The sequence below is a fragment of the Cucumis melo genome, chromosome 6, assembly GCF_025177605.1.
Source record: "Cucumis melo cultivar AY chromosome 6, USDA_Cmelo_AY_1.0, whole genome shotgun sequence".
In the NCBI taxonomy this organism is placed as follows: domain Eukaryota; kingdom Viridiplantae; phylum Streptophyta; class Magnoliopsida; order Cucurbitales; family Cucurbitaceae; genus Cucumis; species Cucumis melo.
Window position 1 is genome coordinate 29,290,208 of NC_066862.1, and position 71,312 is coordinate 29,361,519.

General features: G+C 29.9%; 8 protein-coding genes across 12 annotated transcripts; 6 read left to right on the forward strand and 2 right to left on the reverse strand.

The window, feature by feature from the left end:
• Positions 1-11,169: 11,169 nt before the first annotated feature.
• LOC103490863 (ethylene-responsive transcription factor 5) lies at positions 11,170-12,611 on the forward strand. Its single transcript, XM_008450583.2, has one exon. The coding sequence runs from the start codon at positions 11,444-11,446 to the stop codon at positions 12,485-12,487; it is 1,044 nt and encodes a 347-aa protein (XP_008448805.1). The 5' UTR covers positions 11,170-11,443; the 3' UTR covers positions 12,488-12,611.
• Positions 12,612-20,504: 7,893 nt separating this feature from the next.
• LOC103490864 (nudix hydrolase 8-like) lies at positions 20,505-24,114 on the forward strand. Its single transcript, XM_008450585.3, has 9 exons — positions 20,505-20,872; positions 21,069-21,352; positions 21,785-21,850; positions 21,996-22,133; positions 22,475-22,552; positions 22,663-22,713; positions 23,306-23,340; positions 23,510-23,618; positions 23,702-24,114. The coding sequence occupies exons 1-9, from the start codon at positions 20,773-20,775 to the stop codon at positions 23,906-23,908; spliced, it is 1,068 nt and encodes a 355-aa protein (XP_008448807.1). The 5' UTR covers positions 20,505-20,772; the 3' UTR covers positions 23,909-24,114.
• Positions 24,115-26,352: 2,238 nt separating this feature from the next.
• LOC103490868 (uncharacterized) lies at positions 26,353-28,782 on the forward strand. The gene is made up of 2 exons (XM_051086466.1): positions 26,353-27,151; positions 28,419-28,782. The coding sequence occupies exons 1-2, from the start codon at positions 26,545-26,547 to the stop codon at positions 28,601-28,603; spliced, it is 792 nt and encodes a 263-aa protein (XP_050942423.1). The 5' UTR covers positions 26,353-26,544; the 3' UTR covers positions 28,604-28,782.
• Positions 28,783-30,392: 1,610 nt separating this feature from the next.
• Positions 30,393-34,537, forward strand: LOC103490867 (uncharacterized). The gene is made up of 12 exons (XM_008450590.3): positions 30,393-30,685; positions 32,131-32,215; positions 32,436-32,487; positions 32,586-32,606; positions 32,692-32,745; positions 32,955-33,005; positions 33,116-33,178; positions 33,298-33,363; positions 33,492-33,530; positions 33,715-33,837; positions 33,929-34,021; positions 34,164-34,537. Exons 1-12 carry the CDS (start codon positions 30,589-30,591, stop codon positions 34,305-34,307), a joined length of 888 nt encoding a protein of 295 aa, XP_008448812.1. The 5' UTR covers positions 30,393-30,588; the 3' UTR covers positions 34,308-34,537.
• On the reverse strand, positions 31,808-38,387 carry LOC103490865 (phosphatidylglycerophosphate phosphatase PTPMT2). Of its 3 annotated transcripts, XM_051086465.1 has the most exons (8): positions 38,048-38,375; positions 37,547-37,803; positions 37,316-37,438; positions 35,989-36,082; positions 35,731-35,813; positions 35,548-35,637; positions 34,687-35,088; positions 31,808-32,021 (listed from the first exon to the last, which is right to left on the reverse strand). In XM_051086465.1, exons 2-7 carry the CDS (start codon positions 37,769-37,771, stop codon positions 34,699-34,701), a joined length of 1,005 nt encoding a protein of 334 aa, XP_050942422.1. In that variant the 5' UTR covers positions 37,772-37,803; positions 38,048-38,375; the 3' UTR covers positions 31,808-32,021; positions 34,687-34,698. The 3 variants fall into 3 exon arrangements, with proteins under 3 accessions (XP_050942422.1, XP_008448811.2, XP_008448809.2); XM_008450589.3 differs by having other exon boundaries at positions 37,547-38,380; XM_008450587.3 differs by lacking the exon at positions 31,808-32,021 and having other exon boundaries at positions 34,529-35,088; positions 38,048-38,387.
• A 5,562-nt stretch (positions 38,388-43,949) lies between these two features.
• On the forward strand, positions 43,950-46,163 carry LOC103490869 (uncharacterized). The gene is made up of 2 exons (XM_051086467.1): positions 43,950-45,780; positions 45,882-46,163. The coding sequence occupies exon 1, from the start codon at positions 44,044-44,046 to the stop codon at positions 45,742-45,744; it is 1,701 nt and encodes a 566-aa protein (XP_050942424.1). The 5' UTR covers positions 43,950-44,043; the 3' UTR covers positions 45,745-45,780; positions 45,882-46,163.
• Positions 46,164-49,425: 3,262 nt separating this feature from the next.
• Positions 49,426-51,203, reverse strand: LOC103490870 (homeobox-leucine zipper protein HAT4). The gene is made up of 4 exons (XM_008450593.3): positions 50,874-51,203; positions 50,447-50,748; positions 50,238-50,317; positions 49,426-50,072 (listed from the first exon to the last, which is right to left on the reverse strand). Exons 1-4 carry the CDS (start codon positions 50,971-50,973, stop codon positions 49,730-49,732), a joined length of 825 nt encoding a protein of 274 aa, XP_008448815.2. The 5' UTR covers positions 50,974-51,203; the 3' UTR covers positions 49,426-49,729.
• Positions 51,204-65,777: 14,574 nt separating this feature from the next.
• LOC103490871 (2-oxoglutarate-Fe(II) type oxidoreductase hxnY-like) lies at positions 65,778-70,926 on the forward strand. 3 transcript variants are annotated; one of them, XM_008450594.3, is made up of 11 exons: positions 65,778-65,946; positions 66,042-66,237; positions 67,156-67,236; positions 67,327-67,378; positions 67,574-67,695; positions 68,471-68,571; positions 68,667-68,725; positions 68,848-68,904; positions 69,009-69,054; positions 69,236-69,315; positions 70,533-70,926. In XM_008450594.3, the coding sequence occupies exons 1-11, from the start codon at positions 65,869-65,871 to the stop codon at positions 70,603-70,605; spliced, it is 945 nt and encodes a 314-aa protein (XP_008448816.1). In that variant the 5' UTR covers positions 65,778-65,868; the 3' UTR covers positions 70,606-70,926. The 3 variants fall into 3 exon arrangements, 2 of the variants coding, with proteins under 2 accessions (XP_008448816.1, XP_008448817.1); XM_008450595.3 differs by lacking the exon at positions 70,533-70,926 and adding an exon at positions 69,417-70,521; XR_007821853.1 differs by lacking the exon at positions 70,533-70,926 and having other exon boundaries at positions 68,848-68,919.
• The last annotated feature ends 386 nt before the right edge of the window (positions 70,927-71,312 follow it).

Below are 71,312 nucleotides of genomic sequence, written 5' to 3' on the forward strand. Positions count from 1 at the left end.
AATGAGATTTTATACCCTTTTTAAAAAATTTATATTGGACCAAAAAGCTACCATTTCTAAAATTTAGAGACAAAATGCATCATTTTTTTTTCTTTAAAACTCAATAATTGAAAAGACAATTCCCTATTATGAATTAGATTGGAATGTTATAGTTGGAGATATGGATTATGTTTGAGATTTCATTTTAAATCAAGTATTTGGGATAAAAGAGATAATAAAATAAATTAGCAATAATCCATGGAAAGAGAGTTATCCCTCATTAATTAATGATCCAATTAAGCAAGGAGTTTGGTGAGTTACAAAAAAACTCAAAAGTAAAGGAAAGAAAAAAAAAACAAAATTGATAGTGATATAAGAAAAGTATATATATATATATAAAAAAAAAAAAAAAAAAACAAATCCAATCAAGATTAAATATATCGAATAAAATATTATTTTTTCTAAATATAGCAAAATTAATCAAAATATCATAATTCGTCTAAGATATATCAAGATAAACTATAATAGACTATTATCTATAGTTATCATGATACTGATATAGACTAATAATAATTTATCGCGATCTATATACATTTATTTATATATATATACACACACGGTAAATAACAAATCTAAAGTGTTATTTTTTTCCCTCAAAACTAAACTAAGGTAAACAGTGACATCGGTAAAAGTAATAGTAAAAAGTTAATTGGTTTGAAAATATATTTGTAATTAAAATATACATTTAGGGTTTGAAAATATATGTCTCCATTTTACATGTTAAGCATTTAACTCATTAAAATTGTATTGTGCTTTTAAAAAAAATCCTTTGACCTAAATGTTCAAACTATATTAAGACATTATTATACCATATTTTATTATTATTATTTAGATTTTAATATAACATTTGAGGCGAAAAAAAATCAAACTTTAATATTATGATCGAGGGTATACGTCATAGGTACGTTAGTGGTTGATTTCGAGAGATTTCGAAAAGATTAAAAAGTTAATTAAGTAATTAAAAGAATGGTTTTGTATAAGATCTAATTAAGTTAACATCACTCACTCTCAAATGAAGTTGTTTATATAGTTTAATTAAATAAAACAATAATGCAAATGGATGGCATGTGATGATTATTGTACTTCTTTTTTGGTTAGGCTATTTGTTTTTTTTTTTTTTACACAAAATGATAAATTCAATTAATTTTGTAAGATTCTCTAGAGATCTTTATAATTGACAAGTTGATGAAATATTAGAGCTTAGCTAATCAAGTTGTCTTGTCATTCATTATTCAATAAATTAAATTGAGTGTGGATTATTGTGAGATTGATTCTTTTAATAATATAATAATTTTCTTTAAAATAATCATACTTTAATTTTCATAACAACCAATGTAGTAATTAATGACATAAATAATTTGGGTGTCGGTATAAGTTTTGAAACCTCCAAAGCTTAATATAAAATAATAATTAAAAAGTTAAAATTTTAATTAGTTTAATATATGATTCTATATCTATATATATATATATAATATAAAGGATTTAGGTCAGAAATTTTTTTTAGAGAAATAGATTTAAAAATCATAAAGGTTCTAGAAGAGGATATTAAAATAAATAAAGATGAAGTTAGGAATATGTGAAAAGCATTTAAAAGTTGTATTTATTTGGCTTTCTATTTTAGGATCTATATTGCTAATTTGTGTTATTTCATGAGTTAAAATTAGGGTTAATTTAGCTAGATTTAATAAAAGTATACAAATATTTACGGTCTGCGTAATAAAAAAATTAAAGTCCATAAAATTGTTATTGTTTTTCATAAATTCCAGATTTGTTCTTTGTTATTTTTTAATATTACAGGATTATTATTCTATTCACTTCACTTATTTTTCTTATTCTTTGCAATTTATTATTCTCCACTTCATATTATTAATTTCTTTATATTATTACTTATTCTTCTTCTTCATATTCACATTTCTTCTTGTTTGCGATTTCTTCATTTCCTCTTCCAGAATTTCTTTCTTCTTCTTCATCTCTCATCTTTTTTCTTTTCTTCTTGGTACAAGATCTAAACGATCGTGTACCAATATCTAGATGATCTTTTGTCTATCCCATATAGGTAGAGATAGACCACAATCACTAATAGGTCATTTAAATTTGGTTCAAGATCATTTAAAAACAAGATCGTCTAGACTAGATACAAGATCGCTTAGTCTAAGTACAATTTCATTTAGACTAGATATAAGATCGTTTAGACAGAGTATAACGATACAAGATCGTTTAAATAGGTACAATATCGTTTAGACTAGATACAAAATCGTTTTTATTCGTTTTTTTCACGCGTTTATGACTGTGAGATATTTTTGTTATTTCACGTTGTGGGCTTATGGCCTTTTTGCTTTTCTTAAAATTGTTCTATATGGTGTAAATATTTTCACTCTTTGTTATATTTTAAAAAAAAAAAAAAAAAAACCCGAATCTATTAAACTTTTTCATTTTATCATTTGCTTATTTATCTTAAATAAAAACTTGTTTGTCCATATTTCAAACACAATACTTTGATTAGAATTTCTTTAATTATTTTTTAATACATAAAAAGAATCTAGAATATAATAAATTTATATTTTCCAAAGAAAAAAAAAACGTTTTGGAGTTTTATTTTCAAACCCACTGCATAAATTGATTGATTGAAGAGAAAAAAAAAAAAGAGGGAAGGGTAGATGTAGAACTATATATAGTCATTTTGGGCCCCCAATTGATCAAGTTAGCCCATTATGTTCTTATGGAGATCTTACAAAAACCACACCTTGGATTTCTCTCTTTAGTCTCTTTTACAACCTCACCATGTCTCCATCTTCAATCACTTTTCTTTTCTTTTTCTTTTCCCAAAGATTTAGAGCACGTCTTCGAAAGTAATTTTGAAATGATTAACATATTTGGATCAATTGACGTATGATGTTATCTACTTATCCTTTGTTTGTCTTGAACTTCTTCTAAGAGTGAATACTACTATCCCACAAGCTAACGTGATTCTTGTCAATATGTTTTGTTCTCGCTCATATGCATCTTAGGAAGATTTTGAAAGGGTCAACCCAAAATAGAATTGCTCAAAGCTAAACATACTTAACTTTTAAAGTTTCTATGATTGAGTCATTGAAAAAGAAAGGTACATTTATTGATATAAATAATAATTTTTCATTTCCTTTAAACTTTTCTTAACCATACACTCTTATCCTTAGGATTTTCTTTCTTTCGAACGTGATCTCAGTTCATTTATGTTTCCCTCTTAAACTAGAGACATTATAGTTAAAATCACTACAAACATTCATTTACATATACCTATTGGATATAATTTCGAATTTCTTTAATTACTTGTTTTTTTTTTAGTAAAACAATGGTTGGATGAGGACAATCTAACCTTCCACCTTCCACCACGAAGCTCACTTTGATCTCTGAAATTTGAATTTTGTTTGAAAATTAAACTAAATTTATAATTTTGAAAGTTCAGTGACCAAATAGACACAAATTTAAAATTTTAGTAACTAAATTTATATTATGTATTAACCAAAATTTTAAATTAACCAACATTTGTATTATGTAATAGATGTTAATAGTTTATAAAATTGTTTTGATGTGTATATATATATATTATATTATATTATATGGATTTGAGTAATAGTTTGGTAAAATTAAATGTCACAAAAATTTCCAATTATCTCAAAATGGGCTTTGAAAAATAACAAAAGGCCCAAATTACTCTCTTTCCCCTTAGCTTCCCTCTCTCACTATCTCTCTCATAATTAGACCATGATTAATTATAAATAAATGATGAGATTAACCTTAAAAAATTGATAGTGACTTTGTATGGTTTTGGCTATGGCTGCTTCTCAAATAATAAAAAACAAATAAACAGTGGATTAGATAATTCCTAGAAACAAACAAAAGCACTAACTTAAATTAAACCAATTAAAACCCTTATTATTTCCATATAAAACTAAAACTAACAAAAAAAAATATAAATTTAATCAAAGTGAAAGATCTGATTAAATCATTAATTAAAAAAGAAATAAATAAAGTTGGTTTTTTTTCCCCCAAATAATAATAATAATAATAATAATAATAAAACATTAGATTCTCTAATAATCTAAGCCGCCCTTAAAACATGGATTCCTTTTCTTTGTCTTTTTTATTTGTTGAAACTCACCTGGGGACATGCATCTCTCTCTCTCTCTCTACAACTCTAAAACTATTCTTTTTCTTTTTCTTTTTCTCTCTACAAATATTCTTTCTTTCTCTCTCTCTCTCTCTAAAAATAATATACTTTTAATTTTTTCTCTCTAGAAATGTCTTTTATCGTTTCTCTTTCTTTCTATCTACGGCGGCCGCTTCTTTTGTGAACAAATTTTTATCTTTCAATCTTGGTGTCTCTCTCTCTCTCTCTCTCTCTCTGTCTCTCTCTACTCTAAAAGGGCAAAGAGGAATTGGCTCCCTTTTCAAAGATTTTGAAGACAAAAAAACTTCGATAAAGAAATGAGCATTCTCCCAACATGTCGACAATATTGTTTTTAAATATCATATTATTTCTAAATAATACAAATTTTTAACCCATTAGGTGATAAACAATTTTCCTGACGCACACATGAACACTGTTCTTCGGCAGTTCCTTCATATTACATTATTTGTTTCCAGGATTTGCTGATATGTATGCATACTTCGTCGGAAAATCTATCACATCTACCTCCCTTCCTGATTCATTAGATACCTCTTGTTAGAAGAAGCATTTGTTCTATCTTTTCTGCAACTCACTTCAACCACGAAGTAGAAATACAAAAATCATTTTGGTAATGGGTTCTTCTTTTTTTTCTTTCTTTCTTTTACAATATTCGTGAAAAATCGAACTTAGAAGTGTTGATAGTAAATAAATTATTTATCGTATGTAAAAGTTTTATATATATATATACATCGATTTCTACAATATCTTCGGGAAAAAATAGATTTAAGAAAACACTTATTTTGACGGCTCTAAATACCATGCATGTGATTGGTTTTAATTTATTCTTTTAAATGAAGATTTAAGAGTAATATATTGTGTGTCTTTTTCTAGTCTTCATGTGATTATTTGAGTCAAAATAGTTCTACTTTTATTACTTATATATTCTCCTCTATAATTTAATTTATAATTATATGGGAATATGATGTTTTTAAAGTTCTCATGTGCCCTACATATTATTGCCTATTTGGGTCAAAATAGTTCTACTTATTAATTAGAGATCTCTAAAATTTACAACTACTTTATGGTTTATACAAAGTTGGTGTGTCTAAAATATTTGCATTACATTTCATGCAACACACCAATAATTCAAATTAAATTTTAAGATTAAAAAAAAATGAAGATATACAACCGAAGTTCTTTATTAATTGAGTCAAAATAGTTATATTTGTGAGAACCAACCGTCATCTACCATTTTTAAATATTAAACCGAATTATAGATCTAAAAATAATATATAAATATAACCTTGAAAATTTATTTAAGTCACGAGCTTCTAAATTTGTGTTTATATATAATTCTTTAAAATCTTTAGAAAAGGTCTAATATGTTAACAATATTTTTTCTTTTTGTGTTTAATAAATTCTTAAAATCTCAAATTTTCATCCATGTTTCTAACCTTTTTTTTTAATGTTAAAAATTTATTTTAGACATTAAATTTAATTTTGTACATAGTAGGTATGATTAGGCATTTTTTAAAATTAATGTTACATAAATTTTAAAATCAATTAGGTGTTGTACAAAATGAGGATTTTTTATATTTCTCAAATCTATTGCATATAAATAATTAAATTTATTTATTGATTTCTTTTACATGTATATATACAAAGATGAAGAAATTTAAGATTATCGTTAAAATTACTTACGATATATAGCAAAGTTTTAGATTTTTAAAGATGAGACTAATAAAAGCTCTATTAATATAATAAATCTAAAATGTTACTGCAATATATTCTGTTTTTTTCTCTACTTTATTATTTCTTCTTACATGTTCTAAATTTCATTGGATTAAAAAAGAAAAGAAAAGAAAAAAGGAAAAAACCTTTTATATATAAATACTTTGATGACAATGGAAGAAGAAGGAAGGAATCTAAAGCAGCTCAACATTAATTAAAGTGAAAGTTAATAAAGAATAATTTCAAGTTAAGTGAACCTAAAGATAACATTCTAGAAGCCTTATCCAAATATACATTTCTCCCTATCTCTAAAGTTCTAGAAGCAAAATATATATATATATATATATATATATATATATATATATATATATATATATATATATATAAATTACAATATTAGTGTATATTTGTTTTATATATTATTGTTGTTGTTGGGTTAGATAATAATTTGTATTTTATGTCTTCTATTTATGGGTTCTAAAAATGGTTGGGAAGTGGCAACTCAATTCCTAACCATTGAAGAATGAATCAATGACACAAACTTTTCAAAAATGGAAAACTTTTAATTTAACTATTTTAAATATATAGCAAAATGGACTTTAAAAAAAATCGGGAGACATAATAAAATTTCGATTATGTTATCGATAGTTTCTATTATTGATATTAAAAAACATCGATGGAAGTCTACCGCGTCAATCGTTGATATAAAATCTAAAATTTTGTTATATTTTATAATATATTTTTAACCGTTTTACTATTTATGATAATTCTCCTCTAAAATTTGATCTAAAAAATTTATATTATTTATAATATTCAAACATTAGAAATGTGCATTTGGATATATTTGTTTCTTTTTTTTTCTAAAAAATTTCATGTTAATTTTTTAATATGTACTTTGAGTTTTAAAAACAAAAACGTGTTAAATTAAAATAAAGAATACTTTTACAAGAAATAATGAATAATAAAGAACTAGAATTCTTCATTCTAACAAAAAAATCTATTAATTTTTCTTAAAAGTTAATGATGATTTAACAAAATACAATTAAAAAAAAAATCTAAGTATCTACAAATATAAATAAAGATTAGAGCTATATTGTACCATTTATTATGGATCGGAAAAATCGAATTTCTAACTTTTTGTTCTTAAACTTTCATCGGTTTAATTATTCCTTAAATCTAAAAAGTGTAATAGATTTTTGAATTTTTAAGTATGTACCTAATGATTTTATAAAATTTAGAAAATATTTAATAGGTTTGTAAACTTTCAATTTCATATTTAATATCTCTGGTATGTTAAACAGATTTTAAAAAATAATTCTTTCATTTAGATATAAAAACGAATTTTGTATATAATAAGAGCATGAATTTGGTGTGTAACATATTTCTGAACTTTTAAATATTAATGATCTATCTATTAGAAGAAAAATCAAAACCGTATACCACAGTAGATAGTTATTAAGAAATAATTTTGAAAAAGTTATTTGAAAAGAAATTTAAGCATTTGTAAAAAAATTTAAGCATTTTCAATTTATACTTTATATTTTATTTTTTTTATATATATATATCATCTAATTAAATATATTTTCTATTTTTTATGAGTTAAATACATTGATTTTTTTTAAATATACGATGTTGTTTTTATAGAAAAAGTAAACTATTTATTTTTAAAAAGATTGTTTTTATAAAGAAAAAAAAACTATTTATTTTAAAAAGGATTGATTAATTAATTATAACTTTCTTTTTCATAATTAAGCTGAAGTTTACTAAAAAGACAACAATTATTTTAAAAGCTATGTCAATCTCAAACGGAGCCTAAATAAAAGAAAAAGCTAAACGGTTATTTCTAAGACCAAAATAGTAATTTAACAATTTTAAAATATATACAAACATTTATTATATGTTAACTAAAATAATATATATATATATATATATATATATTAATTTTATAAATAAATCATGTGAAATAACATGACTTGTTCTTTCTAAATTAGTTGTCATAAATGTATATAATAATTAATATATTATCATTTAGCTAACTTTGTAGAATTCAAAGTTAATATGAACTATAGACGAACAAAAAAAGAGAGAGAGAGAAATTAAAGAATGAATACAATCTTGAAAAAGTGCAAGTTGGTTGAAAAATGAAATATATTGCCATAAAAGTGATGACTTGTTCTTGAGAATGCATTAAATTTCACCTCATCCAAACCCTATCATCAACTTCAATTTGTTCATGAAAAACAAGTTGGGGGGGCCAACAATTTGGTGTACTTAAAACACTTTTTCAAAAAGTCTCTTCAATAATACTGTTTCCATTTTGGTCAAACCCTAATAGTAATCAAAGAAAATTCGTATCCTTCTTAGATTGTGTTGTTTTCTAACTTAGTTTTTACTGTGAATCGTTGATTTTGTCGTTATCTTTTTTTTTTTATTGTTATGGTTTGAAGTAGGAAAAAGTTTCAAATGAGAACGAAAGCTTTAAACTTTATGAATTAGAATTCTATTGTTGAGTTGTTGCCAACTACATGATAAAAATTAACCCACTCGTAGCCGAAAACATATATTTAATTTTTATTATATGTAACTTACGTGTGTGCATGCAACTTTGATTCAAAACCCTTTTTTTATAATATGGAAAATCTCAACTTTTGGACTTTTCTTTTTGCTTTTGAGAAAGAAAGTTTGTGCTAAGTCTTAAAAGTAAAAAAAAAATGTAGAAAATAAATTGCAAAGAACGCTAAATTCCATAGTAATTGCTTATTTTCCATCCATTTATTATTATTATTATTATTATTAGGACGATCTCTCGTTAGTACAGAAAAATCAATTAGATTTATCGTCGTTGTAGTGATGACCATAGACTAAAGTGCAACAACGTCGTATTTAGAAAGTTGTTGGACGAATTATATTTTGCAGCGTGCGTTTATTACATCACTAGTTATAAGACTATTTCTCAACGACGTGTAGCTCGACGTTGGTAGCTTTTTGAGTTTTGGCAACGTTCTTTCTGTATCATCAAAACTAAATTTACTGTTGTGTATATATTATTAAATTCTATAATATAACAAAGAGAAAAATCACTTTGGGCATTATATATATATATATATATATATATATATATATATATATATATATATATATATTGGCAATTGATCCAATAATAATTTGAATCTTTTGACTTTTAAAGGTCAATCAAAATCATTTGAAGTAGTTGAAATCTTGTAAAATAAAATCTCTCCATAATTTATTATTATTTTTAGATAAATAAATAAATAAAACCCTTATGGGAAAACAATCCCAAATGAAACAAATAAAGAGAGAAAATCTCTTTCTGACCAATGTGAATCTCTAAGTTCCAATTTATTTAATTTGGATATCTCAATACAATGCATTAGAGAAAGAAAAATTCTTTTTAAATCTTACAAAAATCAAAAGTTATGCATTAAATAATAATTAATTCCCATAATAATAATAATTAATTGATGATTTTGGCATTAAAAGTCAAAACTACTTTTAATTAGTAGAAAACAATATTATACCAATTCAAGTGATGCACTGTCTCCCCTTCTCAATTAAACATTAAATTATTTCCTCTTTTGACCTCAAAAATCTCACCTTACTAATTTTGCTTCCACATTATTCTTTGAAAATATGCTTTAGGCTCTTTCTTTAGACTTTTTTTCAATATATAATTACATATTTGAATATTTCAATTTAGCATTATAGATGCCAGACATTAATTAAGACACTAAATTAATTAATTATTTGTTAAGTAATTCTTTCTTATTTCATGCCATGCCACATGTGACAAAAGATAAAATAACCTTATAAAATTGCCTTACGTATGTAGAGTTAAAATTATAATATAAGCTTTTATATATATATACATATATATGATTTGTTAATGATGACATGTTACTCTTGTCAAGATGGATGTCATATTTAGTAAAAACTAAAACTTTTGTTTAATTTATTGGTCTATATAAATCAAATATTAGTTTTTTCAACGGGAAAAACTCAAACGGATAGACATTATGACATATATATATATACACATGCATACGCACATACGCACATTTTCAGTTAATGTAACATACAATTAACTATTGTGTTATTATTTCAAATCCCTAGCTAGCCTTTTGTTTCGATGTCTATTATTTTCTACTTGTCTTTTTTTTTTTTTTCTTTTTATTGCTATGTTTACTATTTCTTAATTAGAAAAAAAAAATGCACTCTAAAAACGAACTATATATAATTCAGTCTAAATTAAAACAATTTATACTTCAAACATAAATAATAAATAAATCACGTGAACTATGATAATCAACTCAGGACCCCAAGATACGGTTGAAGACATTATTATTGATTAGGTTACTTGTAAGTTCATCCAATAGGAATTTTCTATTATATTTTGTATAGGGTGAGATTTGTACACCACATAACTTAAAACTATAAATACTTAGTTTTATATATGTTCATAATCAATACTTTTTTATATACAAATTATATTAAATAATTAATATATTTATTTAATGTTTAATTTGTCGGGAGAATCGTAAAAAATAGTAAATTTGACAAAATATTTACAAAATATAGCAAATTTTATATTCTACGAATGAATAGACATTAATATGTTTCTATAGTTATATTGATAGATAATAATAGAAGCTTATCAGCGTATATAATTGATAGAATCTAAAATTTTGCTACATTGTAAAATTTTTAATTTATTTAATTGCTATATTTAAAAATATCTTTTTTTTACTAAATCAATATTTTATAAAACTTTATTCATCGTTAGTGATATTCTAATTAATTTAAACTTGTTTTCTTTGAGAAAAATTAGGTAGAGGTGAGAACGATGGATCGAGAATCAAACCGACCTTACTAAAAACAATCGATCAAAAATAGAAGGGTTTAGTCGATCTCAATTTGCAAAAATTCTAAATCGACAACATTTTATAAAAAAAAATATCAAAGGCTTAAACCAACTGATGGACTTAAGGTGTAAGGTTTGTACTTCTTCACAACCGAAGTCGACATGAACATTTATGAAACCGATCGTAATGACAAGTTGATTATCGAAAAACCGACTACAACCAACCGATAAATATATACTCAACCTAGGGGACATGAACACAAATTTACATAATTATGAATATTAGATAAAAGGGATTTATTTTTCCGATAAAAAAGAAAAGAACAAAAAGAGATGGAAAGAGGAAGGAAACAGGGATGCACAGCAAGCAAAAAGACTATTTTACCCTTGATTTTGTAATTAACAAAACTGACAATACAACAGCCGTCAGATCACTCATTTGACTCAATCCAATGGAAGAGATTAATCCAATCAAATAAGAACGAAGCTTCCACTATGCATCACCGAGGAGCCAAAGCTAAGAACAAGAAACATCTTCAAAAACTATATAAATACCTTTCACCACTCTTTTCTTCCACTCTCAATTCAAAATCCTAAATTTTTTTCATTTCCAATTTCTTCAATTAAATCTGTTTCTGATTTTAATGGAATTCGTCAATCTCGAAGAAGCCGTTGCGTTGGAGAGTATCAAGCTTCACCTTCTCGGCGAACTCTCTCCCTTCCCCAGAATTTTACCTTCCGACGATGATAACCTTTGTGTTTCATCGTCTGACCGTCGTTCGGTGAGTTCTGGTTCTTCATCCACATCGAATAATTGCGTTCTTAACATCTCTGATTACTTTAATTCCGATGAAATCTTCGAATTCTCCCCTGATTTGATGCCAACCGAGTCGTCGTCTATGTCGTCAAACGACGATTTCTTTGGATTTGAGATGAAACCTAACGTAATCGATCTAACAACACCGAAATCAACTGAGTTAGTTGAGTTTGAGACGAAACCTAGAGTTTTTGAGGATTTTAATTCGAGGACTCAGTATAGTAATAGTTCGATTGAAGTTGAATCGAAGATTAGTCAGGTAGCAAATTCGAATCGGAAACGAGCGAATTTGAAGATCTCCCTTCCGAATAAGACAACGCAGTGGATCAATTTTGATTCGGCGGTGGAGAAGAAGAATCCGGTTGTGGTACAACAGAGGAGTAGAGATGTTGAAGCGGAGAGGAAAGTTCATTACAGAGGTGTTCGACAAAGGCCTTGGGGAAAATTTGCCGCTGAGATTAGGGATCCGAATCGCCGTGGTTCTAGGGTTTGGCTTGGAACTTTTGAGACGGCGATTGAAGCGGCGAGAGCGTATGATCGTGCAGCTTTTAAGCTTCGAGGATCTAAAGCGATTTTGAACTTTCCGTTGGAAGCTTCGAATTCTTACTCGGAGCCGGTGGTGGTTGGGAAGCGAAGGAGGGAGGAGGAGGAAGTTGAGGCAGTGGTGGTAAAGAAAGAGAAGAGGGGAGAGGAGGAGGAGGAGGTGAAGCAAGCGGCTGGGGACGTTAGTTACTTGAAGGATATGCCGTTAACGCCGTCGTCTTGGTCGATGGTTTGGGACGGCGAAACGAAAGGAGTTTTCAATATTCCGCCGTTATCGCCGTTATCTCCTCATCCGGCATTTGGTTTTCCTCAGCTTATGGTTGTATAAAACAATTTGGGGGAAAATTTCCCCCTTTTTTTTTCTTTTCATTTAAATAAATAAGAGATTGTGTTTGTTTGTTTATTTGTTAATCATATTTTTCTCAAGGAAATTCAAATTCAAATTCATCAAATTTTGTGCAATTCCTTATATCTTTTTTGGTGAAATTTATTTTCAAAGAAAAAATGTTAAAATAATTAATTTTATTTACACGATGATTTTTAAAACTAACAAGCCGGTAACATGAAATAACAAAAGTATTTTTTGGAGGAGGATATAAAGAAATTTTGGAAGGGCAAATTTGGAATCTTATGAAAAAAATTAACTCAAGTTATACGGTATCGCTTTCATATGACGAGAGTCATTGGTCCAAACCTAATAGCAGGTAAAACCGATCAAAACCCTTGGCTCTTCAAGAAAGCTATTTACCCAGTTCATAGTTCCAATCCTATTGTCTCCTTACAACCGAGTAAGAAAGAGAGAATCAATGACGAAGATGCGTGATCTCATGTAACTATCGACTATCGAAAGGATAGAAGAAGACGATAAAGGAGAGGAAGAAGACTCAAGAGGAGAAGCAATGAATAAGGCGAGAAAGAAGGAGTCCAAAGGAGGATTCAAAAAGAGTAGTTTTAGGCTTTGTTATATATATATGTGTGTGTGTGTTGTAAATATTTTTAGTATTATTTTATATATGTGTAAATTAACCATTTTTTGTTGTCTAGTTTCATCTTAACATGAGAGGTTAATCAATATTTTCCATTAAACGATAAAAAAAAAACCACATAAAACTTGCGAAGAAAATAAGAGAATGTTACTCGTAATATATACCCTAAATAATGAATACTTTAACTTGTTTATGATTATAGATGAAACAGTTATATCGTAATTTACAAAAAAAATTAGGTTGTTTTCAAATCAAAATATCTACAAATATTAAAAAATATTAATGATCGAATGTCGATAGACTATCTCATACACCACATAGACACCAACAAATATCTATATTGATATGTGAAACTTTGCAACATTTATTATAAAAACATTCATGATTATCCAACATTTATCCATCAGTGCTTCCCATTTTAAATTCATTATATTTAAGTGGTATTGCATATTTTATGATTTTGATACTTATGTGGAGTGACAATATAAAACATTTTTTAGTTCAACAACATCAAACATAATTAAGAAAAGCTTAAAAGAAAAACAAGCAAGAAGGTGACGTATTTAATGACATCATGATGATGTAAAATTGTAAATAAATAAAATATATAAATATAAGAATGGGAATGGAATAAAATACTAGAGAACGGATAAGGGGGCAAAAATGTAATTGAGGAAAGCACAAGCGAAACACAAGCCACACGGTGGGGTGACGTCATAATATTATCATTAATTTTTAATAAATAAAAAGTGGCAAAGGGAAAGGTCAAAGCGGTTTGACGAAGGAAAGCCATAGATAGATATGATTGAATTTTTCAATAGACTCACGTGCCCATTTGGACTCTTTTGAATTCTTCATACTATTTCACCTTTGTTACTTTGACCCCATTTCTACCAAGTTCTTATGAACTTTTGTGAGATCCAAAGTTTTTTTCAACTTTAAAAAGAAATGTTTGACGTCCAAATTTTACATTTTAAGAAATTATATTTAGTAAGAGATGTTTAGAATAACGGTTCGATGAGTTCTAAAAGAAAAATGATTGAAAAGATGGTTTAGAAATGTTTTTTTTGTTTTTAGAAGTTTCGGGTGGAAGTTTCTTGGAAGATTTGTCAAATATTTAGTTGTTGAAACATTATAACAAATAACGTAGTTTAGAAAATAAATTTAAAATATTGCGCAAAGATAAAATATTAACCGATGAATTTGTTAATAGTAATTAATAACACATTTTTCAAATCGATTTTGAGCGATCACACTAAAAACCTAGAAGAAACCTTTCAAATCGCTATTATTTAACTATTCAAGAACGAATTTTCCTTTTCCTTTTACAACAAAAATAAAGCAATTTAATTATCCTAAAAATCTCCGATTATTTCAAAACCTTAACAAAACAATAAGAGAAAAATTACATGAATTATTTGGGCCGTTACATCAAATCTATATGGCTAAATTTATAATTCAACACATCTCACTGATATATAGTTTTTGAAAAAACATTTATTTTTTGGTGTCTTTGTCTCTTTTTTTTTTTTCTTAACTAATATATTTCCTTTCTTAAAAAAATATATCCCACTCTACGAAAAAAATTTAAATAATAAAAAGGATACTTTTTACGATAAAATATCATCGTTGAATAGTAAAAGAACATTAGTAGACATTAATAGATAGTAATATATATTTGTTTTGTGAAATTTTGCTATATTTATAAATATTTTCAACAATTCAACTATTTTAAATAATTTTTTTAATAATACAATAAAGAGGTATTTTTATTTTCTTAATATTTGAAACAATTTATTATTCATGTCACTATTGAAACCTTTTTACAAATTTTGAATGCATGCTTTGCTCTACTTAATATGTCAAAATAATAAATGCATGCAGAGTGAAGAAATATTTGACTTTTATCCTTTGAAATAGTTAATTTGTAAGATTTTGACAATTCTTTTAGATCAAATTTTAAAATTATGTTCATACCAAAAGTCCATTTCAAAGATGTGTGGAACCTTTCAATTCTAAGTTAATTACAAACTAACTAATTAATGATATATATTATGGTTTAAATATTAATATATGAAAGGGTAGTTGGTAGAAAAGACCATTTTTACATTATGTTATTACCAAAACATTTCTTTTTATAAATGCCTACCTATTACCTAATGATTATTATTGCACAAAGATTATCTTATGCATATGAAAATGTTGTCTCTTTATTTTTTTAAAACCAATTTGTCTAATTATCATGACAATTAATAGTTTTATTTTATTTTAATTAAGTCCATTTAGAAAATAAGAAAATTAGGTACGATGTTGGTAGGTTAAAAGATATTTTTTATCCGAAACTTTATGAGAGTAACAATTTTAGTTTTTAAATGTGGTTTGTACTGATTTAGTTGTTCTTTAAATAGTATAATTTAATTCAAAAACTGTATTAAAAATGTATTACATTTGCAACATGAAATAAATTATTAAAATTAGATACAATTTTTATTATTTTATGATGTAGACTTTATATTTTATAAAATTTGGGAGTTATTAATTAGTTTGTTGGGTTTTTCTTTTCCATTTAATGTTGACTCTAAGTTCTACTAGAGGGACTCAATCTTTTCGCTTTTAAAGTACAATGACAAAATTATTTTGTAGTAAAAGGCAAAAATTAAATTGCTATAAAATTAAAAGTACATAAGCTAGATCGTTATCATAAACTGATTAAATTGTTAGTTAAAACTATATGTGTTGGAATTTATGTTCTAAAATTCGTAGTTTGTAATCATATTCAATTCAATAAAGTCGTTATTGAAAAATTATTAGTGAAAATGAATAATATAATATTAAATCCACTAAACCAAGGTCTCGAGGCTATTTTAAGTAAACTTGAACTTTGTGTAGAGACATAAACGTGGATCAAGTTCAAGCCTAAATAATCTATAATATACGAATAAGGTTGGACACCTTATTTTGGGGACACTATGGGATGCAGCCAATGCGATGTGATCTTGAATCGTTTATGTAGAGACATGAAAGTGGGGCCTCCAATATAAAGAGTTTACACAAGACAGAACCATGAAGTAGTCAATTTTACGTTATAACGTCATTTACTGTTTAAACTAACTATTTCAATTATATATAACTTAATCTTAATCTTGAGTTAACTATTAACTCCTGTTCACACGAGATTATCCTTAGACCTGCATAGGTGAGGGCAACTCATCAACGCTGGTCCAATAAGCCTGCCATTTCAGGGGTAATTAGACTGGATGAATAGAGGACGTATGGTGTAATGTGTGGAATTCGCTCCTACCTGTTTTAGAGTCAGTAGATAGGTTGTTCCTTTAAGGACTGAATCTAAGTCTTGAAAAAGGGGCCTCATCCTCTCATTATTATAATTGGTTTTAGATCCAACCATTCAATTTATAGGTTGGATCTAAAACCAATTATAATAATGGATCGATGAGACTTAAGAAGCAAGATGTAGGCTCGAGAGTAAAATGGTAATTATTTGACCCAGTCGAGGTTACGAACAACCTGTGAATGATTAATTTACTGATCATGATTATATCAAAGGGACACAAATATATATATAGTGAGAAGCGTGCAACTACCAAACTTTAGTGAAATGACCCGTTGGTTAATGAATGTTGATTAGCTTGGTCAAAAAGAATTTAGCTAGTTTAATCTCAGATTGTTGGAGCCCATAATCTATACATCCATTAGGTTCCCCTGCTGGCTCATATGGAATGAGTCGAATTGTTCAAAATAGGTGAGGAGAGAAAAACCAACAAATATATTTGATATAGTCGTCAATTATTAGATTGAAGATAAAACTTTGTATTTGAATGAGATTTAAGTATTAAAAATATGAATGTGGATTCATACTCGAAAGCTCGAAAATGATAGAAATAGTCAAAGTTGTAAAAAGTCAAAATGTTGATTTTTGACTTTGAAAAGTCAAACTTGAATGGTCGATGTATTCAAATGTGATTTGAATCTTGAGAAAATGAATGTGTATTCCTTCTCGGGAGGTCAAAATTAGTCAAGATGAAAAAATATATATAAAAAGTCAAAATATTGACTTTTGAGTTAAAAAGTCAAAGTTTTACTTTGATTTAATGACCTTTTTGCCCTTTGACCAAAATTAGTGAAAAAAAAGTCCAACAAGTGGATTATGTGTTGTTAACTCATGAGCTTGAACGTACATGCAACTTTACATGTAAATTCATTACAAATTTGTGCTCTTAGATCTTTGGAAAGGGTCGGAGTTTTTGAAGAACAAATTTGAGCGGCTGATTTTTCCTTTATAAAAATTTTAAAAAAAAAAAATTAGCCCAACCCTATTCCATAATTCCATTTCCATCTCTTTCTTTCTCCCGGTTCAGTCATTCAACGAGTCCCACACAATCCAGTTCTGAGTTTAGAGGATAATAGGTGACTACTAGTGGTGGTCCGAGTTCGTGATCAAGGAGTAGACGGTTAATTCGAAAGCTACAAAGGTAAATTTACCCTAAACCCTGATTTCTAATTAATTTAGAGTTTAGAACTATGCATGTTAATCTTAAGTAATTAGAATAATATTTAGATCAACTTTCCATTATGCATGTCTAATTTCCTTCGATACGAATATTGGGGAATGAGATGTAATGGTAAAATTTGGGAAGCCAGTTGGAACTATAGCAAATTCCCTAACGCACGCCTTGTTTTAATCCCGCTTTGCCCCTTTAGTATGTTATGATTTTTACGTACACTTTATTTTAAATGGATCAAACATTTGTAAGGTCACTAAATTTTCGAAATACAATGTATTCTGGATATTGTGTTGGATCCTAAACGAATTTGATATTTATTCGGCATAGAGGAGTTTGGTTTATATGATGGGCTCAACGCTCTTAATTGGACTCAATACTCAAACTTTTGAACTTGGGCTTCTTAGGCTTGAATTCTCAAGTTTAGCCCAATCCACTTCTTGGGCTAAATTAGCTTGGAGTCCAATGAATCAATGATAGATAAAGCTATATATTATTTGATTCAACTATTTTTCTCTTTTAATATAATTTCAATCCCTAATTACACTTTTTAAGAATTATTGAGAGTTCTTATACAAAAATTAGTCAATTGAGCCAACAATCCCAAAAATCTCAAAATTTGAAGACCCCAACAATATTTTAATTGATTTATTTTATATTTGCATTAATCACATTTGATTGTTTTTTTTTTTTTATTTATCGTAAATTCTTTTTAAGGAAAATTGCAAAAACCAACTCTAAATTAGGATGGCACGTGCTAATTTGTTGACTCGTGAAGCAGTTCAATGACATCGATATTAACAACAATATCGTTGATTCAATCAGAAGAAGTACTAGAAAACTTATGTGTGTAAACAAGAGTTTATATGTTAAATGAATGTACTGCTATATAAAACTCGATAGTGCTTTTTTGAGGAGCGGCTTTTTAACTTCATTTTCTTTTCTTCTGTTGAATGTTCTATTGTGTTAAAAAAAACCCTTATTAATAACAACATATAAAGAGCTTTAGGGTTTATTTGACATTCGTTTAACATAGAATTGGTCGAGAGACTTGTGGTTTCTCATTGTAAAACCACTATCGATTCATAATCAATTTGGACAAAGAATCCACTACCATTATCGAAGTCTTACGATTACTATTTAAATTTAAACTTGAATGTTAAGAAACTCTCACATCAAAATGACCTAATTTTCTAATTTCCAATTTCAACCACCATATATTAATATTAGAGACCTTTATTTAAAAAAAACATCATATATTTGTGTCATTATACAATAATCCAAACAAATTAAATATATTATATGCCAACTTTTTAGGCTCATTTTATATATATAGTTTTTCTCTCTATATATATAATTAATAACAATAATTACTTAATTATTTATTAGCCACTAAATAAATAAATAAATAAATTAATTAATTAATTAATTCCAACCATGCTAGACAATGACTTGTGTGTGTTCTAAGGCATATGTAATCAAAATTAAAACTTTGGGTTTTTTTGTTGAATTATGAAAACATTCCAAGTGTATGATGACAAGGATTACCTAACAAAATTCTTTAGTAGCTTATCCATTTGAAACACCAAACATTTCTTTTGTTTTGCTTTTTTAATACAAGTGGAATATGCCTTGGATTTCCACTCTCTTCAAGGTTTATTATTATTCTCTTGTTTTTCTCATTCCTCTTGTTCATTTTCCAATTTCATCAACACTTGATAATGTTATTTATTCACTCTTTTAAGATGTTCTTTACCACCTAGAGACGTTATAAACTATATATTTGAAAATATATTTACATCCATCTTTGGGTGGCAAAGAGTTGACGTAAAAGTTTTAAACCATATTAGGAGATTGAGGTTTGATTAAGATTCTCGAAAAAGATCAATCTAAGTTACAGAAAGAGTGGATTGACTTATTAATCAAGCTTTTACCTGATCACCATACTTAAACAAATGTTAGATAGTTTGATGAAGATAAATTATGAGATAAAGTGAACAGAGTGTCAGGGTTGTGCAAGCTGATGATATATAGTTTAGTTTATCCATGTACGTCAAGAGCAATGATATTTGGATGTGATACAATATAACCGTCCGTCGAACTATCTTTTGGTTGTTTTTCCTTATTAAATAAAGTAAAAGAGAGATAAGATTTATTATCGAATTCTTTTGAATGGAGAGTGTGTTTTGTATTGTGTCAAGTTATTTCATTCAATATTCAATATTGTCCGTTCACTACTATGCTATACTTCTAGAATCAAACCAATATTTTTCTAAAACACATTAATTAGAGATATTTTTAGATATAGTAAAATAAATCAAAATATAAAAAAATTTCAAATATATTAATAATAATATAAAATTTTAGTATAGTTTGTAAATATTTTTAACAATTTTATTATTTATAATAATAACATGTGATAACTCTCCGGTTGATTATAGACTTGGAAATTTTGAAAAATTCCTAATTCAAAGATAACTTTTTGAAATGTTTATGGAACTTAAAGGTGTAATTTTTAAAACAAAAGAGAAAAGTTCAATTTGTTGTAATTTAGCCAAAGTAAAAAAGCAAAGTGGTGATTCAATCAGGTCTAAAACATTTTCCGAGAAAATTGGCGCATACGTTCGATATTCGAATCTTTCAATAACTAAAAGAATAAAAACTCCACCTTTTCTGATCCTCTGACTCCGTACTCCAATGGATGTGTAACGTTATTCATTCATTCTTAGGTAAGATATTTTAATGGAGCATGATTTTCGTGAAATTTTCTTTTTTAAATTGTTTTATACAATTCATGGATCCCAATTTGCCAGAAGTATCGCTGGACTTGATTTCATTGTCGTTTTCATATACCCCACCAAAACCCCAATACCACACATTATTTCCAATTTCAATTCTGTCACTTTTTTTTTAATCTCTCTCAATTCCATCACTATTTTTACTCACACTCTCTAATTTCTGCGTTTCCCCCTTCTTGTTCCCACCGATTTTCGATCATTTCTATGGGTTTTCTTTACATTTAAGTACAAAGGTTTCTTTTATGGAGATTTTATGAAAACCCCACTTCATTTTTTTTACGATTCTTTGAGTTTTTCTCTCCCCCATTTATGGATATGTCGTTGTTGGAACCTAAATCTGTGGTTTCTTCACCATTTTCAAGCTTCAGACACCAAGTTCAGAGGTTTTCTAGGTGCTCTTCTTGTATAGGTAGTTTCTCTTTATATGTTTTTAAAGTTTGAGTGCTTTGTTTGTTGGGTTTGATTGTTTCGTCTGCTACATTTAGTGTTTGATTTAATGACTATTCCCATTTTTGTTTTCTTGTTTTTCATGGAATTTGTTTTTGAGGTTGGATGTTTTTGAATGATGGGTTCTTTTGAAATCTGGTTTCCATTTTTGTGGTTAGGGAGATTTTCCAGGGCTTCTTATTCAAATGGTGTGCCAAATAAGGCATACTGTAGTGGAGCTGTTAGTTCAATTGGTCAGGATAAACTACCAGCTGAAGGTTTTACTCATCAGATAAATGGAACTAATGGATTGAGTTCAAATCTGTTTTCAAGAGATTGTAGATTGTTAGATGCAGTTGATGATCAATATGATGGAATTGTCATTGATCCGAATGGATTGCCTTCAAATCCGGTTGTCTTTTCGTCCAATCTTCGTTTCTCTCTTTCCCATTGGAAAAAGAAGGTAAAACTTCTCTATTTCAGGTTAGATGGTTATATTTCCACTGAAGATTGAAGTGGTGTCTTCACTTGAACCATATGTAATTTGGTCGTTTTGAAATTGTATTTCTGTTAGATGTATGTAATGTACAAGGTCATAACACATAGATAGATTTTCACAACCTTTCTGTTATCATGGCTATTTGATCGTTCTTCAAAATAAATCGGATGTCACCTAATTTTCAACCTGGTTGAATTCTTGAGGATCAGATGTCACGTAGAAACCTCAAAATTTTCTAATCTGCACTAGACAATACTTGACTTACAAATTCCACATACATTTCACATCGTGATTTTCTTCTCCAATTCTATCTAGTTCCATATTTCAGGTGCAATAGAGACATAAACTACTACATATTCAGTGAGGATAGTATACTTAGAATCTCTTCTGCTGCAGGGAAAGAAGGGAGTTTGGCTTAAGTTGCTAGTCGAACAGTCGGAGCTAATCCCTATCGCCCTAAAGGTAATGCTCTCCTTCTTCATTCTTCTTGGATTGCAGTGATTCCTATTTTTATTTCATTTCAATAGAAACCAATTCGCTCAAAACATAGAGAATGTGTAGTTGTATGCTTAGCATGTTCCTCTGAGATCAGTTATTTTGATCACAGGCAGGATTTCAGTACCATCATGCTGAGCCAGAGTACTTGATGTTAACTTATTGGATACCCGATGGACCCTGCATGCTTCCTGCAAATGCTTCGCATCACGTCGGGGTTGGAGGATTCGTCCTCAATGACAGAAACGAGGTATATTCTCTGCTGAGGTTTACAGGTGAAACATTAAATTGCCTTGCTTTGCTTAAAGTTTCACAATTTGATTTCACAAACCTTGAATATCTTTTTCAAGGCGTTGGTGTTAAAGAGTCTTAAGAAACAAATCAATAAGTTGTTCTATTTTTTCGACTCATCATTTACAGCAAATTCTAGTCGACATTCGTGTAAATTGACTCCGAAAATCTCTTTTTCAAAACAGGGTAGGCCTTTTACGAGTTTGTCTATTTACCATTGCCAATCTCCAATATTGCTAAATATTAGATTTAGACAATGTGCTAAATCTAAACTGTCGTTATCTGATTCATTGACAACAGGTCTTGGTAGTGCAAGAAAAATACTGTTCTCCAGCATTTGCTAATTTTTGGAAAATACCAACTGGTTTCATTGTTGAGGTACTTGGCTTGGATCCCGATTCGTCGTCTTGCTTGTACGTGTTAGATTTGGAGATTCGTTTTCATTTTACATCACTCTTTTGATTTTTGTTTTTTCTAATGTTGATTAGAAGGAAGAGATCTATACAGGAGTTACTAGAGAAGTTAAGGAGGAAACTGGTGTACGTATTTTCTATCTTGCCTTTCTACTACTCTAAGCTTTCTCTAACAACTTGTTTTTCGTCCTTCCGTGAAAAGAAGCGATAATTTCGGTTAATCAATGAGATAAAAGGTAGAGAGAACCTCCTGATTAGCCAAAGGTGTTACAAAAGATCTCTAATTGACTTAGATATCAAATGAATAATTGCAAAAATCTTAGAGAAAGCTGTCAATCAGAAAAGACATAACTTCATTTGTATCTTCTTTGTACAGTGCAAAAGTATTGTTGTTTCTTTCTAACCAAATTGTGACCCACATAAGCGTCCCCACTGGAAGGTATCCTCCAAAACGTTGTCTGTCATCTTGTCAGAGAAGTCCCAGTGAAAGATGCTTTGCCAAAAATATCGACCTGCAGGGGATTACATTATTTGTACTCTAATATCAAGTTGTTCTTACAATGATGCAAATTTGAACAAAGAATCTAACTTAAGAAATCTTCCACCTTTCAAATAAACTTAGCAACTCCTTTTAGAGGCTAATGAGATAAGCTTTATGTTAGTATTTAAGATAGCTAATTAAGTTTGTGGGTCCTAATAGATTCTCTTTTCTTTGCAGATTGAGACTGAGTTTATTGAAGTCATAGCTTTCAGGTAAAACCAATTGATTTTCTTCATCTATAAAGCAAGTTTTTTGATGCATGGGAGAATACTTCTCCGATTTGGCTAATCCTTTTGAACCATCAAAACATCAATGTATTGCAGCCAACTTCTTCAAATTTCATCGACGAGATCTAACATTGTTTCTCATCCATTGTTCTAGGCATGCTCACAACATAGCGTTCGAGAAGTCAGATTTGTTCTTCGTCTGCATGCTTAGACCTTTATCGACTGAGATTATTGTTGACGATCTCGAAATTCAAGCAGCAAAGGCAATTTTTCTAAACTCAAAGACTAATCACTCCTTTATTGTTATTGTGGATTGAAAGTTTAAATCATTTCTCTGGTGATTCAGTGGATGCCTTTAGCTGAATTTGTGGAGCAATCTCTTGTAAAAGAAGATGTGATGTTTAAGAAGATTATCGACATCTGCATCGCCCGATTAGATAAATATTATTGTGGCTTAAACGTTCATCAACTCGTCTCGAAATTTGATGGTAAACTGTCGTCGCTTTACTACAATACTATCGACGGAGAAGATCTAACATGTACCGGAAAGTGAAGGAAACAATCTGGCCTTTGCTCATTGCCAATTTGATGTGTTTGTTGTAGTTTCATCCATTATGTTGATAGCTGATATAGTATATAGAGCATGTAATTACAAAACTCTCTTTAGTATATAGCATAATGTTAGAGCACAATTTAGATGTGCTTTCTTTGTACATGCTTCACTATATAAATAAACAAGATAATGCTATTTTATAAGCATCACCATTCCAATTTGTTTTCAGTTCCATCCTAATCATATTGTGCGGTACCTTAGAGTAAGATTACACTGTAAACTTACTTGTTGGGACATGAAACCGATGAAAAGCTCGAAAATTTCACTTAGATAATAAAATAGTGAATACGACGGACAATGCAAATTTTAAATAGTTTTAGTGTAGCTAAGCAGCGAGTTATAATAATTGAGAACTTCGACTATTATAATAAGAGATCCAAACATGGAATGAGCTGTACTAGTTCACTTAATCTAAAGCAAGTTGTGGGTCCAAACACGTCATTTTAAAAATTAAAAATTTTATAAAAACTTCGTAAAGTAGTCTCTATAGTTTGATAAAGTCCCGAGAAATAAACCAATATTATTATAAGAGTTTTATTAAATTATCTGAACTAAATTCTAACCACCTTCCTCGACAAGTATTGAGACGAAATTTATGATTTAACTATATTTTTATGACGTTTTATGATGGAAAACAAATTAACTTAGGGTAAGTTTCATCTCGACTCAGAGTCAATGAAATGCAAAAATCAATCGACAAAAGAAAAAAAAAATCACTTAATATTATAGCCTAAGACAATGGTGATGTGCTAAAAATAAGTAAACACTACTTGGGCCCCTTCAACAAAACCTACTAAAAAAATCACTTTTTTAATAAAAAAACTGAATTTTGACATTTATTTATTTACTTAACAAAACATATTCTTTTAAAAATTAACATTAACACTTTATTTTACGTTTTAAAAAAATCTTTCAAAACTATTTTAAATGAAAAATTAAGATATTTTCAAATATAACATAATAAATCAAATTATTTATAAGATCTATCAAACTTTCGTACAGTTCATCTCATTGATAGATATCGACAAAAATTTATCTATAAAATCTAAAATTTTGTTAGATTATATATAAATTTTTGTAACAATTTTATCGTTTACTTAATAATAAGAAAGAAGGGTTAAGTATTGAGCAAATGGTGGGGTAAGACATCACTATCTCTTTCAATTCCCTAAAACTAAACTCCAACCATTAATTATTTTTCTCTTGCCAATAACTAAAGACTTTGGAGTTTTGGTCAAGTCTTTGGACCAAGTCTTCCTTTTTCAAAAATAAAAAATAACAAATTTTACTCCTTTTTTTTTCTCTTCTTTTTAATTACTTTATGGATTACTCAACTACTAATTAATTTTAGGTTTGATTTCTTAATTTGAATGTATATAATTCAACGATAATATATATACATACGCACATGTGTACCAATAAAACATCTACTTGTCAAAACTAATTATATAGTTTCATTGACATACAAATGTGTTATCGACTAGATGTGAATCCTTTTACTCTCTATTGTTTGAAACAGATTTAAAAAGAAAAACTAACCAACCTATAACATTTCGTTATTTATATCTTAACTAGCCAAAGTATGCTTAAATTAGTTGTCTATTGTAGTTTGTGTTCGAAGTTGAGATTATTTTAGTTTGAAAATGAAATAATAAAAAAAAAAATAATAAATTTAAAATAGTAAATAGAGTAACAAATTAGAGTTTTGAAACAGTATTTACCCTAACTAATTATAAACTTTTAAATAATATTTATTGTAACAAGAGGTGATTATTGTAATAATACTGATACTAAGACTATTAGGTGCTTTTCAATTACTTTAAATGGTCTATTGGGTCAAACTCTCAAACCAAATTTCACACATTAACTATATAGTTACTGTTGCCAATGGCTAAACATTGGACAAGTTTTTATAAGAAGACTATTTTAAAAAAATAAAATAAACCCTTTTCTAAAGAAAAAGTTTAAAAATCTTTTTTATACATAAATTAAACATAAATATATGTTTTTGATTTGTTAATCTGAATTATATAAACTTGAACTTCTCATTTAAAAAGAAACTCAATATAAAAGTCATCATTTGATTGGTTGATGTATGCCTAAATTGACTTAGTACTTAGAACAAAACACATATCCATATTTTTAATATCATTTGAGTACACTCATTTATATTAAAATACACATTCCCACATTCTTCATTTGAGTTAATATTCAATTATTTATTATATATATATATATTCTTTTTTAAAAAAGAAAATCATCTAAACTTTCATTGAAGTAATTTGTTAAATTATTGAACCTTGGAGGGCTAAAAAGATAATTTAACATAAAAATCATCTAAACTATACAAACTTAACTCCTAAGTCAAAGATTTATGTTCCAAAAGAAAATTCTCAATTTACTTCTCCCTAAAAAGAACCCAAAAAGAAAAGAAAGAAGAAGAAGAAGGCCATCAACATCAATAATCTATGTATATAATAGCTCTAAATCTTGCTTTGCCTTAAAGAATTTTAACAAAACACTCTCTCTGTTTCATTTCTTTTACTCTCTCTCTCTCTCTCTCTCTCTCTCCCACCATGAAAATCTCAATCATTTCCTTCTCCTTCTTCTTCTTCTTCCTCATCTCTCCCATTTCCACTAATTCCCAATTCCCTTCTTCATCAACAACTCATTGCAACCATGGTTGCCCCAAAATCCAATTCCCTTTTGATTTCAACCTTTCTTGTTCATCAAACACCACAAGAATCCACTTCAAAGCCTATGATTCTCTTTCAATCAAATCCATTTCCTATGATCAAAAAAGACTTGATCTTCTTGACCTAAACCGTTGCGTCCACGCTGCCTTTCTCAACCTAGACCTCTCCCTCACTCCGTTTCGTTACTACTACATTGTCAAAGATTACTGGTATCTTAACTGCACGACGAGATTGGTATCGTCGTCTTCGACGTCGATACCATGCCTGAGTCGAGACGGAGAGTATTATGTGTATGTTGTGAGGCCACCATTGATGGGAAGTAGTATACCAAGATTTTGCAAGGAAGTTAAGAGAGTGAAGATCCCATTTGAGTATAGTCCTTACCTTGATGATGGTTCTTTTGGACTCGCCTTAACTTGGGGTTTTGATGATCAAACTAAAACAAAGTCCCAAATCGAGTGTTTCTTTAAAGCAACAAATTTTCAAGGTAACATCACTACATTCTTTCCTTCTCTTTGTCACTAAGGAAAATGGAAAAGTTTAAAACAAGAATCTTCTTTTTTTCCTTTCCTTTTTTTTTCTTTTACGTTCCTCGAGTAGTTATTATCATTCTTTCAATCAATTTTGATCATCTAACCATCTTTCTTTCTATTATAGCCCTTTAAAAAACGAATTTTATTGCTATTTAATTCCTAAAATTTCAAGATTAAAATTTATACTTGTGTTAATTACGTATATCATAAATATACTAAAACGAAGTCAATGAAAATTACAAAGATGAATTCTTTTTTTTTTTCTTTTAAGGAATGAAGTTATTCCATCTAAGAAACCAACAAAAGAGTGATTTCTAAATTAATTAATAAATAACTCCCTACTCCACAAATACCATATAAAATATTTCTTGAAAACCTCCTTTAAACATACTTAATTAAGGACCATTCTATAAATCTATTTTTTACAAACACCCTTTTTGTAAAGTAAATTTTAAATAGTCCCTTTATGTCACTTGCAATCATACCACTGTTAATTTATTTGCAAATTGCTATTTCATTTTTCATAATCATATTATAAAAAAAAAAAAAAAAACGACTTTGAACATTCTCAAAGTCCTAACTTTGGAAAATTCTAAACACATGACTCAATAATTACGTCAACGTCTCCTTTTGTTTTTGAACTACTTCAATAATTATAGTTAGAGATACAACTAAGTTCAACTTTTGAGATTGTAATTATGAATATTTTATCTACTATATATCATACTCTTGATCGATACCTACAAAGTCTTTTCGAGGTTGGAACAAATGTTTAGCGATTATAACCATTAAATTTCATTATCAAGGAAAATTATATAAAATAAAGTCCTATTTTAAAAAAATATATAAATTTTCTTATAAATATTTATTTTTCAGTGAATATGTTGAATTATTGGAACTTTGATGTTGATATTCCTACTGTGCCACAGTGTCACCAAATTAGAATTGTTTTTGAAAAAAAAATGGAACTTTCTTTTATATCATTAATTTTAAATATCCAATGAATGTTTGGCTTGGCTTGAATTTTTTAAATAAAATTAAGAATTCTTCCTAAGTTTATATATTTATGATTTTTAAAGGTTGTATTTATTATAAAACTATTTTCAAGAGTCATTGAAACAAATAGAATATTTATATATTGACCATGACTTTGATTTGATCCATAGAATATTTTATTGTAAATATTTTTTGTTTTGTGAATAATAAATTTCTTTTGTGCAGTGGTTGGCATTAGGTTGCTTGTGGGAATGGTGGCAATGGTGGCAATATTAACAATGGTGATGATGATGAAGAAATATTATGAGTCAAAAAATAAAAATTGTTCAAAGGAAGAAGGTGAGAAAAAGATTTTTGAACATCACTCATATGAACCACTAAAAACTGCTTCAAATGACCCATTAGTTTGAGCCAATTTTGGTGTTTTTTTTCCTTTTAATTATTAATATACACTTTTGATTTCTATACTTACGTCCAACTTTAAGATTTGTACTTTTAATAAATCTTAAGATAGTTCATACTTTAGTATATTGTATTAGTTTTATTAATGATGTTATATAAAAAGAGTGTTAGTTTTGTGGATCGAAAACTCTTCCCAATTATCTATGATGATTTCTCGGGACATTATAAAGTTGGATCCAACATGTGATTTATCCTACCAATTTTTTGAATGGAAGGTAGTGAATTCTAGTGAGTGAGTGCATTATCCTACCAATTTTTTGAATGGAAGGTAGTGAATTCTAGTGAGTGAGTGCAACGCTCGTCCAATTTCCCACAAACTCTTCGCTCATTTTTTTAATCATACTTTTCTTAATCTTCAAATCTCACTTTTCCTAGTCTTCAACTCCAAGCAAGATTTCTTAATCCAAATCCTTACCAATTTTCAAACCCCCCATGAAGTGCTAGAATCAATTCAAAGAACCAATCAAATCAGAGGTTAAATGGCGAAAAACTCACTCAGGCATTTCATCGAACACCTTCTTCGCAAGCACCAACGCCAATTATCTTCTAACTTTTAATTCTGAAATTAAATAAAATAAAATAAATATATTCTAAAGTAATGTAAATGTAAATTTAATAATTGTATAAAAAATGAAAAAAATAATATATTTTTCATGAAATATTGGTGAGAGAAGGAAGATCATCGACTTTATTGTATTTTTTCTAAATATTTGTTATATAACAAATGACGAAAATAAGTTAAAAATTCATTTAGTTAGTTTTTTCTTTCTTTCTAAAAAAATTATTTTTCTTTTATAACATTATTAAAACTTAATAAAATTGATATTCGGAGTCCTCAAAGAGAGAGAAGACACTTGTAATCCCAATTAGACCATTAGACCATTATTGATTTGAAAGAACATCATAATTCAGAATTTTGTGATGTAATACACATTTTTGTCCATGGATCTATGATATCGTCGCATGCGATGCACGGCAAACCTATGTCTTTAATGTCTACTTGAATATCATCCTAAAAGATAAATGTTACTATGTCTAGTGATTTGATATCTCCCTAGTTAGAATGTTGTTCCTTGTATTACTAAAAGAAAGTATCTTCATATCCTATATTTATTACCTAATGTTACAAAAACCAACCAAACAAAATGGTCACAATTAATAATAGCAAGAAAGTCAATAATTAGTTTGTAAATGAATGAATGAATGATAATGAACATTTTTGTTTGGGTTTAAAGTGTCAAATCTAATGAGTGTTATAGGTTTAATAGTATCAAGTTTAGTAAAGAGAAGTGGGCCACATTGCCATTTCCCATTGCCACCCACTTTAATGCAAACATAATGGCATATAACAAACTCAATCTCAAAGTCTCAATTTTTCTTCCTTTTCTTTTCTAATTTAAATCTTCTATCTTCTTGTTTATATCATCCTTTGTTAAAGTTGCAAAATTACTCTTACTTTTTTCTCATTCTTTGTTTTTCCCTTTTCGTTAATCATCAAAACACATTACATTCGTTGCTAAGACCGAATCATCAAACTTGTGGAGAGGAGATCGATGTTGAGAAAGAGGAAACCGAGAGCGAGAGACCAATAATTATCCACGTAGCCAAAGTTTTCATTTCGATGATTTTACATGAACGTACATAAGCAAAATATAACATATTTCATTTTGTTGCCAAACTTGGGGTGATGATGCGACCAATAAATGCCCACACCACACACCATACCTTTTTAACAATCAACCATAAAAACCCACTAATTGCCAACAACAATCTTCCCCAATTCCCAAAACCCCAAGTCTCCTTTTCAGACCATATTGTGTGAAACCCCTTTATATTTCTCTCACAAAATCTTGGGGAAAAGGATGAAATCCATACGCATTTCTATAAATTTCTCTCCTTTTCTTCTTCTTCTTCTTCCTCCTCAAGAATCCCCATGGCTGCTTTTCCCTCTTTAATCCCTTTTTTCTCTTTGGCTCTGGTTTTCGTTTCGATTCCAATTTCTCTTTCACTACCCTTCGTTGTACTCCATGGTAAGATCTTATTTATTTAGAAACCCCTTTCTTCTTTTAAGCTTTTTTGTCGATGTTTCTTTCACTTACTCTCATGGGTTTTTTTTTCTTTTTTTAATTCTATAATTCTTAACTTGATTCTTGATCAGTTGAATCTTGATTCTATATCTGGGATGCTTTTGTGGCTGGCTTTACTGTTTGAATGCTACTTTCTTGTGTTTGAAGTTCCCTGTAATTCAGTGAGGATCATTGTTGTGTTTATTCACGTCGAAGAAATGGAGAGATCATACGATTTTTAAAAAGTAAATGATGATGTTACTTAAAAGTGCAGCTCTACGTTTGTATAATATGATATCAAGGTCCATAAAACCCAAATAAATTCTATCAAGAATATGTTGAAGATTTCAACTTAGAGTGAAATAACTCACCGGCGGATTTAATACAAAGTAACTCAGGGACTCGAACCTCCCTCAACTTTATCATCTTTATATGATATATATATAAAAAAAAAAAAAACTATTTAATTTTTAATACTTATAAGTAGTTTAGTGGTTACTATATTTGTCAACTAACTCAATGTTTCCATAAGCTTTTGAAGTATTCCTAAGTTGCTTCTTTCGTTGTTAATTAATTTTGGGATAGAATTTCATATTTGTCTAATATGTTTGTGGTGATAAATTATTTGATTGCTTCCTCCACAAGGAAAGCTACCATGGATATGCGTCCTTTTATGGAACTTCAATTGATGTCAACTTCTTGTTGTAAAGCTCTTTTTGTTCATTGTATACTTGCCTCTTGCTTTTTCTAAAGTAAGAGGGAAAGTTTTGGTTAGTTATACAAGTTAGATATAGATAACAACACGTGTTTTATTGAGCGATTTTAAGTCAAAACAACCTAGTTTAGTTAGTTGTCACATTAGAAAATTTTTATATACTACCAGCATGGTTGTTTACATCATTTATTCTATGTCACATCAACATGATCAATTATTTGGAAAAGCAAATCACAGAATGAGTAGAAGGTACTCTTTGTAGTCTATAAATCATCGACACATCAACTAGTATGTCTATTTTTGTCATGCCAACTTTGTTCAACGTTGGATTACTGTTGTTTGGGTTAGTTGTTCTTAACCTGCCTCAACCATCATGAATCGTTCAATATATATTAAAGATGAGAACATAGTTTACAATTCGTATTAGTTAGATGTAAGAATTAATACACAAACAATATCTCCAATCACCATTGCCAAGAGACATTCTGTATGAAAGTCCAAGTACCATTATCAAACCATTGCCAAAGGCTTGTTGTCTTTGAGAAAAACACACCATAACACCTCATAAGATTAGCTCCATTGTTCCTGCAAACCAAAGAAATAACATAATTCTTTTTTCGTCATATAAAACACTTGAAGAGTTCTGTTGATATGTTTTTGATGAACTTCTTTTTCTTTTTTTAACTCATGGCAGGTATAGGAGATCAATGCTCACATCAAGGAGTTAAGAACTTCACTCAACTACTTAGTAACTATTCTGGTGTTGAAGGATATTGCCTGTATGTTTACATAATACCCATCTTCCCATTTTTCCCCTCTTGGTTTTTCAAGTAAATCTTTAGATTAATTTGAATATGATCATTTTAAGTGAAGTAGTTACCAAATATTATATCAATTCAAAGCACTTCTTCTCTTTAAAATAGTTCTCCCAAATCCAACCTTAATGAGCTTAAAGAAACTTGAGTTTTACTGAAGAACAATGATTTTCAATTCTACCAGTGAAGTTGGGAATGGAGCGTGGGATTCTTGGTTTATGCCTCTCGAGAAACAGGTAAGACCTTATTAAAACTTATCATTAGGGGTCGTCCCATTACAAATAAAATATAGTATACTCAACTCGAATTAACTGAAGTTTTCTCCTACTTTCAGGCTGGAATAATTTGTGACAAGGTGCAAAAATCGTCATGGCTACTTTATTCACTTCATCTCTTAGAAGTACCTTAATGTTGAATGGTTTGGTATGAAAAAAATGCAGGTGAAGAAAATGGAGGAGTTGAAAGAAGGTTACAACATGGTTGGTCTCTCCCAGGTAATTTATCAGATCTACATCTTTACAAACTTGAATCCAATGTGATATCATCTTTGCCATTTAGTATGTACCAACAACTCCATTAGAACAAGGATAGGTCGTAATAACTATATAAACATTTGAAAGTTAAAGAATTAGAAGTCTTAAACATTGCTATTCTTGCACAGTTCTGCAAAAGGATTTTATAAATTTTCTGTTTGGCTGCACAGGGTAACTTGGTCGGCCGAGGAGTCATCGAGTTATGCGATGGAGGACCACCAGTGAGATCCTGATTAAGATCTTTTCTAGTCCTTTGATTATGTTAGGAAACTTCGTTATTATCTCTATGTATCTCCCCATTGTTCATGTTCTTGTCTTATTCTGTCTAAAGGTTAAGAACTATGTATCTTTAGGAGGCCCTCATGCTGGTATTGCTTCTGTTCCTCTTTGTGGTGTAAGTTTTGAATTTACCTCTCATTCTTCACTTTCTGCATTTTCTGTACACAAACATACCTAAGTTATGTTGATACATTCCAATATGGTCCTTGTTGAAATGGGTTTTGGTTTCTGCAGTCAGCTATTTTCTGTCGCCTTGCAGACGAACTCATAAAGTCGGAGATCTACAGCGACTACGTTCAAGTACATCTCTGACCACCTATAACTTTTCCTCTTCTTTTCATTTTTGACATGTCATATTAGATTCAACTCTATTTTCAATTTTGATCATTCAGCTCTAAACATGTTTTATTCTCTGTTTACTGTCACAGGATCATCTAGCTCCGAGCGGTTATCTCAAATTACCAAACGTGAGCACTATTTTCTAAAAAAATTCCTAAATTAATTCTCCTGATCACAAACCTTCATTTTTGCGGCTGCAATTTTGCTTTTTGCCACTTGAAACTTCTACACTTTATGTTCTTGTTTCCCTACCGACATCAGTTTCTCATCCCAACATGGAGCTTAAAGTAACTCATTAGCTTTTACTTTCAGGCTATCCCCAAGTATTTGGAGAAATGTAGGTTTCTACCAAAGCTCAATAACGAACTCCCACAAGCAAAAAATTCAACGTACAAGGAAAGATTCAGTAGCCTACAAAACTTGGTACTAATTATGGTAGGTTTGAAAAGGCTTGAGTTTCATGTCTATATGAAAACTCAACTAATCAATATCTCCTATTCTTATGTAATCTTTTTCAATTGTCCAGTTTGAGCATGACACTGTTTTGGTCCCCAAGGAAACCTCCCTGTTTGGTTACTACTTGGATGGGGCTTTGAATTCAACTATACCAGCACAACAGGTAAGGGGAAGTTCCTTAACAGGCCATGGTTTAGCCAAGCTAACCAACATGGCAATAGCTTCACCTTACAGCACGTGGTTTTTGTAAACATCTATAGTACTTATGACGAGCTAAGTATGATAACTTCTACTGATTTCTGCAGACAAAACTCTACATTGAGGACTGGATTGGTTTGAAAACCTTGGATGAAGCTGGAAGAGTGAAATACATAAGTGTCGCTGGAGAACATGTTAAAATTTCTAACAGCGACATGATAAAGTATGTGATACCATACTTGCAAGGATAAAGAATCAGTCGGACGGATGGATCTGGGAAAGTCAATGAGCACCACAATATTGATTAATATGAGCACAGCAGTAAAGAAAAGAGCAAGATAGTTAACAAAACAAAGTTCTTTGAATCCTAGTGAACTATGCAAGCCTATTTTACAAATATACACAGAAATTATAAAAGAATAGATCCTATGTATTCCAAGAGACGTGTCAATGTTCAATGAAGAGAGTTAGATTTATGAAACATGAGAATTGCATTAACACATTCAGAATGAAAGCATTTTGGACAATATAATCTCACTTATAGGTACATATTAACAATTTCAATTCTGCCTGGTACATATTTTGTTATATTTTATCATATATATGAGGTAAGTACAGAAAACTTGTGACCTCTGAGTTGGTTTAATAGACATGGATGTCCACGCTGAACCCTTCCAAATGAGTAGCACTAAGTGAACAGCCCTTCCCGACACCTAGATCATCTCCTGAAATCTTCTCGCTATGGTGTTTTGCTCGATAGCTGAGCCACAAACAAGAGATTCTTGTGAGTGCTGCCTGACCAGCAACACGAACCCTGCAGACTACACTTAAATCTGCCCAGATATCACCCATGTCACTTTGGATGATACTTTGGTCATATCCATCCAAATCGGATTCTTTTACAACAACAACAGAACTATCGTCAAATGCAATAAGATCATGCAACGATCCTAATACTTCCTTTTGTGGATCATCTATGTGGCAGAAGGAAACATCCTTCTGCACAATCAGGTGGTAGAATTCCAGGACAGCCTGCAATAAGAAACCGTCAATTAAGATGCACATTCTAAGAATTGTCATCAAGTCCAAACTGGGATGAAAGTAATTCAAAGTGGGTATGAAACATGGCATGCACATGCAAATGCAGCCAAGGGGTATATGTGCTTCATTTAGGTCAATGTCTGGCTCAAACTGACATCCGTTTCAAAATACCATCCCCCCACCCACAAAATACAAAAAAGACCAAAAACGAATTTGAAGACCAATGTGATTGCTCAATGAAAATTAACAAAACCGAACGACTACTCGAGTCAATATCATCAAAATTTTCAGCTTTTTTGGTTTAAACTTACAGCCAAGTAAGATGACTGCCATCTAAACTATTCATCCTCGGGGATTAAAAAAAAAGTTCACGGATTAAACCGCAGAATCCATCATAATGAAAAGCCTCAGGAAGTTAGCAAGCCATAAGGTAGAGAAGCTTAAGAATACCTGCCACTGTGATGATGCTAAAAGCACCCTTGGCCTGATTGATTTCACATGCTTGTAAGCTTCATCTGGCGTCATTTGCTTGTATTGCACCTGTGCACCAACACAAAGCCTCAGAAAAACAAATCCTCTTTAATTTATAAATTGAAGAAAAACAAGTTGTTTTGTGTGTTTTCAATGACTTGCCAAATAGCAGATAACAACAGTTGTGCTACGACCTCGTCCAGCTTTACAATGAACATATGTAGTCTGTCCAAGTGATGCATTTTCTTTGATAGCAGCATAAGATCAAAAAATGAAATTATTCAATCAGGAAAAGTTGGACACCATAAACTTGAATGTTGCACATATTCTCAATTGGTGAACATCCCTTTCACTAAGCAATAAAATAGAAATGAGCAACCAGAGGGTGGAAGCAGAACGAGTTTAGTAGAAGACGCATACTGTGGATGAAATTTACAGCAAGGCAAATGTCACTTAATAAAGGTGCAAAGCAATAGTCTCTAGTTGGAATGGTCAGATGATCAATTCCATGATCCTGCAATAGTAAAGAGGCAAAAATTATTCTTGAACAAATTTAAGGCACCAAGTAGATATGGGAAAAACCCCACAATGATCAAGTCAGCTGACACAGCCTCATATCAGATTCAGATTATTATTTACACTTCAATTTTCCATTATAGCTCAAATTCAAACACCTTCTTATAAGTAAGGAAATGGCATTGGAAGTCTTTCAAATGCCATCTCATACGTCCTTCTGACACCTTGTTGCTCTGGCAATGTGGAAGAGAAGTGGAAAGGTTTTAGTTTGCTGAAGCAAAGGTGGGTCCAATGTTTCAAACAAAGATGCTGAGGAAAATTACTTGCCCTCTGAGCTAACCAAGCGAAGTTAAAAAGGCACAAATTTTAACTACTTATGTATTCTTCCTTCCTCGACCAAGAAATATGAAGAGAGGACTAAATGAGTGTTTCAGAATTAGGAAAGATAATTTTCATCTCTCTAGTTTGAAATTTACAAATATGTCACTATCCAGTATCTTTCTTACATTGTTTGGTAACAAGACCCTTTTAAATTAAGTCTGACCTACTAACATGACATTTTACTTTGTTATCTAGTTTGAAAATCTGTAGAGACAACTGTTCAACGTTAGGTGAAAATCACTGTGCTTAACCAAGATGGGTCTGTTGATGCGTACTTACCTTGTTTGTATCTCCATGTGTCCTTAGGACACAACCCTATAGCATCCTCTTTCAAGATCCTCTGTTCGAGAAGGTTCAAAGGAGATGCTCCTATGGGAGGAAATTTTCTTTTGACCGGAACACATGCCGTGACTCAATTGTTGTTTGAGTCAGATCTCACTTCACTTTCTTCCCCTTTTCTAAATCCCAGTGATATTAAGAGGTCCCTTGAAGATGTTTGAGGCACATTGAGAATTGGGAAGGCATCAAAGAAGGGGGTGGGATGCATTTACTTCATTGAAAGACACTATCTATGCCAAGCGAGGAAGAGGATTAGACGAAGGGAATCTTAACTGTAAGAAATAGCCTCAGCCAAGCGGCACAAAGTTTTTGCCAACAGAAATAGGCTTGTTATGTCCAAACAAATAGGATCCCGTATTAGTTTCTAGCACTTAGCAGCACCTTCTGACATCCATAGAAGGCACTTGCCTTCCGCCTCCCTCACTCTCATAGTTCCACTTAACGTCTCTAGAGAATCTAACACTAACAGAATGCATTTAGTACAACACAAGCACGTTCAAAAGACACTTACACGATATAAAGTTGAAGGAACCAAAGTCTCATATGGCTCATTTAGTGTTATCACTCCTCGAACGCCAACCTCCTTCAAACGAGGAACATCGGCAGGGAATGGAACAGCACCTAAAAGTATAAACTGAAAAAGAAAAAATGACATTACAATGCATATCACCTGCACTCTGATAATAATGCATTATTTTGTCATCTGGGATTAGGGAAGAAATTGAAGATCAACAATATTTACCTCATCAACCTTGTCCCACCAACGAAACTCCGTCTGAAGCTTATTTCTAAAAACATTATAAAGCAAAGTGGGATAGAAAAGTACACGAGCCCCAACTCCAACAACGATCCTTTTCACATCAGACCTAACAATGCTCTGACTCTCCAAATTACTAACAATAACACCCGAATTTCCCTCTTCCCCACTCTGCAACTCTCCTTCCTCCTTCAGTTCCTCAATATACATAGCCTCAAATAAAAAAAGCCCCAAAAATCGAACTACAATAAACAAAAAATAATAACCAAAGAACAACAATTATCTCGAATACATAAACAAAAAAACCAGCAATCTACACCCGTTTCACCCCAAATAGACAAAATTTCAACCAACAAACATGATTATACACAAACAATTAACACCCACATCGTGAAAACCTAACATTCATTCCTAAACAAAAACCCCATTAATTAAAAAAAAAAAACAACAAAAGTCGGAGAAGATCTCGATGGAAGAAACACAGACAACGAAATTCTCACAGAAGTCGCCACCGTCCCGGTAGCCGGAAAAGAAGAAACCAACAGAAGGTGCGATTGATCAACAGGAATAACGATCGATTTGGGGGAAAAACGAAATTGAGAAAAAATTGATGAAATACTTCAAATACCGAACCCTAGATTTTGCTTTGAGGATTGAAAAGCTAGCATGGATTGGATTCTACTCCAACCATTTTGCTTAAACATTCAATGAAACCGATTGATGAGAGAGAAAATTAAAGGTAGAGAGAGAGAGAGAGAGAAGAACTCCGGCAAATGCTCTATGGAGAATCGACGAATTTGGTTCGAAATGGTAATGTTAAAGTAACTTGACGGTCAGAAATGTTGGTGTCCTAGCGGATTTATATACGGCCACGTGTATGCATGTCCTTTTGCATTCCTCGAATTATTATAACTCACAGTCTGTCACTTTAAATTTTGAATTACGAAATCCTATCGATTGAATGACAATTCACAATATTACATTATATTAATAATGGATATTGTACGAACCAATCAAAATGAAGTTCTTTTTTTATTGTAATAGAAAATTAAATAAAACCCCTACTTTATATTAAGTAATTTTTTAAAAAATAAAATATTTAACGTAATAATTAAATAATTAAATAATTAAAATGTAATAAATAAAGTATTAAAATTGACTAAAAAGATGATGATTTATTTATAAAATACGGTAAATTTAATTGATTGAATTAAAAAGAAAAAGAAAAATTAAAGTAAATCGTAAAAGTGTTGAAATATTTACAGAATATACAACAATTACAATTCTATTGTTGATAGACGGATGTTTGAGTTGTATATTCTCTTTCCATCCAAATAATTCTTATTAAATAATGAACTCAACCCAACCAATGAAATATTTGGATTAGGTTGGTTTGGGTTAGTCACATAATTACTTGTAAAAATTTTATTTAAATATTTTTAGTATCAACTCGATCTTAATTTGTATTATGAAAATTTTCTTTCTAAGTCTAAATATGTTAAGTATGAGAGTAGCACGGGAAGAAAAGGAATAATAGATTCACGTTGTTTTAGGTTATCTTTTGGCTAACCCTTGAACCAACCAAACCCAACTAAAATAAGTTGGTAACCTAACTCAAACCTTCCGAGTTGGGTTGGTTGGATTGGATGTTCAGAACATTGGGTTTTTTAATCCCTAAACATTGATAAAAATCTATTAACGTTTATAAGTGTCTATCATTAAATAAATATAAAATTTTGTTATATTTGTTTTTTTTTTTTTTTTATTTGAGGAAAGTTTCCTAAATTAAAAGTATTATATTCCATAATTTGGTTAATTAAGACAAACATAATAATCGTGTATGTAATTCAATTTACTAATTACATCTAATTTAGATAGCTTTGGGTGGATGTTACTTGTTATAGAAAATTAACCAACTCAAATGTATTACTATAAAAACCATATTTAATTATAGATATATCTTTTATATATATATATATATATATATATATATATATATATATATATATATATATATATATATATATATATATAAAGTTAGGTCAGTTTTTTCTAAAATTATGTTATCACACCGTCAAAATATGTAACAAATCGAAAAAATATTGGTAGAATAATTTCAAAATCGGAAAAAGTCCACAAACCCACCATGAAAAATATCAAAAATGTCTCATCAACCACGGTCATCAACAACGCTCGTAATATATTTGGTACACGGTCGTTTAGATATTTGGTACATAATCATTTAGATTTGGCTATTATTTAATACACGATCGTTTAGATTTGGCAACTCTAATCTAAACGATTTTTTAAAGATCTTTTGTATAGGATCGATTAGGTTTGGCTATTTTTTTACATGATCGTTTAAATTTGGCTACCCAAATCGTCGTTTTTTTTTCAAAAATACACGATCTTAAACAACCAAATAAAAAAGTTTAGAAAAATAAATCTTTTATATTTGATACACAATGAACCAAATAACATTTAAAAAAAAAAAGAAGAAAAGAAAAAGTCGATGAAACAGACGAAGATGGAAGAAAGGAAAAAAAAAGACGATGGAACAGACGAAGAGGAGAACACGGAAGGGCAAATTTGGAATATTTAAAAAATAACTAACTTTATGAGTTTTGTTATACGAGCCGTAAATATTTTACCACATTGTTATATTTATGGAAATTTCCCCATCAAAATTTATAGATTTTTTTTTCTACAAACATGATAATGGTAGAAATGGAGGAATAAAGTTTCAACTTTATAAAAGATGGTAGGTTAAATTCTCTTTAAACTAATCTTACCTTGCAATCATTTTAATAGTAACTCATGTTTTTTCTTTTCATTTGAAGTATCTAGATTTTGCAACATAAAATAAGATAGAACTATATATATATATATATATGTATGCATCTGTAGTCAACACTAATATAATAATATTGACATAACCATGCATGTTTAAATATTTTGATGATTGAAAGAAAAGTTAAGAACGGTGACGATTATATATTCTTTTATCTTTTAAACTTCAAATTTGTTTAACATTTTGATCTTTTAAACGTTGAAATGGTAATTTATTTTATTTATTAATTGCATCAATCAATCGTTTAAGATATGAAATCTTAAAATTTTACGTCAAAATGTATGACTTCAACAAATAAAACATAGTAGTCGTGACAAGAAAACATTGTTTGGTCCATTTAGCTGTTTGTGTTGGGGATTTGTATTAATAGTATTCGATATATGCTCTATTTTTTTGTTGATTATTATTAAAATATCGTTATCGTATAGTTTTTAGGATCACAATAAACAAATCTACCCAAACCAATTACAAAATAACATCATAGACATAGCTAAAGTAAACCACGTTGGATAAGGAACACAAAGTTATTGTTATCATAATTTTAATTTATACTATCAATTTTGATATTAAAAGTTTGATTCTCTCACCTCATATATTGTCGAAAAGAATTAACTTTACGCATATATTGATAATGGTATCACCTACTGACATTGTTGGTTTTTTTTTTTTTTTTTTGTAAACAATAAAATGATTAGTATTAATAATTATGTTGTTTTTACTTATCAATTAAGGTCGTGTTAACTTCAAGGTAGATGTAATTCAATAATGGTAATCTCAAAAGTGTACATTTAATTATGTTGTTGTTTACCTATGTTTTGTAAACATGGGGTCCACAACCAGATTTACGATCAATAAATACAATCTGATTGTGAAGATAAGGGTAATTGATCTAATTATGTTAGAAAATGCATATGGATCCACTAATATTTTATTATCATTATCAATCTCTTTATTTTCAAGTCCTCTACAACCTGAAGACCAAATTCCTAAATAGATTTTCCAATAAATTCTTCGAAACAGAAATTGAAAATTAACCTATCTTTAGTCATATTTGGCTCAACTAATCTTCATAAAAGTTGTAGACAAATGAATAAGCTTTCCAACTATACCAAATAGTGCTTCTAATTCCTCTTCTACACTTCAAGCTACTCGAAAAATTGGAGGTATCTTATATTTGTGTGCAAATACATTAAGTTGCCTTTTCCTTGAATTTTCATTCAGCTTAACAAAAGTTTATGAAACATGATAGGCCTCAACTTCTCTGTCTCCCTTTGTGTAACTTGTAAACATCATAAATATGTTGTATGAACCAAGAATTGTGATGACTGAACTCTTCTTTTGAAATCCTCTGCCTTTTTCAGCTCTAGCTAATCTTTTCGAATCTTCTTCCTCCTCAATTTGGCTTGAAATTTGGATGGAAAAATAATGATGGGTATGAAGTTGGCAGTGGATGAGTTTCTTAACATCTTCTCTCCCCCTCCCCCCCCCCCCCCCCCCACCCTTTTGCTTTTCTATAATTAAGTCCAAATATAAGCTTTATTTTTGCCATTTTCCTACGACGGAGCATAACTACCAAACTTTACTTCTATTTGTTTGAAATGATCATAGATCCGAGAAAAGTCTCATGTTTACAAAGATTACATCAAAAAGACCAAAAAAATGGTCAGGTCAACGTTAAAAAGGACCAAATCTTGGCCTGTGTTAAAAAGTCTTATTTGAATACAATATTGTACGAAAAATAAGAAAGAAAAAAAGAAAAATAGAATAAAACCCTAAGCATTCTTTCTTCCTTCCTCAACCTAAGGTTGGATTCTCCAAATGCATTTGATGCTTTTCATTAAAAAGAAAAATAAGTGGATGGAAAAGGCCCTAACGTAATTGCGTTGTTTGATTTATTCAATATAATTTTTCAAATCAAAGAATCGGAAAATTAATAATCCATGTATATCAAATCAAAATGAATCAATTCCTTTTATACTCCCTATTCGATAAGGTCCAACTTAAAATAAAACATATATATTGACCTAAAAATATATAATATAAGAATGAATTTACACAAACCAAACCGAAAAAGAAGAAAAAACACACACACACAATTAAACCAAATCAAAACTAATAAATAAGCATACCGATTATCATTTTAAAATTTGATAATTCGTTTTAAATTGTCGTTTGCGATAATTATTTTAAGAAGAGGCTAAGCAGAGATCTCAAATACATTTGTAAATTTTATATATACAAAATAAAACATTATATTGAGCTTCCCACTAAAAAGCTTAGCGTAAGCAGTCCAAAAGAAGAATCCTGACCATTTCTACGCAACCCATTTGCCCTTCCCTTTTTCTCTATTGCCATTTGTGTCCTCGTATCTAATTTCCAATTTTACCCTTTCATTCCTTTTTTTTTTCCTTTTAATTTCTTATCTTTATTTTGTTTTCCCTTAATATAAGAATTGTTTTTACTTTAGTTTATATATAGCCATTTTCACCCAAATCTTTTATAGTAACTACGGAGGAGAATGAATCTTTCCATTTTTTCTTTTTCTATTTAGTCGATGTTCAAATCGATTTCGATCGTAGAAGAGTGTAAATTGGTCGTTGGTCAGTTGGTTTCGATCAGTTTTATTTTATCTTTTAAATGTTGATTTGGATTTGTCTCAAACCATCACCGACCGCCTTTCTTTTATTCTTCAACCGACAACCTTTGGTTGGTTGGATCTTCATCCTTAACGTCAATTATCATTGAGATAAACTCACTTGGTTAATAAACGAGGGATCGAATCTCTAATATTTTGGTTGATTAGTACATTAATGTATGCATTTAATCTTCAAAACTTTTAAATTCCTACTTAATAAAATTGTGAGACTTTCAAAATTCATATTTGATTCATTGGGAGTTCGTTATATTTTTATGTTTTTTTTTTCACTTTTAGTCCGTAGATTTTTAAATGTCTAATTTTAGTTAATGTATTTACAAAAACACATAAATTCAGTCCTTCTAAAGAATTCTCAACAAAATTGGTTCAATAATAACAATAATATTATTAGTAAACACATTTCTAATATCGCAAATGCTAATAGATTAAAAAGAATTCAAAGAATTAATAATGTGAATTAAATTTAAGATTTATTAAAAGTACATGAACTAAAATTAAACATTTAAAAGTACATCGATTAAATAAGAATAAATTTTAAAATATGCGACGGAAATGACCTAAATAAAAAATTTCTATTAAAATAGATTAAGTTTCTACTTTTAAATATTTAGATTTAGTTTTTGTATTTTCAATAAATCTTAAGTTAGTTCTCTGGGTTATTTATTGACGAATTTTATTTAGTCGTTGTATCTTAAGTTTCATTACGATTATACAAATTTTCATTACGAATCGATAAATACGGCTTAAGATTTATTAAATAGTAATATTTATTTATTATTCCTAAAATATTAGAGAGAAGGGTAGATTAGTCAATTGTTAAGGAACCGTTAAAAAGCAGTTCAAAAAGGCAAAGCTTCAAATTGTTCTTTGTTCTTCGTCTCTTTAACTCCTTTTTCCTTCGCTATTAAGTCTTCACCTTCACCTTCATCCCTCCATTTTTCCCCACTTCAATTCATTCCTAAACCCTTCTCATCAATGGCGGAATCAGATGTTCTCACACCACCGCAAAATCACTCTACTCCCTCTCCAAGTAAGTTCAATACTCATTTATTATACAAACTTATGACCGCCGTTTTCTTTCTTCTCATTCTCCCTTTAGTCCCTTCCCAAGCCCCTGAGTTTGTCAATCAAACTTTACTCACCAGAAGCTGGGAGCTTCTCCACCTTCTTTTCGTCGGAATCGCTGTTTCTTACGGCCTTTTTAGCCGTAGAAGCGACGAAAAAGAAGATGAGATTAGTGTTTCCAAGTTTGATAATGTTCAATCTTATGTTTCTGGTTTGCTTCATGTTTCCTCTGTTTTTGATGATGAACCTGAAACTCCTTCTGCTAATGATGATGAAAATAAGGTCCAAACATGGAATAATCGGTATTTTAGAAATGAATCTGTTGTTGTTGCTGAAGAACGTCCTGTTGTTAATGAGCAGAGAGTTAGGAGTGAGAAACCTTTGCTTCTCCCTGTTCGTAGTTTGAAATCTCGTGTTATTGTAGATGATGAGTCTAGATCTAAGAAGAGAGTGAGTTCCAGAAGGTTGTTGAGTAATTTGAAGAGGACTTCGAATGTGGAGTTTGGAGGAGTGAATAATCTTGATGAAATTGACGATAAGTTGAATGAGAATGTCGTTCTTCCATCTCCGGTTCCATGGCGGTCAAGATCGGGGAGGTTGGAGAAGCAAGAAGAAGCTGACAATCCTTCCATGGAGGATTCCGAATCGAATCGGATCGGTTCTAGGTCTCCTAAGCCTCAAACTTCAAAATCTTCCCGAGCCAGTGCCATTCCTCAGAAACTATCTCCTTCTCCATCTCCATCTCCAAGGAAACCATCTCCTTCCCATAACGTGTCGCCAGAATTACAGGCCAAGAGTGCAGAGGATTTGGTGAGGAAGAAGAGCTTTTACCGCTCTCCGCCTCCGCCGCCACCCCCACCCCCACCCCCACCACGTGTTCGAAGAACTTCCTCGATGAAACCAAGCTCATGGGTGAACGAGGATGATATACCTCATCAAAAGGAATTGAGAAGAAGCTTCACTAGTAAGCCTAGAGCCATAATTCGTGATACGGGAGATGATACTGATATGATGCTTGGTTCTAATTCTAGTGGCGAAACACAACCTAGAAATTATGTCGATAGTCTATCAATGGGAAAATCTGTTAGAACAATTAGGCCTGGCGAAGTTGTGAATGAACCACCAAGAAGAGGGAGAGAATTTAGTGTGAATGATCAATTGAAGGGGAAGATGATGATGAATGAGAACACCCATATCCAAGATTTTGAAGAAAACCCCATTGAGTTCCCAGATGAAGATAAAGAAGAATTGGTTGAAAAGCTAACATTGGACACCGACGTCGACGATGATGACGACGACATGGAAAGTGAGATAGAAGAGAATAATAGCATGGTGGGGAAGTTTATCAGGGAAGACAATGGAGAACCTTTTGATGTGAAACGGAGAAATAGAGACGACGAAAGAGGTTCGAGAAATGAAGAAGAAAAAGAAGAAGAAGAAGAAGAAGAAGCAGGAAGCGCTAGTAATATTGGTAATGATGGAGGACCAGATGTAGATAAAAAGGCTGATGAGTTCATTGCCAAATTCAGAGAGCAAATCAGGCTTCAAAGGATTGAATCAATCAAAAGATCAAGTGGACAAATACGTAAGAACATTACAAAGCAAACTTGAAGATGAAAGATTATGTATCATATACCCTTCTCTTCAGTAAGTTCATCAAAATTTGAACTCCAAATCATTCAACTGACATTTTAGAGTCATTTTCTAACACTTTTTTCTTTACATGATTTTCTTCTTTGATCACCAAGTTTCAATTCTCTGGAAAGTGTTTCATCTCCTCCAAAATATTCATCCACTGGATTTATATGATTAGATGATTCTGTAGTTCATCAGGCATCTTCCTATTAATATGTTTGTTGATCTACAGTTGAACCAACAACAAGGCTGATTATGACTTTAGTGTTGTGTATGTAATTTGTTTGAAAGTTTTTTTTTTCTTTTCTTATTTGGCTGTTTAAATAGTTTGTTTCACTTTATTAACTATATTTCTTTTATATATATATATATACACAAAACTTTTGGCTTAGAAAGTTATAGTGGTCGATGTCAAATATTCTTTATCCTTTTTTCTTGGTCTTTTTTCCTTTCTTTTTCGTCCAAATGTAATTTAAAAAAGTTTAAATTCGATGCTCTTAATGACTTGTTATAAATTGAAAACCGTAGCAAAACAAACTTATCACAAATCCAATGAAATAACACTATAGTCAAGAGTCAAGACAGTGTTCCAGAACATTTTTTGATTGAGTGAATACAAATCAATTTAAGAGGAAACCATGTTAATGTTAATTATTATGGAGACAAACTCACTGCAGATAATAATTTTGATATTGGACCAAAAGTATATATTTGGGCCCATCAAACCTGAGAGAGAAGGCCCTAATGAATTGAGCCTTTCAGATATTCCCACCGTAGGAATTTTTCATTACAAATTATTGAGTTGATATCTTTTTGGTTCAATAATGATGTGATGGTGAAAATTTGAACCTTTCATTCAACACAAACACAAAGGTAATAAACGAATTGTCTACTTAATCATTTTGGTTTCGTTTGATGATCACTTCAATTTTTTTGTTTTATATGTTTGATAATTGATTTTATTTTCTATTTTTAACAACAAAATGCATTATTTGGATTTTTTTTTCTATTTTTCTTCACGATTTTAAAAACGGGTTTCTTGTTTAGAAGACATAAAAGTGAATTATTTACCTGTTTTTCAAAAATTAATTTTTAAAAACAAATGAATTACTTTGAGAAGTAAGTTTATAAATAGTATTTTAATTTATGTATCTACGACTTGTAGTTCATACTTTTTATAGCTTTATATTTAATCAAAAAATATAAACCACATATTTCTTTGAGGTCATAACATAATTCAAGACTAAATTAGGCTAATCGTTTGTTTTTTAATTTTGAAGATTAAGAACGAACACTAAGATTTTTTTATTAAAAATGATATCTTTTTCTCTTCAAGAATTTAATTAAAAGTTCAAATAATTTGTTTGAAAAAATAATTGTTAGACTAACACAATTTTGAAAAACGAGATGAAACTCAACAAATTTCAATATCTTAAAACATTGGTTCATGTTTCCTTCTTACACTTCAAAAAGACGAAGATAGTAAACCTAATCTATAATAATAATAATCATTCTTCTTTGTCAAAAAGTAAAATTTTAAAAAAAAGATCCCATAAAATATGGAGTATTGTTCAACAAATAACAATGTTTTTGTTTTTGGATTAGTTCTTCCTTTTCATTATTTTAATTAATGTAGAGCTAATCATACAAATGTTGAACCAAACACTAATCCCTCAATTTTTGGTTGTTTTGTCCCATCAATACACAATTCAATGATCACATTCATTAACAAAAACAACTTTTTACAAATCCTATCAATTTTAATTTGACATATGAGTTTTCATTATTACGATGTATTATCTTATGACTTTTCTAACTTTGTGCAAATTGTAAATATAAAAGTGAATAAAGTAAGAGATTCAAATTTCTGTATGGTTCAATTTTTATAAGCTTTAGAGATTTGAGTTTGTTTGGTATACAAACTTTCAAAATATCGTAAATTTTGTGTCTAATAAATCTCTGAACTTTCAATTTTGTGTTTAATAGATTCTTTCACAATTTTTTGAAATATATGTTAAATATGAAATTGAACTTTGTGTCTAAAGAGTACCCTTCGCTTACGTAGAATCTTAAGCTCCATTTCGTAATCATTTGATTTATATTTTTTTGTTTTTAAAAATTAAGTGTATAAATACAATTCAACTTCTAAATCTTTTGCTTTGTTATCTACTTTACTAATGTCACAAAAAATTGAAAACTATAAAAAAAGTAGTTTCGTTTTTAAAATTTGAGTGAGGATTCAACTCTTAATTTTCAATAAACAAAATACATAATGATTAACAATCGGATATTTTTTTTTTCTTTTGCAAATTATAGAAACCCCGAATGAAAATAAATAAAATATTGAATCATGAAAAACTTAGCGAATAAATTAGCTTTAAAGTATAGTGGCAGTTTAAATTACAGCTGCAAACTTTCAATTGTAATAATTAAGTCTTTGAACTAACACAAACGTTAAAATTAGACTCAAATTTACGTCATTATAAAAATTGTGATGTATAGGTTTGCAAGTTCAAACTTTTATCATCCAGAGTCTAATTTCTACAATTAACGTAAGTTTGAGGGATTCAATTATAAGATAGCCCTAATTTGAACAATTGAAAAACTTGATGATGTAACTGCAATTACTAGCATACTTCAATATTGGTTTTTTAAGCTCAAGTAAGTTTAGCTCAATGATATTGACATGACATTTATCCATAAGAGTCAGAAATTCGATCTCCATCTTATTATTGTACTAAAATAAATGGTTTTGCAACATGTACTACGTTATCTTAAATAGAGTTTATTTGTATATTTAAAAAAAATTAGAACATATATGTAGGTGTATAATTAAATATATTTTTTTATTCACCACAAATAATTCTCATTCTAATTAGATTAAAAAAAAAATCAATTACAAACACAAGATTAAAAAATCTCACACATATAATATTAGAGGATAAAATTAAAAGTCTTGACACATTGAAGATCTAACACAAATTCCATTATTAAATGCTATGACTTAGATTTGAAACACCAAAAATAATAATGGTAATGATAATAATAATAACTGTGGCTATTTATATTCTAAACTTTGACTCTCCAATATTGATTATTAAACTTTAAATTTTATTGTTTTAATATTATTATACTATGATGTGGCATCACTAAAATATACACTAATAATAAAGAACTTTATAAGTTGTCTACGTAATGTATTAAAAATATAGTATTTTATCTCAATACGAAGTTGAAAATGGTATAGAAGCAAGCTATTAATTAATTAAATTTTGTGATTCATTTCTAATATTAGACACTTACATTACAATATATATATATATATATATATATATATATATATTAGTTATAAACATGTTGATCATAATTAAATTGGCTACGTAATGTCTTATTTTTCTAACAAAAAAACATGATGATATTGCACTCTATACATAGTTTAAAATTTATAGCATATAAATCTCAAACCAAAAAGTCAAATACGTTGTGTTAATCAAAAGAGATTAGTAAATTTTGGTACAAAATAATTACATTTTCAACCATTTCACAAAGTTTTTCTCATCCATAATTTTTTTTTCCCCTAACATCATTCTATATAGTATAGTACTTAATTTAGAAAATGAAAGTATAATAACAAATTAAATTGAAGATTAGTTTGGATTTGAGAGAGAAAAAAAATTAAATTAGGCATCTCATTGTTCACTTTACAACTGAAAACCCCTTTTTCTATGACCTTCCAACCACATATATATATATATATATATATATATATAGAGAGAGAGAGAGAGAGAGAGAGAGAGAGAGAGAGAAATACAATATAATTTCTTTTCCTCTCCCCTAAATATTACAAAGAAAGAGAAAAAAGGGTATTTGCTTTGTTGCCGCTAAGACAAAAGAAAAAGAAAAATCTAAGAACTAACTCAACCCCTAATTAATAATAAGAAGACATGGGCCCGAGGGGTATTTACGAGCGAGGGTGAAGGGCGTTGAAGGGCCGGGTGGGTATGGGGGAGGCCCAGGGATTGATGTGGTGGATAGGGCGAGGGTGATGGGCCTGAGGTTGGGCCTGGGGCATTCGCGTGAGGGTGGGCTGGGGGGCTGATGTGGAGGGTGGGACGGCGACACGCTCACATGAGGGGCACATGGTGAGGGTGGTGGGTGGGGTCATGTGCATGTAGAATTGTGGGGAAAGTTTGAGTGCTCTCAGTTCTTGTACTTCTTTTTGCAACCGTCTATTCTCCTCCGTTAGATTCTCACAACATCTCTTTAGGAATTCGCAATCTACTTCCGTTTGCTTCAACTTTGTCCTGTATCAAAATTTCCCAAATTATTGTTATTATTATTACTAACATATTATAATTCAACCAATAATCCCTATGTTGGTTTTTAGATTTTGATAAAGTTAAAGATAAAAGAGTTTATGTTATATGTTGAGTAAAATGGGGTTATATAGGTGAAGTAAAATTCCTCACCTTGCTCTTCTATTTTGGAACCAAACTTCGACTTGTCTCGGCCGGAGACCCAATTGTTTCGCCAACGCCAACTTTTGCTTCTGTACAAATTTACCAAAACACCCTCGTAAATTTTTCCCACCACCATATTAAACCGTTTGTTTCCCGAGAAAATCTTCCATACAAACAAACAGGAAAAAGTAAACCCGGGTGGGTCTCCTCAGACTTACCGGATTGAGAGTATTATGTTCTTTGAAGCTTTCTTCCAAAACGGCGGACTGATCTTTAGTAAGCCGAAGCTTTTTTCTAGAAGTTTCACCGTCTTCTTCATCACTAATCCCTCTCGAACAAGCTCTATCCCCATCCAGATCTTCACCGTTCATCTCACGTTCACTACGTTTTCCACTCACACTCGACACCGTACTGTTAGGGCTCGACATCGCCGCCTCCTCTTCACAATCCGCCGTCGACGGCGGCATCCGATTCACATCGATGCCTCTGAGAAGCGATCTCCCTGTTTCCGATGTTCGATCTGCAAAAAACAAAAATTCAACACCTAATTCAATAAACTTCAAAAACCCCTAAATAAAATAATTTTTTTTTCTTTCCTTAAAAAAGAAAACCCTGATTGGTGATGGTGTGTTAGGGAAATCGAACCTGAAGAAGCATCATTAGTCCAAGAATTGAGATGTAGAGGAGGAGAATCGACGCTTAATCCAAGGGTTAAGCCGAGATTATGGTGTTTTGAAGGGATCATGGTTTTGGATTTTTGATGAATTTGAAGAGAGAATTTGAAGAAGAAGGGAAGAAGGGAAGAAGGGAAGAAGAAAGAAGAAAGAAGGAAGAGAGTTGTGGTCCAAGAAGAAGGGGAGAAAAGAGGGATTATATAGAAAGAGGAAATAGGAAAAAGAAATAAATAAATTGTTTTTTCACATAAAATAAAATAAAATAAAAATAATGATGGAAAGGAAAGAAGTAAAAGAGTGTCAGAGGAAAAGCCTCTCCAATTATCCCCAATCATCACTTTTGCCTCTTCAAAATATGCCCCCCTCCCCCCCTTTCTTCCTTTTCTATTATTTTCACTTTACTCTTTTTCTCCTACTCTTTCAATTTGGTCATCAATTTTCTCAATTTTTAAATTTACGTACATACTTAACACTTTGTTTTATACTAATTTAGTTTATGCCATATCAAATTAAGTCTTTGCTTTTCTTACTCATGGCTTAATCCCAATGGTTTAGTTTAAAAAAATTTGGTTTTAACTATTATACTAACATTGCAAATGGTAATTGATTGGATGAAAAAAAAAAAAGAAAAAAAAAAAAGGGAAAGAGTAACCATGGTTGGGAATGTGGGTTTGAGGGGATGGTTAAAGTTTTTAACCATGGTTAAAAGTCACTCTGTTATTTATATTATACTAACTTTTTCACTTTTTGCCTTTACCCTCTTCCCTTTGGGTATCATGTCTTTGGCTTCTTTGCTTTTGGTTCTTTTCATGAGTGCGATGAAAAGCCTCCCCCTTTCCAATATTGGTTTTTCTTTTTATATAAAACATATATTTTACCAAAACTTTTATATTTTACTTTATTGAAAAAAAAAAAGAAAATCTATTTCATACACCCAAGTAATTAAGAAAACGAACAAATAATAATAATAATAATAATAGAAGGAGTTAAGGGTGATTAAATGTGGGTCGTTGAAAAAGGAAGAGAGAGATGAGATGAAGGGTGGAGATTAAAGGAAGATAAATGGGGCCCAAAATAGAATTTGAAGAAGATTTTTCTTAAAATAAAGAAAGAAAGGAAACAGCGAAGCTAAGAGAAGCATCAAATCATGAGGTGAAATGGGTATATGATTGGAATCAGACGCTTAACCTTTTCATTTCATTCATTCACTCTCCTCTCCCTTCCACTCTTCCTTCTGGCTCCCACCTTATCTCTTTTTTTTTCTTCTTCTTAAATTACCTTTTCTTAAATAAATTAAATCAATAATTTCTTTTCTTTCTTTTTCTAAATAATAATAATAAAAGAGTCTTCTTTTTTTATCCTACTCTATCCTATTATATAAATATATATATATATATATATATATATATATATATATATATATATATGTAGCTTTTTTGTGTATAACCTTTTCTTTTTCTTTTAGGATGACAACACTTTGAATGCTTCTAACTTTGTTGGAAGTAATAATTTAAGGTATTATTTCAATTGCCTTTTTACCTTTTTTAATTAATTATGCTTTCTTTGGTTCCCAATCTTTATTTTTACTTTTGTATTAAAACCTTTTTTTACTTTTTAATTTTGATCAATTTTGGTCATTGCATTTTGAAAAAAAAAAAGAGTAACGATTATGATTACTTAAAAGTGAAGTAAATAAAAAAAGTAATAGACCAAAATAGTCATTTTTCGAAAGTTTAAATACTAAAATTAAAAGTACGTAAGAGACTAAAATAAATCTTCTAAAAGTAAAAGAATAACTCACATAGTGTTTAGACCTATAATTATTTAGTTTTACGTGTTTTTATATTTGTTACAATTTAGTTATTTATTGAATTTGAAAAGGTAACAATTTTGCTCATCATTTTGAATATAAAATTTGCAATATTTAAATTATAGAGGTTTTGATTACTAAAATATATTATTAACCTCAATTATTGAACTATTTAAGGAAAACTTGATTGTAATTAGGAAGCTACAATGATGCAAAATAATTGATTAGTGATTTAGAATGCTTAGAGTACAACTTTTAGAATATATATATATATAAAAATGTTGTAGGGAGAAAAATAAAAATGAAAGTGAAAAAAATAAAAGAAACTAATTATTGTAAGCGTGGAACTTCAAAGATGGCGAGCCGACAGCATCCTATGGTCGCCCTCTAAATCTCAAGACATGTTACCTTTTTATATATTCATTTTTATTATTATTCTTCTTCTTATATATATATATATTTGGACTTTCTTTCTTTATCCATTATATTTTTTAGTTTGACTATTTTTCTTTTTCTTGTTTTGAATTTAATTTCTCCTAATTATACTATATTTATACCATTTTTGCTGAAGAAAATCTATAAATCATCGTTGCAAATAATTTAATAACTTAAAAAGAAGTTTGTTTCATGTACATAAATGGCATTTATTATTCAAAGAAACATTTAAGAGATATATTATTTCAAAATCACTTTAAATGATTGACAACAAAAAAAACCAAATTATTTAGTAAGAATGTATAAAAATATATTTTTGATTAAACAAGATGATTAATACAGTAGAATATCAGAGTACAATAGATATATATAGTAGTTTATTTTAGTTTATCTATAATCTATTACAGATAAATTGTGATATTTTACTGTATATCGTTAATAGAACTAGACATGTTTTCATTTACGATAAGGTTGCAATACAAAATATAGCACTACTTTTTTCTTTTTCATAAAAAAAACCCAAAACAAAATACTTAAATGAACAATTGAGCTATCTACTAACTAAGCTATTATTATATTGAAACTTTATCGATTTTTAAGTTAAATAGACACAAATAGATTTATTCTCTATGGATTATATCTTTTTTTAGTACAAAAGAAATGGAGATTATTCAAACTATATGCATCCAAACATAATTATTAATATATATATAGAGGTAGAGTATAGTTATGGTGAGTTGTAATTGTATAGTAATGTGTTATTGTTTATTTTGAGGAAAAAGATGAATTTAGTAATTGTAATGTGAGAAAAATAGAGGATTATTATAATAGTATTTAAAAAGGGAAGAAAAAGAAGTGAAAAAGGTAGAGAAAAATAGAAGAAGAAATGTGAAGGGGACAACAATGATTGGAATATGATTTTATGAGAATATGATTTATTTTTGGTGGGTGAGATGAAATGGTTTTTTTTTTTTTTATTATTAGAATATGATTCATGGAACCAAAAAAATGAAATGAAATAATTTTTTAAAAAAGAGGAAATAATAATAACAATAATAAATAAAGAAAAAAAAAAAAGAAGGGGACAAGGGGAGGTGGTGTTCACGTGGGAAGGGGTGTTAAGAAAAGCGTGATTTTAAGGAAAGTCACGTGGCCCAACAACATGTGACACGTGCGCTCACACCACGGACAACTGTTCTTTTTTCTTTTTTCTTTTTTTTGTTTTAGAAATGAAATAATATTAAAGGGGAAGGGGTGGGTCCCATGGGGGAGAAATGGGAAGTGGTGGTGCCATGTCACTTTGTCGTCTCAGGTCCCGACACTCCCCTTCTCCTCAATCATTTGAACTAATAATAATAACAACAACACACAATAATTTAATAATATTAAAACATAAAAACAAAATCATACCACTTTTCATTTCCTTTCCCTACACCGCGTGTACTACACCCTCCTCTTTATATATATATATATATATTTACATTTCATCTAAACAAAACTACTAAATAATAATAAAATTTATTCTACTTTCATTAATTCTTCTATTCTTTATATATATATATATATATATATATATATATATATATATATATATATATAATTTTCTTTAAGAAATATATTATCATTATTGAATTAGCTTTAGATAGAAATTTAAACTTCCATAAAAATTGGTTGTGGAGATGTAATTTTTCACTGACTTTCTTCATATCGTCATAGTAGTTTTTTACTCGATCGAAACTTGATAAAAGAAAATAGTACTTTTTCAACTACTAGTTTCAAGCTTACTTTCACTTAAAATTTTTCGATTTACTCTTTTATTCGTAATAAATTTCTAGGCTTTGTGAATTAATTAAAAGTATATTAATGGATTGTTTGTATAAATTTTTATTAAACTTTTTTTTCGAAATATTCCACTTTTGTTTATTGGAGTTTTAAGAAGATTGATTTTGCAATAACATATATTTTCTAAAAAAATTAATTTTTCACTATATTTAAAAGTGGTATTTAAAAAATACAAAACAACGATTACGATATAATTTATAATAAAAGAAAGTTATTGTAAATATAAAATATAACAAAATTTTAGATATTATTAATGAATCAATATGTATTCACATAAGCTATCCTTGGATAAAATTTAAATTGCTTTTTCTTATAATTCAAAAATTTTAAAACCTCGTGAAAAGTGAAATTATATGACTAAATAATGCAAAGTTTGAAAATTAAAACATTTATAATAAAGTAAGAGATAATTAAAACACCAAAAATAATGTTAAGACACATTATGTTTTGTCAAAAGAAAAGAAAAAGACATTTGTGTCTCTATGCTCAATTAATTAGTGTAGCAATAATAATAATAATAATTAAAGGTGGGCAAGTCAACTATACCACCTTTTTTATATTCTACCAATTAATAATTTATGATAGGACCATAAGAGACCTTGTGAAAATAATTTTTCTTTTCTTTCCAAAAGGATTATCATCTTAATTATTGTTGTTATTATTATCATAGGTAGAGAATGGAATATATATAATAGACTAGGATTAAACAATGAATGCATCTATGCATGTAATAATATTCCAATATCTAATACAATTCTTCTCAAATAAAATCATTATACGAAAAGTTCTATTTCTTGTATATATACGAAGACGATGGATATAAGTTGAAGCCTTTTATAGTCGTGTGGAGGAATAGTGAATAAAATATTTTTTCTTTTAATAGTTTTGTTTCATGAATTTTAACACTATTATATATTTTCGGACGATTAAAAGAAAAAAAATATAATACACAATTAGATGACAATTAGTTTTAAGAAAACATTGGTCCTATGTTAATATTCTTTGCGTTGAAAATTTGCAAATAATTATAAAATATAATATTATTGAAAGTGGCAATTCTTTTTTCCTATATATTGTATTGAAAATTAATTGATGATATGACTTCAATAGACCTTGTTATATTAATTTGCAAAAAGTGCTTCCATTTGAGAAGACAGAATGTTATAGAATATGTTCTGAAAAGACAATAATGGTATAATTAATCTTAATTAAGTCAATTAAATATGGTAATTAAAAGTGTTGTAGTGGCATGATTATTAAAATACTTTTGAAAATTCAAAATATAAAACAATGCTCAAAATGACAATTAATTACCTTTTTATGTAAGAGAATAAATCCTAAATATATAAATGGATTGTTATAAAAAAAAAAAAAAAAAAATCTCAAATATAACTATTTAATTACTAATTATGATCTTCAAAAATCATTTTCAAACAACTAATGAAATCTTAATTTAACTAAAACAATAATTCCATAACATTATATCTTAGGGAATGACACAAGAAATTAACTAATCTTAGAAGCTTTATTTTTTATGATTATTGTGATTTTATATGAACAACATATAAATTTCAAAAGAAATACAAATTAAAATGGTTGCTTAAATTAAGTATGATTTTTCTTTTTGGAAAGAATTAACCTAAAAATCTATTCAAACTAAAATGACTCATCTATTACCAAACCCTCATCTTCCAAAAAAAAAAAAAAAAATCATGTGAAAATCATCAAATATAACAAATTCTTTACTTAAATATTTAAGTGTTTTTTTTATATGTGAAAATAGTTTCATGTTTTTGATATTTATAACAACTTTACCTAGAAATATACGAATAATCTACGTTTTTCTTAAATTTAGTGAAAAGTATGTAACGATCCAATTTAAAAAGAGAAATTTTCATGAATAGAAAAAAAAAATATTTTTTTTATATCTTTGTGTGTGTATATATATATATATATATATATATATATATTGGTTATGTTTTTGTATTCCATTTTTAGAAAAATTAGTGTAGAGATGAAGTTTGAAGAGGATGTATAGGGGGGCGCGTGAGAAGGAAACGCCCAAAACGAAGGAGTGGGAGGAAATATGTGAAAGTAAAGAATAATGATAGAGAGTAGCAATTGAAGAAAGTGTGTTTTTAGATAACTAAATTAAATTACAATTAAATTATTATATACCATTTTTAATCACAAAAGAGTAATTAATTTTAATTATTAAAAAGAAGAAGAAGAAGAAGAAGAAAAAAACCCGACAATATGTTGGATTATGATTAAGGTGTCCCCACTAGTGCGTGCTAGCTGTCCCACGTGTCCCCTCCCTCTCCTCAATTATCATTTATTAATCTCTCCTCATTTTATATATTTCTCAAAAAAATATATATATATTTACACACTATCCGACAATTTTACCCCACACGTGGGACCCACTCCCCTCCCCCACGCTTTTCCTTCGCAGCCCGTACGAGGCTCTCCTCCCATGTGATTTGCACGTGAATCGCCCCCACCCCTCTTCCTTTTCCCTTTCGTTCCCTCAATTCCCCATTTTACCCCCCCCCCCCCTCACCCGTCTCTATTTTCAATTATTATTGTGTTGGTTTTTTTAGGTCACACATTCAACAAATGGACAAGACAAATTATAAGCTCCATATTTGGGAAATTGTTCATGATTGTCATTCTCTCTTTATTATCCAATTAAACTCAATTTCTTTTAAATAAATTCATTCGATTTACATTTTTAATTTTATTATCTAATTTGTCGCCGTCGTTCAATTATTGAGAGTTATCTGGACCCCGTTTTGTTCAATAATTAGTTGAACGTTCACGTGGTAGAATACGAAAAAAAATCATATTGGTTATTTGTATCATCACTATATAGTATCTTACAACTGTCGGAGACATGATCAAGGAGGGTCGAGAATCGCTTTCCTTGCCTTTTACCTTTTACGAGAGATTTCAATCATTCTTCTACTTCGTTTCGCAATTTTAAGAAACTAATTGGGTTGTGGGTCGTCTTTTCTCTTCTTATTCGTTGATTTTTACGAGAAAATTAAACCGATGAATGTAGTAAAGTATTTTGCGTTTAAAAGAGGGATGAAGACAAAATTGAAGTTGGAATTACATTCTTGGTCCCATATCTTCTAGATTAGATTGAATAAAAAAAAATGCTCAATCTCCAATTAAATGAGAGAATTCCAGCCTGTTTCAAGTGAGGTCTATTTAATCGTACTATTTAATTATTATTCATATCGAATAACATGTCTCATATCCAAATGAGTTTGTCTAATCTATAATCAATTAGAATCTTGGTGGATCACCTCATTGATATCATATTCCCTTAAAACCACCAAATTCTATAATTATAGTTTTTGTTCCCTTTGATAATATTAATTTAGATTCTTTATTTAATCAAATCTATATGATTGAACTTTTCTTTATTACCAATAAGCAAACTCATCTTAATATATATATGCTCTACTTTTATAATTCATCATGCAAACTTTCATCAATCATGCTAAGAATATCATGTCTTTTCCCCTAATCATTGATAACTAATTTTATAAATTTAAATCTTTTGATTTATTCATTTAAAGCAATATTATTGTAAAAGATCATGGATCAAATATTCCATATACAACTCTTTCCTTAGAGTAAAAGCAAATCATATAAGATTTTTTTTTCAGTTTTAGTTTTGTTTTATGTTTTGTTCTATTTTACTATTAACCATTTAGTATGCTATCGAGTATTCTTGCATTCAATTACAACAATATTGAGTTAGAATAAAATGTCATATTAGAATGTAATTTCATTCTTTACTTTACTTAATTGGGTTAACCATAATTTTTATAAGGAAACCATATTTTACTCCAAACATTTGAGAATATACATGAAAAAAGTTTACAATGTCTAATCAAACTCTTACTTTCATAAATATAATAGTAATTAAATTTTATCGGTTAACAATCTAATCATCAAATTTATGACTTTTTATATCGAATAAACTATTGAAATCAACACTTGGTAAAAAAAAAATTAACCTTTAAACTAACCCAATAAACCACGGATCAAATTTGAATATAATCAACAAATAAAACACTTGAAAACAAATGTCAAAAAAGTCTATATTATAATAGTCATATAGAGAAAAGAAAAAAAAAAAGTCAAAAATCCCTCGACCGTCCAGAACGCATAAATTCTTATCTATATAAACACATAACATGAAAAGAAAATAAAGAAAGAAAGAAAGAAAAGACCATAGTATCGAGCCAAATATCAATATCACCCCTATGACAAAGGGAGATTAAAGTCTTAAAACTCCCTTTTGAACATCCCAAGACTAGGAATTGTTACAATAGATTTAACTAACAAGCGAAAATCACTCAAAAAGTTAATATATATTGTATTTACGTAGTTCACGAACATGTTTAAAGAACATTTATGTATATATATATATATATATATATATGAAGACATAAGAATAAGGATGAAAGTAAGATTGAAAAAGAAGTGAGGAGAAAATTCCAAAAGATTCACGTGAAGGAAGAAAAGAAAAGAGAAGCAATAATTGGGAAGGATAAATATTATGGGAAGGGATAGGTTCCGACAAGTGAATATTTGGAAGGAAAAAAGAAGAGAGAGAGAGAGAGTGTTTGAGAAAACACACATAGGTGGGCACGTGAAGCGCACGTGAAGCAGTAGGGACCTCGGTGGTGGTGGTTGGTTGGTCACCGAATTCTTTTGAAATTCCGAAATTGTCCTTGTAATAGTTTCCGGTTTGTCCAATCATTTGAAGGATGAAGACCGGGGAGGGCCCCACAGACAGCACCACATTAAACAAAAACAAAACCAATGTTTTCTTTTCTTCTTCTTTGATTGATTAGACTTATCGGTTTCGGGTTAGTCTATGTCATTGCTCATCCACCCAATCTCTTTGCCTCTTTTCTCTTTTAAATATATACATATAATTGGATTGTATTTTTTAGTCACATTTGTTTCGAATAAATGGAATATGATATATTTATTGTTCTAATGTTACTGCAATGGTAATAGTAGTAATAGTAGTGAGATTTACTCTTATCAATTTTGATGCATTTTTTATACTACCATTAATTTATTATGTTTAGTTTTAAATTAATAAATTAATTAGACATCAAAAGTCAAAGACTCGAGTGAGTATTTAATAAAGGGTAGGGATTAAAAATGTCAATATTGTAACGTAAGTATCAAATTGAAACAAAAATTTAAATGCTAAAGGTAACGGCCTATCGTTTAAAAATCTATAGGGTAAAATTTAAAATCAAAATAAAATTAAAGTTAGAATCTAGTGAGTTCCGAGTGTGTATCTAAAACTTTTCAAATGTTCCACTTAATAAAAAGTTTTGTATCAATTAATTTATGCAAAAAGGAAAAACTTTGCGTTTGATATCGTATAAATTGATTTTGTAATTAATTTTTAAAATATACGTCGAGATAACATAAATGGCAACAATAATACATTAGTGAAATATATTGTATAAGATCGACATTACCACTTTTTTCACTATCACATTTTGTCGAAAGATCATTGACCTTTTGGGTAAGAAATTTTAGAAGCATACGATGAGTATAATATTTTCAAAGTCTAAAGCATATAATTAAACATACTCTAAAGTTTATATTTAGATATTTTACATGAGCTAACACATTTTTTCTTCATATTACCTAACTTTAATCGTGCTATTTTTATCGTATGTTAGATATTTTTCCTTTTGTCCTTTTTATTTTTCCATCATTAGGTATGTAATATATTTTTTCTAATTTCGTGTTTCAACATTATTTGTTGATCAAATAAATCAAATAAGTTTCATATCACCTTCCTCTCTTGTTTCCTCCCTTTTCATGTCTTCCTCTACTCTACCTAATTCTAATCATGCTCTTTCTTGCCATGTGAATGTTATTCACTTTAATTTTAATTTTAAAAGTGCTTTTTGGTAGATGTTTATGAGTTGATTGGAAATCTCCTAGTTTGTATATTATATGCTTTTAATTTTTCCGGGTAATGTACATTTGATAAAGAAAAAAGATACATACGAATTATCTTATTTAGTTATTGTTATTTTTGTATTGTTTTAATGGAAAACCATTTTTCCCTTTTTGAACTTAAATTAAAAAGAATATTTCTAGTGAATTTGAGTAACTTTTTTGCTTTCTTAAATTAAATTATGGAAAACCTATTTTAAACACATACCTATTCATCTTAGAACCAAAAAGGCTATAACATTACATAATTGTGAGCAAAATGAAAGGAAAAGCATATAAGGGCATTATGGTATTTTCTCATTGCACTTTATTGAAAGGAAAAAAAAAAAGATTTATTTTTCCCCCAAAGTCCTTAGTTAATTACATTGGCAAATTAGAAGAGAAAAATAGGGTTTGCAAAAGATAATAATAATAATAATTAAAAAAAAAAAAAAAAAAAAAAAAAAAAAGAGAGAGAGAGAGAAAAGCTTTTTATCTATTCCATTCAATCACGTGGGTCCCACGTGGGAGAAAACGGACAGCACATCACACGTGTAATGTGTCTAACCCGCACGTTCACTTTCGGTCAAAGTAACTCTGTCTTCCGCCAGATCCGGTCAACGGTCAAACCCCCCCCCCCCCCCCCCCTCCAATAGAAAAAAAAAAGAAAAGAAGAGAAAATCATTTGCTACATAATTACTTTGTACCATTTTCCCAATCATACCCTTCTCCTGCCCCCTTCTACCGGAATAGCCAGTTCTCTTTTCGTACGATTCCCTCACAACCCTCCGATCCAACTCCCATCCACCGTCCATCTCTCTCCCCACACGTGCATATCCCCCTTGCCACGAACCACCCGTAGGCCCCACGCACCAGAACCCATGTGACCGCCTGAGCTGGTCACCATGTGATTCTCAGATTCACCTCCATCCCATCACAAATAAACGAATCGTTTCGTTAATCCATAATTTAAAATATTTAATTAATCAACAACAAACCCCCTAAAATTAATTAACTAATTAATTAAAAAGAAAAGCTGTCGTTGTTGAGTTGGACTACACGTGCAATCGTACCAAAGATCCCTAAAATGATTTTTTCCTTTCTGAAAAGACATATGAGCCCATGCCAACGCAATATAAAATAATAGTTTACAATATGATTAGACCAAGGGTAATTTCGGAAAATCGTTTCGAAAATAAAGGTATGATTTTCGAGGATTTTGTCTGGAGAAGCATGTTTGGTTGGTGGACTTTTTCATTTATTTATTAAGAATATGAAAGTGCATATAATAGCATGCTCCAACTTTTAATAAACAGTTTCTTTCTTTTTCTATAATTTTTTTCCACTCTCTTCTTAATTAATGTTATTAAAAGGGACAATTTGGAGAAAAATACAAGTCAAAAAAGAAAAAAAAAATTATTTTAATTCTAATGTGAATATTATTTATAATAATCATATCATTGCTTCAAATGATTTCATTCCTATTTTCCCCAATCATACTCTATGATAACATATTCATGTTTCTTTTTTTTCTTCTTCTAAAGTTCCTACAAAGATTATTTCATATATATTTAAACTGAGTTTTGCATTTAATTCTCATGTTGGCTTTCTCTAGTTAAAATAAACATTTTCCTTTTCTTTTTCACATACCAACTTTTCATTAAAATAGTTTGTAGAATGAGGGTCGACTCACAACTTGCAATCGTGTAGTTCATAACAAATCTCAACTTTATGTATGTTAGTGTTAGTCAGTAACAATATATTTTCAAATATATCAAAATGGACCAAAATTATTTACAAATATATTATAAAATTTCAAATTTTTATTAGTGTATATCAGTAATATATTGCTAAGGCACTGATACAAGTCTATCGGCGTAAATATATTGTTTGTTTTAATATAATGCATTGTTGTATAATTATGAAATAGACTTTATTAACGTTGTTCGTTTATGAGATTATATTTGGAAGTTTAATAAGTGTATTGTTATATGAAAAATATTATTTCCAATAAAGTATTTTGTTCTAAAGTATACTTGAATGCATTTTAGCATTTTATTTTATGATGATACAAGTATTTTTAAATGCTTATCAATTAAGTATGTTGAACTAAAAGTATTTACAAAAGGCCACTTTTTATGTTTCCTCAAAATAAATGATTTTGAAATTAGGTCATATATATGTATGTTTAAAAGCACTTTTTATATAACACAACATGACATGTAAGTTACAATATATATCATTATATTTATTTTTGAAATTTGTCAAAAATGTTAAACTTTGATAAAACTATTTATAACATAGAGTAAACTTTCCAATTCTACCCATTATAAATTCTATCATTATTCATTAGTGACATTGATGGAAACGAATAGAAGTCTGATATTGATATCGATAGAATTTAAGGTTTGCTATTATGCTTTTTTCTTTTTGTTGTTGGTTATGTTTAAATTAAATCTTTTGTTGGAATATATTAAATAAAACATCAACTTATAATTTAAATCCAAAATTTCATTATTTGTATATTCACTCGGTTTCGTTTTAAATAGTTAAACTTATTAAACAGTAACAAAGTTATTACATAATTCTATCCTAGATAGGTAGATACGTAGAGAAAATGAGAAAAATTACTAAAAAAGAAACATCTACGATCAATTTGATTCATACTTCAATAATTATCTCTAATATTTCAATAATTTCGCCATTATTTAAAGAAGAGGCATAAAGGATGTATACACCAATTTTTTTCTTCAAATGATTGTTGAAAACTTTAAAATGTCGAAGCAACATGCCAATTGATTTGATTACGTTGAAAGATGGAAGATACTTAATAAATCTTAAATTACACTGAAATTGGACGATGAATCACAAATCTTAACTCATATCACTTAAAATAAAACCACTAAACTTGAAATAAGAGATAAATACGAGATTTGAGATCTGATTTGTAATTACGAGATAAACTATTAAACAAAAACACACACACAACCACAAGAATAATACCTCAAATGTAAAAATGACAAATCAAGATCATGGTATAAGGATGCAAAATAAGGAAAGAAAAGTTTGAATAACAATTAACTTTGTTTCACTAAAAACACACACACACACACACACAACATTTAAACATAAACGTGGTCTACTTGCATTATTATATGAAGATTCTATTCTAATTGACACCACATGCATTATTTTCTATATATCTTTCCCCAACTTTTTATTTTCAATTTTAGTCTTTGTATTCTTATTCACGTTTAAAATTTTCAAATTAAGATTAATGGGTTGATGAACTAAATGAATAAAATTAGAGATGGGATAAAATAGATATTTGGTTATAACATACCGTTTTGATATATAGAAGTTAAGAAATCGATCTTACAATTTGATAAATTTTTTCGTAAATAATCTCTACAACGTGAGATCGAACTAAACTAAATTATAATTTTATTTACGATACTTGAAGTTGTTTAAGTCGTACTTATCTTCTCTCGGTGTATCGCATTAATTACGAAAAGAAAAAGAATATAAAATAATATTTTAACTAAAAGTTAGTTGTCTCCAACTGTAGTCCGCACGTGTTGTATGCAAACTGTAGTATAAACGTGCTCCCAACTGTACGTGTGAAGGGATTTTTTTTTGTCGAGGGGGCAATGGAGTTGGGCCTTGTGAGTCGGCCCAATATCTTTCCAATGGCCAATGTTAGGGTGGGCCAAAAGCCCAGCTCTAAGGCCTTGTTTATGAACCGTTTTAAGGAAGATTGTAGCAAAAAATAAGTTTAAAATGACTATAAAACAATATTTAGGGGAAAAATTGGCCGAGAAGTGGGAAATGCCATGATCCGTCCGTACGTCCTTCTTTAGCTTAGGAGATGAAAGAGTTGAGCAAACCTCTGAACCCGTAAGCACATGCAGGAATAGAGGGTGGTAGCGATTCTTCCCTCATCGAGGTCTGCCCTAGTGGCAAGATCTCTTTTTCTTGCTTTTGTTGTATCCGAGATCGGAACAACGAAGAAAGAGATAGCCCAACTTCCGAGAAGAGAGTGGAATTCATGAGTCCGGAGGCTAAAAAAGAAAACCGTTGGTTCACATCAAATTTTTAAGTTAAAAAAAAGGGGTTGATTTTGATTTTTTTCGGTACATATCTTAGTTATATAAGGAGACAATAATAAATGATTGAATATTGTGCTTATAAAATGAAATGGGTATAGAAAAAATGACTAACTTTGGTCTAATATTAAAACGACTTGGTCAGCTGTGACCTTGTCCGTCATGATATGAACTCACATGGACCTAGAACGGAGGTTGGACTTTGTCCAAAGCCAAATCAACTCTCTCAACTAGGGCGAGCCTACTTGATCATACCTCTTTTGGCTAAATGTTGCTATATAAGAAAAGATAATATTCGAATATCCGTGGGAGAATCTCAGGGAGAGGAAGATTTGACTACTCGACCTTATAAATAAGGGAGAAGAAAAGATTAAACCACTCGACCTTATTAACTTTGTACTAAAATAAATATTTAAAATTTCTAACTTAAACATCGAGTGTGTAAGACCTACACTACATTTACAATGTTGAACTATAGTCTTTATTAACTTACAAATGATGTTTTTCACTTAAAGTACAAATTTACCTTTGTTGCCACGTAGATAGTATTCCACTTTACTTGTCCAAATTTTGGCTTCGACATCCAAACATGATACGGTTTTTCGTTTAATGTGGTTTAGATTTGGTAACATTTTGACACTAAAAGGTTTCACATTGTCATGTCAACTTTTGAAGTTTGACATATAGTTCTTTTGGTTCATAGTATTCAATCGACCAAAATTTTATGTATTTATAAGAATAAAGATTCTTCTAACTCAAAGTGCTTTCTTCCATCGAAAATGGAGTCAGCTCTACAACTCCCAATCATCGACCTCTCCTCTCAAGACCGCAACGCCACGGCTCTCTCAGTCCGCCAGGTTCGTCATTTAATTTCCGAAATCAACTTCCTCCATCGTTTTCCCTTCGAAATTCTGACTGAAATCCGTTTTCTACGGTTGAAATTTGATCACAGGCTTGCTTAGATTACGGGTTCTTTTACTTAATCAATCATGGCGTTGAAGAAACGTTGCTCGAGAGAGTGTTCGACGAAAGCAGGAAGTTCTTCTCTCTTCCTGTTGAGGAGAAGATGAAACTTGTTCGGAAGGAACATAGGGGCTACACCGCTCTTTATGCTGAGAAACTCGATCCCACCGCCTCCACTGATAAAGGTTTTTGTTCTATGTCTGATTTGGAATTCATGCATTGTGATTTCAAGCTTGTGAAATTTGGATCTTGAGTGCTTATGAATGTTGGAAATAGGAACTTAAACTACTAGTTTTTGTTCTGAATTTTCAAGTCCGTGTTTATCTGGTCTCCAAACCTTTTAAAAGTATACTAACTTTCAATTCTGTGCATAGTAAGTCTTTGAACTTTCAATTCTGTAACAGTGATATATTATTCTTTTTAAAAAAGTAATTATAATTGAATCTTATGTCTATTGGTATCCTAAAATTTCAATTTGTGTTCCGTGGTTACACGCATGGTTGAGAATCCTTGAGATACAAAATCGAAAGTTGAAGACCTTTTTAGACACTTTTTAGTGTTCAAGAACCTTTTGGAACAAAATTGAAAGTTCGGATACGTATAAAACACTTTTGAAAGTTCAACGATATAATAGATATAAACTTGAAAGTTTAGGAAATAAATTTGTAACTTTAACCGTAAAATAACTACAAGATAAAGAGATCATGATAGCCTATAACTTCTCGCTGCGAAAATGTAGCAATCTTTGAAGAGACCTTGTGTGCTGCTAAGCTCTTCTAATATCTGGGTTGCTTATTACTCAAAACAAAAATAACACAAGAATAATATAATTACTGTTGAAAAGCTTATGGTTTTACAGAAAGGTGAAAAAGGGTCTATCATGGAGTATACTAGTGCCCATTTTTTATAGCTTGTTCTTTCTCATTTTCAATTGGACTTCTTTCTTGTTATTCACCAGTAATGTGTTTAAGATTTTCCTCCTTTATTTCATTGATCAATGGAATCGTTTCTTCAATTAAAAATGCTAGTGCCTGTGTTTTAAGAGAGCACGTGTTAGCCAAGCCCATTGATTAGTTCCTATTCAATTGTTTTTCTGTGAATAGGGGATGCAAAAGAGAGCTATTATATCGGCCCTTTGGCCGGCAATGCAACTGAAAACGACTTGAATCAGTGGCCTTCAAGAGGTGAGCAATTAGTTTATTTTTGGAAAAGAGTTTGGATTTCTTGACTATTGTTTTAATCAACTGTTACTCTTTCTGGCAAGGAAATGACAGAACAATTGCCTTCTTGGAGAGCTACAATGGAATCCTTCTATAAGCAAGCATTGTAAGTTTAAATGTCTTTGGGATAAATTTTAGTACATCTTCGGAGTATCAATGTAATAAAATGGGTACTATGTTGTTTCGAATGCATGTTTTGTTCATTGGACTCAAAAAGTATTCTTGGGATGTTTATGCTGGACAGCTACATTGTTTGAATTTGGTCTGACTGTAATCTTTTCCCTCTCTTTGGCTGCTACAGGCTTGCTGGAAGACAAGTAATATCTTTGCTTGCATTGGCTTTGAATCTGGATGAAAATTACTTTGAGAAAATTGGTGCCTTGGACAACCCGGCAGCATTTCTTCGGCTTCTACACTACCCAGGTTCAGTGACACACGTCACTTTTAATGTGAAAACTAAAGGAGAGAAGAAAGTAAATGTGCGTTTGTTGAGCCTGCTTCCACCCCCTTGGTCTTTCTCCAAACCAAATTTTGATGTTGTTTCTATTAAATAGAAAATTTAAAGAGGTTGAAGACGTTTTTTTCTTTTGTTTTAGTGTTGAAAGGCATCAGTCTGTTTCTATTTTAACAGGAGCAGGGTATGAGAAATGAAAAGTGAAAAATAAATGGGATGTAAGTAAATAATAAAGGTGATGGAATGAGAATAAAACATGTACCGAGTTCTGAGTATCGAGTTGGGAGTTTATGTTTGGAGTTTGAAAATATTAGAGGAAGGAAGATGAAGTTTTTTTTTTTTTTCTCATACAAACTTTAATAGCATAGTTTGTAGAGTTGAGTTATTTAATACCGACTTATAGAATCATTAGGCCTCATCCTCTTAGAGGGTGTTTGGCAACTTCAGTAATTTGGGAGAGTTAGGTTTAGTGGGTAAAAAAAAACCAACCCACCGCTTGATTCACCAATAATTAAAGAGGTTTATTATCTCGTTATTCGCATCAACTCACATTTCTCACTAAAAAAACTTACATTTCTTACCGAGTTATTTGTGTCAACTCTCTCAATTACTTCCCTATAGTTATTACCAACTCAATTATATTATGTGTTTTTTTGCTAACCATACGCCCCCTTAGTGTTTTGTCTCGTCTTCAAGTTGAGGGATGCAATCTTGTTGATATTCTACTCATTGTTTTGAACTCAGGTGACTTGAGATCTCTTGATGAAGAAATATTAGGTGCTTCTGCACATTCAGATTATGGGATGATCACTCTCCTTGTTACCAATGGCATTTCCGGACTTCAGGTATTTCATCTTATTCAATTGAGATCTTACCTCTTAGAGAAGATTGTGTGAATTATGAGGTGAAAGTCTCGTGTCATGTGGCCATGATGCAACAGGTATGCAAGGAAAAGTCTGATCGTCCACAAGTCTGGGAAGATGTCATCCCTATAGACAAGTGAGTTCAAAACTCGATTATAAAATGATGTTCTAAAGACACCGATAGGGAAGGGTCAAGACTGTTTATAAAAGAATAATTTTCTCTTGGAATTCAAAGCATGAAGTTCTTTGATTTTGCAGGGCATTCATTGTTAATGTTGGGGACTTAATGGAAAGGTGGACGAACTGTTTGTTCCGGTAAAGATCGATGATGTACATTATGATAAATGCTGGTTGGAGGAAAGTAAAGAACTAAATGCTTTTATTGGTCATTTGATAATATTTTGTGTGAATTACAATAGGTCGACTCTACATCGAGTGATTCCAGTTGGAGAAGAACGTTATTCGGTAAGGTCTATTCACTTGTTTGGTTTCTGATACTAGAGCTTGAATTCATAAGTTTTCTGTCTATAAACCTAACGATTAACTTAAGAAACTACATGTTGCGAAGCCTATTTGGAGGAAGTTTTTTTCTTGTGTTATCCTTTCCAAAGACGATCATTTTAGCTTGAAATCTACCATTTTGCAGGTGGCTTTCTTCTTAGATCCCAATGAAGATTGTGTTGTGGAGTGTCTTCAAAGTTGTTGTACTGAGTCATCTCCCCCAAGGTATTGGCATTCCTTCCTTTTATAATACTATCCCCAAAATCTTATACAATGAAGTGCTGTTCTAAGAAGAGTTATGTTGCATCGTGATTTTTTCTTTTTAGAAGTAAAAAGAAGACTTTCATTAAGGAAGAGAAATGAACGAATACACAGATATATAAAAAAGTACAATCACACGTAAAGGGGACCTCTCTAGTCAAGGAAAATGTGACTTGCTGAGAAATTACGAAAAGCTATGGACATCAGGACCCAAAGAGAAATGGTGAATCCAACCTGGTCTCAAACATCCCTACAAGAACTCTCCTCGGAAGATTCTATTATTTCTCTTAGGACACACAACAACACTTCTCTCTCTCGAAAAGATGGTTCAGGATGAACTCCATTGGCTCTCTTGCGACCCTAAGAAGTAGTGAAGGTATAGTCAAACGCCTTGAAGAGGGTACAGCAAATTAGCCCAACCAAATCACAACTCTTAGAGAAAATGGTCTAGGTCCCCAATTGCCCTCATGAAAAGAATACAACAATGCATCCGGACCAAAAAGGACCAATTGGCTGAGAGTCTATCCAAGATGTTAACGTTTTCGTGCAAAATCTTCCATACAAAGGATTTAATGTTCTTACCAAATATCAAAACCATCTCTTAACTCCACTTTAAATGAATTCTGATCTCTATGCTTATCTTCAGTTTGAACACAATCCTTAGACAGAGCTTGAGCACAATCCATATTTAATTTCCATGGTCCTCTTAAGTTTAAAGCATCAACTACTAGGAATGAGTTTTATCAACCAATTTACGAGTACAAACAAATCGAAAAGCATTGATTAATATGCATTTTTCATGGTTTAAGAGTCTGTAAATTCATCCATTACATAGAAATTTCCTGATGATCTCTAGACACTACCTAACAAGAATCAATATCTAAAATATATTGAAAATTAAAGAACTACAATATAATCCAAGTTTATGGTACTTGGAACTCATCTCTTCTCTTGAGTGCTCTCACCCAAACCCTGGATTACTCCACAAAATAGTCTCCCCCCTCACTCACTCATCCTCTTACTATTTATAAGACATCAAGTAACTACCGTTCCATCTAATGACCCTTATAACCTTTAGTATTACCCCATAGTATTAACCTACTAATATTCCTTTCTAGGTACCTAACCCAAATCCAAATTTAACTATTTGGAAGCTTTAAGATAATTGAATGTGGATGCAGATATCCTCCCATTCGAAGTATGGACTACCTGAAAGAACGGCTGAGGTTGACTTATGAAGATGGATTTGCTTAGAAACTGTAAGATTCTCTCTCTGTAGTATAAAATGTTAGAAAATAACCCATACTGATTAGCGATCATTGATTAACCTTGAAATTTATCTCGAGAAACCTTTAGGTTCAAATTTAATCTATAAGCTTTTTGCACTCTTTTCATTTGATTCTTGAAAACACTTTTGTCAAAGATTTAACATTAGTCCAATGCTCTATGTTTCTAGATTTGATCTATGTGATTTAGAAGAACACAACTTTATTTTACATCATCTCTTATTGATGTAGACATGATATCCCTGCTCATTAATCTTTCACATATTATAATTCAATCAAACTTTATCTAGTTGATGTATTATCTAGTGATATCCCCGTCCTCGTTCCTACCCAATTCTCCGTTTAGAGAAAAAATAATAATAAAGAATATTTACTTACCTTTAGCTCACATACACTTAAGTTAGGGGTAAGTTAGCTTGAATTTGAGAACGATGTGCACACGTCTACCATCAATACTAAATGTATACTCAAAAGCAAGAGTAGTGTAAGGAAGGACTAAAATATATTTGGTAATAATGATTGATAAATCAATATTTCTTTCGGTAGATGACTATGAAATATAATAACTTAATTAAATCACTGTACATACTTGTCTAACTTCAACCCTTAAGTGAAATCCATCGATTCGATTTTTATCGAACTTCGTCAATCTCATCTTAGAATCTAAGATAGATG

Excerpts from the sequence above, each read along its gene's own strand:
- LOC103490863 (XM_008450583.2), top strand. The coding sequence starts at position 11,444 with ATGGAATTCGTCAATCTCGAAGAAGCCGTTGCGTTGGAGAGTATCAAG.
- LOC103490864 (XM_008450585.3), top strand. The coding sequence starts at position 20,773 with ATGGATATGTCGTTGTTGGAACCTAAATCTGTGGTTTCTTCACCATTT. Across the intron at positions 22,553-22,662 it reads CAACTGGTTTCATTGTTGAG|AAGGAAGAGATCTATACAGG; the intron begins GTACTTGGCTTG and ends AATGTTGATTAG. Across the intron at positions 23,341-23,509 it reads ATTGAAGTCATAGCTTTCAG|GCATGCTCACAACATAGCGT; the intron begins GTAAAACCAATT and ends CCATTGTTCTAG.
- LOC103490868 (XM_051086466.1), top strand. The coding sequence starts at position 26,545 with ATGAAAATCTCAATCATTTCCTTCTCCTTCTTCTTCTTCTTCCTCATC. Across the intron at positions 27,152-28,418 it reads TAAAGCAACAAATTTTCAAG|TGGTTGGCATTAGGTTGCTT; the intron begins GTAACATCACTA and ends TCTTTTGTGCAG.
- LOC103490867 (XM_008450590.3), top strand. The coding sequence starts at position 30,589 with ATGGCTGCTTTTCCCTCTTTAATCCCTTTTTTCTCTTTGGCTCTGGTT. Across the intron at positions 32,607-32,691 it reads CTGGAATAATTTGTGACAAG|GTGAAGAAAATGGAGGAGTT; the intron begins GTGCAAAAATCG and ends AAAAAAATGCAG. Across the intron at positions 33,838-33,928 it reads AAAACTTGGTACTAATTATG|TTTGAGCATGACACTGTTTT; the intron begins GTAGGTTTGAAA and ends TCAATTGTCCAG.
- LOC103490865 (XM_008450589.3), bottom strand. The coding sequence starts at position 37,771 with ATGTATATTGAGGAACTGAAGGAGGAAGGAGAGTTGCAGAGTGGGGAA. Across the intron at positions 35,638-35,730 it reads CTGTTGTTATCTGCTATTTG|GTGCAATACAAGCAAATGAC; the intron begins GCAAGTCATTGA and ends GTTGGTGCACAG. Across the intron at positions 35,089-35,547 it reads TAGCATCATCACAGTGGCAG|GCTGTCCTGGAATTCTACCA; the intron begins GTATTCTTAAGC and ends TTCTTATTGCAG.
- LOC103490869 (XM_051086467.1), top strand. The coding sequence starts at position 44,044 with ATGGCGGAATCAGATGTTCTCACACCACCGCAAAATCACTCTACTCCC.
- LOC103490870 (XM_008450593.3), bottom strand. The coding sequence starts at position 50,973 with ATGATCCCTTCAAAACACCATAATCTCGGCTTAACCCTTGGATTAAGC. Across the intron at positions 50,318-50,446 it reads AACATAATACTCTCAATCCG|AAGCAAAAGTTGGCGTTGGC; the intron begins GTAAGTCTGAGG and ends AAATTTGTACAG. Across the intron at positions 50,073-50,237 it reads TTCCAAAATAGAAGAGCAAG|GACAAAGTTGAAGCAAACGG; the intron begins GTGAGGAATTTT and ends ATTTTGATACAG.
- LOC103490871 (XM_008450594.3), top strand. The coding sequence starts at position 65,869 with ATGGAGTCAGCTCTACAACTCCCAATCATCGACCTCTCCTCTCAAGAC. Across the intron at positions 66,238-67,155 it reads CACCGCCTCCACTGATAAAG|GGGATGCAAAAGAGAGCTAT; the intron begins GTTTTTGTTCTA and ends TTCTGTGAATAG. Across the intron at positions 68,905-69,008 it reads TGGACGAACTGTTTGTTCCG|GTCGACTCTACATCGAGTGA; the intron begins GTAAAGATCGAT and ends GAATTACAATAG.